The 72,089-nt window shown below is 38.1% G+C and overlaps 1 protein-coding gene and 1 non-coding gene across 2 annotated transcripts; one reads left to right on the top strand and one right to left on the bottom strand.

Annotated features, from left to right (window-relative positions):
• Positions 1 to 21,730: 21,730 nt before the first annotated feature.
• Positions 21,731 to 54,231, bottom strand: LOC121454016 (aldehyde dehydrogenase, cytosolic 1-like). Its single transcript, XM_041661203.1, has 13 exons — positions 54,091 to 54,231; positions 50,258 to 50,362; positions 43,917 to 44,057; positions 41,920 to 42,049; positions 39,970 to 40,031; positions 38,234 to 38,362; positions 36,977 to 37,090; positions 33,890 to 33,992; positions 32,192 to 32,376; positions 29,862 to 30,026; positions 27,563 to 27,720; positions 24,640 to 24,714; positions 21,731 to 22,329 (listed from the first exon to the last, which is right to left on the bottom strand). Exons 1-13 carry the CDS (start codon positions 54,154 to 54,156, stop codon positions 22,257 to 22,259), a joined length of 1,506 nt encoding a protein of 501 aa, XP_041517137.1. The 5' UTR covers positions 54,157 to 54,231; the 3' UTR covers positions 21,731 to 22,256.
• Positions 45,621 to 45,727, top strand: LOC121454817. Its single transcript, XR_005975338.1, has one exon. It is a non-coding gene; the product is annotated as a U6 spliceosomal RNA (small nuclear RNA).
• Positions 54,232 to 72,089: the final 17,858 nt, after the last annotated feature.

Below are 72,089 nucleotides of genomic sequence, written 5' to 3'. Positions count from 1 at the left end.
GACAGACACTTAAATTCGAAGCCTCATCCTCAAACACACTTGGGCTGCCTTGAACAAAATCTTTATGAATTGAGACTATCTGACACCATATGTCCCTTAATGCCTAAAAAAAAAATTGCCAGCATAAAACAAACCCCCCATTTGCCCAGGAATTCTGTATGCTATGCTCCCGCTCCTCCTCCCTACCTCCTCCCCACTTCTCTTTGTTGTTTGTCTGCATTCCTGGCATGTGATCTGGTCATGCTGGGATTCTCCCTACAATGGAACCCCCCCCTTCCACTCTAAGCAACATAAGTGTTCTATCCTTATGTTTCTGTTCTTCCTTCCAGCATTTGCTAATAAGGCCCTCAGCAGGACCACCTGTGTGCTCGCCTGGCTCCTGCAACCTACTCCAGGATTTTAAGTCACTCAACTGACAGTTTCCTAAAAAGTTTTGTTTGTCTGACTGTTAATATATATGTGTAAATAATGTGGCCATAGTATACTTGCTTTCTGTCTATGTGCGTATGAATGCTTGTTTTAACACCAGTAAAACTTGTAAGTCCAGATTATAACAGCTCTGGAAAAATACAAACATGTGAATAGCTACCATTTTTGGTTGAGGTCAAACTGAAAACTTTAGTGCCATCTTTGGTAAGAGTACCTGTGTGTGCTGGCCCTACCAAGGAGACATTCTGCCTCCAATATACTTTGGTTTATTAAAATAGTCCTTCTAATCTTCTTGTCTTTACTGACATTGGTAAGCTGTAACTGATTGAGTAAACTATATGTCCAAATTTAACTTATGTCTAATTTGGTTATCCCTGACAGGTAATGGTTCCCTGATTCTCAAGTGCCTTTATAGATCTGAGAATATGGCATTTAAGAAAAGAGCTTTTTATAACAGAGAAACATGCCAGCTCCTGCAGCATCCTATAGCTCCTGCAAGAAGATGCATGGTTACAGAAGACCTTCTGCCTGGAGGATTGTCTTTGGCTATGGCAAAGCCACCCACATAGCAAAAAGCTGCTTTCTACTCCATCAGCTTCCTCGACACTACACTGGGGAATCGATTGTCTCATTCTGCCAAGACAGGTAGACCAAACATGAAAAACTTCAGGCCTCCTGGCCTCGTCAACTAAAGGCAAGTACTGCTTCTAAGAGTGGTGTTCGCCAAAGACTATGGAGAGACTTGGGACTGCCTGCATAGATAAAAAAATCTGTCGCACTTCTGCTCTTTTATGTATCCCTCTCAGACCTGTCTGATGGCATTGATTGTTGTTCCTTTGCGGAACTACAGCTCCCAGCATTCCCCTGGACCACGGACACATTTCCCAGAAGCCTTTGCATTCCTCCTTAAAAGGCGAGGGCTGCTAAGACTCCATCCCTTTTTTTCTCTTTTTCCCCCCTGCCTCTCCTGTTGTGTCCGCACACCTTTACCTGCCCGCTGTTACCCCTCCCCCATTAAAAGTGCACCCACGTGGGACCTCCGCATGTCTGTGTTTTCATCCCCATGTAACGTCTTTACCCTCTAACCCGCAGACAAGAAAGCCAGTCAGAAATTAGGAACAACATTGATGACTTAGGTACTGGTAGTTCATTACTCCATTTGTTAAGCTTCCTGCTAAAAATACAGCAGGTGTGCCTCTTTCACTGGCTTCATAGTCCAGGATTAACTGGTTTCAGGTGTATCTTCAGAGGTTCAGAGGTTCCAATTTCCTTTAATTGTCTTCCAAAATGTTCGTGCTTTTAAACCTAAAGCCATAGTCTTTTGTTATGACACCAAGATGTAAATCTATTCCATCTGTCTTACAGATACCTGCAGGTTCCTGGGAAAAAGATTTGCTGCTATATCAAGAAATCTGGTCTGCTAAAAATTAAAAGTCTCCAGAGCCTGTTATAACCCCAACCATTTTTGAGCATATTTAACAGGTCACTCCTCCTGCCTGGTGTAAATTCCGGTCTTTGGCCTCCTCTCAAGGTAGCCCACCAAAACCTTGACTCCTCCTCCACAGGAGGGTCAAGGCAACCTGCCAAATCTTTTCGACTCCCCCATATTTACTCCTAAAATATTCAAGTCTAAGAAAAGCATATGTTTATTAAGATTTTTATTCAGATTATAGAGTATTACTTAATAACCTAATATGACATTCTGATGACCATCTTAAAGCCCACTAAAGACCTCACCACTGGAAACACAGCAACGTATTTTACAGTTAATATGCATGTTGAATAATTCAAGGAATTATTAAGAAACAGATGCTAAATAACAATCTGTTCCTCTATCAAATGAATATTCTAGACAAGTGGCCTCATAGGAAATCACCTGACATTCAAATCTGTTCCTTTAATTGGGCATAGGACTGTGGCCACATATGGTTTTCAAGAATAAGGTAAGTGTTGTCTATATGTATTATTATTGATAATGGTTCATTTAAGTTTTAGAAGCCAAGAAACAAAAATCTATGCTTTATGTCTACTATATTAAACATCTCATAGGATTCTAAGCCATTGAGGAAGAGTCACTCTCTACTCTTTTGAATGGGTTCTGTAATATCTGCATTGTCATCTACGTGAGCTTTGTAAATAAACAAAGAAAATATTATCCTCTAGAGATGAGAAAACAACACATCTGTACTACCACTACATGCACCTGTGCAAATGAATGACTGGTTCTGACTTTATATCTTGCATATTTGACCAGGGATAATAGAAAGTATTTGCCTAAACAGTCTCTCATGCAATACTTACATGACTATAAGTCACTTAGTCACACACAAATGCCCAGGTAGAGATCTAGTTCTTCATCAAGGCTTTTATTGTATTGTCTGTTAAGGTCCATAGAAATGGTCTGTTCTTGTCATTATTCTGATTGATCAAAAAAATTTCCCAAAAGACAATATAATTCTACCTGAAATTTATCAATCTGTCATTACTGTTTTGTGTCAACTTGATACCAATCTAGGCATACCTGTCCAAAGGGAATCTCAGTTGAGTAACTGCCACTACCGGGTTTGCCCAAAGGCACTTCTGTGGGGTAATTTTTGTCAACTGATAAAATGGGACCAGTCCAATCTGGGCTGTGAAACCCCTGGATGTATGAGGCTAATACATAAGAATACTTGACCAAGGGAAGCAAACCATGGGGCAGTTTTGCCCCATGGTCCTTGTTTTAATTACTGCTTCTAGCTTCTCTTCTTACTTCCCTCACTGTTGTGCTGTAATCTGTAAGACAATAAACTCTCTCCTCTCCAAGTTAGTTCTGATCATCGCATTTATTACAGTAATAGAAACCAAGTGAAGACGCAATCCTAGAGATGATTTAAATGCATTGTTTTGATAAATAACATAGACATAGTGGAAATAGCCCTGTGAGATCCAACCAGAGTGATGAATTTTCAGCTGAAGTAGAGAGCTATTTATCGTATCCCAGGAATAGAGTAGTGAGGTAGAAAAAGATAGTCAGGCATTGGCTGTCATTGTAAGATATCATCAGTGCTCATGTCAAGCCCAAATAACCAGCATATGACACAGGTATTTGTTCCCTAGCATTTCCTATTAGCACACCCTGTTTTTTGTGGGTTTTCATAGTATAATTATCTTCTGGACTATTTGAAGTCAGAAAATTGGCAATAAATACATTTAGATTTGTCTTAGTCACTGTTCTATTGGTACAAAGAGACACTGTGACCAAGGCAATTTATAAAAGAAAATATTTTATTAAGAGCTTGCTTGCAGTTTCAGAGGTTCAGTCCATTATCATCATAGCGGGAAGCTACATCCTGATCTGTAAGCAGAGAAAAAGAAAGAAATGAGAATGAACAAGCTGCCATGGGCTTTTGAAACGTCAAAGCCCAGCCCCAGTGACGCATTTTCTCCAACAAGGCCACACCTCCTAATCCTTATAATCCTTTCAAACAGTTCCATTCTCTGGTGATTAAGAATTTAAATATATAATCCTATGCATGCCATTCTCATTCAAATCACTACAAGACCGTAAAGAAATTAAAGATGGTTGGTCCTGATTTCAGTCTTTCTGTATCATTCCCTTATGTTTCAATAGTAATGGTCAACAAAACTGTAGTCATCAAAATCATCATATATTTTCAATTTCTGTTATCTCAAGGAAAACATTCCATCAGGGTCCACTGAACGAACAGCACTTCAACATATTCTAAGCTTTGTAAAAACTTTTTATAGAGTAAAAAGTCCCAGATCGGTCTAGGACTTCTCTAATACTGAATATAGCAAAGAGAAGAAAATTATTTTTTTTTGGAGTCCCCACTTGGTGATGACTATTAGGCCAAAGGTTAAACATTCTATATGCCACTTTACTCCCATAATCATTCTAAGGGGAATACTGACATTTCTGTTATAAATTAAAAAAAAAATTTCCAACTCAAGCCAGACAACTGGAACCACACCCTATGGCTGACCATTGTGTGGATCAGGAATCAAGCACAGATCTATTAGACTTATTGTGTCCTTGGTATCTGTGCATATTTTGTCAGTTAATGATCAGTCACCATCTGTGCCCTTAAAACATGTTAAAACACTCATCCTATCTCTAGTGCACTGACAGAGTCCGAGCCAATTATCATGTTCAGAACTTTATATTCTAAATCCTAATCATTCCAAATATCTAGCTTTAAAATCATCCTCCTCTCCATTACATCCACACTAATCTACCTAATTTGCAAGTCCTATGAAAGGGAAATACCTTTAGGCACATATCATTCCAATATCTTTTGTAAGTAACTGACTGCCACATAAAGCTCAAAGAATCTTAACTAGCATATAGGCTAACAGGTTGCAGATCTTTGCAGGAGATGCATTTTTCTGGGGAATTAGAACATGAGGGAAAGAAACTGCAATAATTTTGCTAAAGCCCATACCCTCGTAGAGAGTCATGGGTTTCAAATAAATTAGTAATTCTTTTCTTCCTTAAATTATATTCAGATACGATGTCCTGGCCAGCTATATGGTTCAGCAGTAGAAGAACTGACACACAGACCTAAGAACTGGAGTTGGACCTTAGGATCCTGTAAGATGGCAAAAGAAAAATACTCCCTGTCTTATTTAGAGTTTCTATTGCTGTGATAAGACACCATGACCAAAATCAGCTTGAGGGAGAAAAAAAGGATATTCCATTATATAGCTGGTAGTTCATTGTCCAGGGAAACAAGACAAGAACTGATGCAGAAGCCATGGAAACATGCTACTTACTGGGTTCTTCCCTTATACTTGTTCGACTGATTTCTCAAATACTCCTTAACTACCTGGCTGAGTCCAAATGATGTCATTTACAATGGGTTGGGTCCTTTCACAGCCATCACTAATTAAGAAAATTCTCCATAAACCAAAATAGGGAGGACATTTTCTCATTTGGTGTTTCCTCTTCACAAATGACTCTAGCTTGTGTCATAGTGACATAAAACTAACCAGCATACTCTCCAAGAGTTGACCCTTGACTTTCATATGCACACCTGAACTCACAAGCAATCTTTCTCTCCCCCTCCTAATCTTCTCTCTCTTTCTCTCTCTTTCTCTCTCTCTCCCTCTCTCTCTCTCTCTCTCTCTCTCTCTCTCTCTCTCTCTCACACACACACACACACACACACACACACATACACACACATGAGCATGCATACACACATATACTCATACATGCATGCAGGTATACATTCATGAATGTACATATATACACAATAAAATAAATGAATTTTAAAAATAAACCCTAAATGTATAAGTCTAATAATTAAAGAGCAAGTAACTGTTTATAGTATAGATGTCCCTGGCTTTTGGAAAACTTAAACATGATAATTTCATAAGGTAAAAATATATTTAGGATATCTGATACAGCCAACATCATGTATTAGCCTACTCTACCTCATAAGAAAGCCTATTTTGTAACTGTAGAATATCTCATTTAGTTTATTAAATACTATATACTGGGTCTTTCAGTCCTAATAGTTGACCTGAATGATCTTATGACTGGATAGGAACCCTACCAGCACCCTGGGAAGACACTGTGTTGCATATTGTTGACTCATGAATAGGTCAAACTTCAAATGACATTATAGTTTCTGTTAAACACCTATTAGTGTTTATTTTTAATTAGGAAAAGTGAAAGTTCAACCACCAAAAGTCTAGTATCTTCTGCCTTTTTTAACAGAACAGGAAAGATTTTTTTCAGAAGTACAGTCTGGTCTGAGTAAGAGGTAGTATTACCAACTACAAATAAGTATCATCTTATGTCCATGTTATCACTTCCTACTGAGTGATGGGCATTGACAAGAAGAACAAGTATATTAAACAAAATGCATATTTTAATATAACTTTTCAAAAAATACATGAACTATACATTTTGAGGGCTTGATTGTTCATATTAAAATGTATATTTTGACATTGTCTTGTGTTAGAAAATATTTACTGATTTTTTTCAAATTATATGCAGAGGTCACTGCGGGGGGGGGGGTGGTAAGAACAAGCCACAAACATTAGAGTTAGCCAGTATAATCTATGGACACCACAGATTTATACACACATAGCTGTGTGTTAAACACACCTGTGCAACATGCCTTTCATATGACTCTGCTCAATGTTTTCTTTGTGGGTTTTGGCAAATATAGGCTACCTTCAGCCTTCTGCATTCCCAAAGGGGTGGGGAGGATCTTGTTCTCAGACGAATACCTCAGCCATGGGAAAAACATCCCTACACAATACTGCCGCAAATGAAAACCTTCTCATTGTGTCTCATGGATTGTGGTTCTTCTTTTCTTACTATTTACATTTAATGTTGCAAGAACAGACATGGAGCAGTAATGCTTAACCAAACAAGTAGAAGACCTGTATGACAAGAACTTTATATCTTTGAAGAAAGAAATTGAAGAAGACATGAGAAAATGGAAATATCTTCCATGCTCCTGGGTAGATAGAATTAATATAGTAAAAATGGCAATATAGCCAAAAGCAAGCTACAAATTCAATGCAATGCCTATCAAAATCCCAGCAAAATTCTTCACAGAACTTGAAAGAATTGTACTCAATAAGAAAGAGAAAGAAAAATAAGGATAGCCAAAACAATCCTGTACAATAAAGGAACTTCTGGAGGTATCACAATCCCTGACTTCAAACTCTACTACAGAGCTACAGTACTGAAAACAGCCTGGTAATGGCCTAAGAACAGACAGAAGGACCAATGGAAACAAAGTACATTAAAAATGAATCTAACATGGCTGAAAGTCACTTAAGGAAATGCTCAACACCCTTAGCCTTCAGAGAAATGCAAATCAAAACAACTCTGAGATACCATCCACCTACAAGAATTGCCAAGATCAACAACAAGCTTATGCTGCAGAGGATATGGTATAATAAGAACACTCCTACATTACTGGTGGGATTGTAAACTTGTACAGCTGCTTTGGAAACCAGTATGGCTATTTCTCAGAAAAATAAGAAATAACCTTCCTCAAGATCCAGCAATACCACTTCTGGGTATATACCCAAAGGATACTCAGTCATACCACAAGGACATGTGCTCAGCTATGTTCATAACAACATTATTTGTCATAGCCAAAACCTGGAAACAACCTAAATGCTCTTTGACTAAGAATGGATAAAGAAGATGTGGTACATTTATACAGTGGAATTTTATACAGCAGAAAAAGATGACATCTTGAAATTTGTACGCAAATAGATGGATCTAGAAAACATCATATTGAGTTAACCCAGACCCAGAAAGACAAATATCATATGTATTCACTCTTAAGTGGCTTTCACACCTAAAGCATAGAAAAAGTAGCCTACAATTAACAATCCCAGAGAACCTAGAAAACAAAGAGGACCCTAAAAGATACATGCATGGATCTAATCTATATGGGAAGTAGAGAAAGACAAGATCTCTTAAGTAAATTGGTAGCATGAGGATCATGGGAGAGGGCAGAAGGGGGGAGGGAGGAAAGGAGAGGAGCAGAGAAAAATATATAACTCAATAAAAACAATTAAAAAAAAGAAATACTGGACTAAAGAAAGATCAGAAGCCAGCTGGGCAAACTACAAACTGCCTCTCCATGTCTGCTGTAAAAACACTCTTCAGATCTCCAACTCTGTTCAACTTTTTTGAATTCAATACACTTCTTACTTTTGGACTGTTTCCACTTTCTGTTAGTAACTTTCTTTGCTAGATATCCCATGACTCTGTCATCTCTAACATTTGGGGTTTTCCAAAATAATCCAGGCTTTAACTTCACAATTTCACACAATAGCCTTTCTGCATTTAGAGACATGCCTAACACATGCCTGGCTTAAGATGGTTTCCTTAGACATGGAGGCCAGTTTCATAACCTGTTTGTTTCTTTTATCCTTAACTTTCAAGCCAGAACCACATTGCTGAAGCTGCCAAGTTCTGCTGTTTGCTGGTGCTGGAACATGCCCTTCTTGTTCAATTACATCTTTACAAACTTTCTGTTTGATTGTTATCTTACTGCCTAAGTTTGGCTGTTCTAGAACTTGGTTTGTAGATCAGGCTGGTCTCAAATTCAGGGATCTTTCAATTGCATCTTCTTCAGATTTCTGTTTTCCATAGATTTCTTCACTGCTTAATCCTGGCTGTTCTTGAACTTTCTCTGTAGACCACGCTGGCCTCAAAAATCAGAGATCCACAAGTCTCTGTTTTTGGAACAAACAAAATCTCAAAGTCCATTCCCACAGTGACTTACTTTTTCTACCAAGGCCAGTCCATTCCAAAAAAAAAAAAAAAAAAAAGAAAAAAAAAGCCACATCTCCTGATAGTGCCATTCCTTATGGACTTCTGGGGACCAATTATGTTCAAATTACCATATTCAGCTTCCATTCAGTTCTATTCCATGAAAGCCTAGCATGCACAGAGACTGCTGAACTCCTCAGAATATTATTGCCTGGTCGTCTAACTAATGTAACCACTAGGCTAACACCCTTGCTACAAGCTTCTTAGATAGTGTGACTAGTGTGTCAAGTATCAGAAAAGACCACAAAACCTTACTATCAATAATAGCACTGGACAAGAAGTTATTTCAAGAAACTCATTGTATTTTGCTGGAAACATTAGCAATGAGAAAACAATTGATGAAAACACTGTCTCTGAAGTTAGTTACATTCTGGACATTTGTAAAGGAAAAGTCTACTCAGGCATGACTAGTGAAGACTTTCAATTGAGCATCTGAAGTTCAATAGCCACTGAAATACAAAAGATATGTCAAACCATATATAGTATTTGCAAAAAATTATCAGAAGCAACAATGGAGTTCTTTAAATCACACCCAAGAAGTTTGGTTTGGGTGGTAGGGAGTTGGAATAATGAGAAGGAATTTTTTTGAGAAACATATTTATTGAGAGAGTTTGAAGGGAATCCTGGAAAAAAAAATCAATAATAAAACTTGACAAGTGTTTCCTGCAATACGTTTCCTTTGTAGTTGTCTAGCATCTGTCTCTGCCCTGACATAAGGTTAGGGTTAAGGTTAAGGTTAAGGTTAAGGTTAGGGTTAGAATAGGGAAAATGCTGGGCAGAGTCCCTAAAAGTAAAAACACAGAGTCCTGATGCTATGTGAAGGTCACACTGTAAAGGCTACGAGTAAGAAAGGGCACCCTGACATGGCATGCTATTGTCTTTGCTGTCCTAGGAAAATCTTTCACACTGCTATATCCCCAAAATAAATATTTATTTTCTCTACATTCAAGAGGTTAGAGGTAAACAGACAATTAATTTTTGTCATGTTTATAGAACTCCCTTATCAAGTTGTAGATCAAGAATATTAATTTTTAGAGCTTGTCTTATCCCTGTTGGTTTTTTTTCCATGTGTATGAATTTTCCTATTGTTTAATATATTCTCTGAAAGGTAGTTGTTGTACTATATTAAAATCTACTCGTGACTTTGTTTCAAATTTTAATTTGTTTGTTTCATTTTAAATGGGAATTGAACACTTGGTCTAACACATATTAAGCAAGTCATTTATCTTTAATCCCTATTTGTTGTTTCCTTCCCTCTTTATATTTGAGTATTTGGGAAAACAGGTTTGTTTATTTATCATGCTGGATGTGTAAAATGCATGTAACAGTGCTAATTAGCATAGTTATACTAGATACATCCAATCAAAGAAGAGTGACGTATATTATAGCTGTAATAGGACAAAAGTTCTGGTATAAAAAAATTGTTCATGTTACAGAGTGTATTATTGATGGTATAAAAACCTCAGTACTAGAAGTATCTGAAGACCAAAAAATAAGTATCATCAAGAGAACTGAAAGTACTCAAGGCAAGACCACAATAATACCAACCCTCTGAGAACTTTCACAACCACAAACTACTTCTTGCCCTTCCACCCCAGACTAAAGAATGAAAAATATGGTCAGCCAACTGGTAGATGATAAAGACGGGGGTTAGCCAAGAAAGGCAAAAGAAGAAAACATCATTCTTGATTGTACCAGTTAATCATTATTTGTATCACAGAAGCTCCCATCTGATCATGACATAGTGGCCTTGAAGAAAGTTTACCCCTATGCAGTAAATGTTCCTTGACATTTTAATATTACATGAAACATTACCTGCATAAAGAACCACTAGTCTCTGGGGAATAAAATTAGTGGATAGTAACTATCATGGGCAGTTAGAACAGAACTTGTTTCCTTTAATATAGTTGTATCCTGTGCATAATATAGGAGGACTTACCAAGTCAGAGTGGAGAAAAGCTGGCTCTTCAAACAAACTCAAAGTTGACAGAGCAAGGCAACTAACAACCACATGTGCATCAGAATTCAGCTCACTTCCAGTCAGTAGCTCATATATTTACATGTAGAAAAGGGACAGGGGTGTTATAGCATGAAATGACTTAGTGTAGAATTTTTACAGCATGTAATCATGCATGCTAGTCATCCACTTCTTCTTGAACTCACTAAATAACCACACCCATCAATCACACTTAACTTCTAATTGCCATAGACTAATAGTTTTATCTTGAAGGTCCTTGTAATGTCTTTCCGTTCATAAACTTAAGCCTATAGGAAAGGCTTTGTGAATTTGTAATGGGAGGAACTTGATTTTGTGGTCAATTTATTCTAACTTCCCAACTAATTCTATGACAAATGATGTGCTACAATCAAATTGTCCTGGCAATTCAATTGAAATGAATGACTGGCGGATGTGATTCAGTGCTTACCTGGCAGTTGTGCACCAACATGTCAGGACTGATTATTTTATGCTGTTTCTGAAAGACTTTATAGATCAGAAAAGATTCCAGGGGAGTTTCAAAGTCCCATCAAAAGCACTCATTTAAATTTCATCATTGACCTATAAGGATCAAAATGAGAAGAAAAAAAAAGGAAAGAAAATGTGATAATGCCTCATTGCAGAGAATGACCTGTTTTCCATGATCAAATTCCACTATCATTGTCTATCCATTGTGGCACTCTGAGGTCTGAGAATCTTACCATCCTGATTGCTCACCATAGAGATAAAGCAAGGCTTCTTTTATTTATTGTTTTTTAGAGTGTGTCTCATCAGTCACTCCTCAGGCAGGTTATAACTAAACATTTTCAGCTACCCAGCCCTTTCAGCTAAGAGCAGGATATGACACGCCTCTCAAGTAAAGATTCACTGATCATCTGAGATGTAGCTCTTTCCTCCAGGGTGTCCAGAATTGTATGTCAGGGAGACTTGGTACCTCTCTAATAATTATTCTTTTACTTCCAATATTTGTCTAACGATTCAGAATTCCTTGTGGCATTCTGCATCTTCACCATGCAGGTGTGCTTTGATGTCTTTGTCCATCAGTCAGATGCAGAGGTACCTGGGATTAGATTGACAAGTCCAGGCACAAAGAGGAAACACAGAGTGATACAGGCTGTTCTTTTCAACACATACCTTTGAATTTTACACTGTCGGTCCTCACCCTGATTTATAAAGTGTTTGGTATTAAAAGGGAAAGAGAACTGAGCACTAGGATGTCAAAATAGATGTTACAAGGTCAAAACATGAATGTAACTAGAATATGTGAAAACAGATGATCCTTTGGAAAAGACCCTAAGCTTTCATTCAGAGTTGAGTGTAGCATTAGCTAAATTGCTTTCTCATAAAACTCTCTTTGGAATGTCACATTCCAACTGTCTCCTAGTCTTTCTACCCATTTTCTTTCCTGTAGTCTACTTTCTTCCTGTCACTTGACATTTGTTTACTTGCTGACGTGACAGTGTGAGACAATACAATTGGACTTCAGCATAACCTTTGACTATTATTCCATTCTGTTGTGAACTTGAACAAATGCTTACATCTCTAAGAACTCTTTTTTATTCTTTTCTAAATATATATGCATATATATTACATATTACATTCTCTCCTATATTACATTAGTTTCCTCTCTCTTCCCTCCTCCCAGTGTCTTTCCCCCACCCTACCTCTATCATGGACTCATCCCTCTCTGTCACCCCTCAGAAAAGGAGTAGACTTCCCAGAGACATCAATCAAACATGACATAACAAGCTACAAGAAGGCCAGACACATGCCATCACATCAAGATGGGAGAAGCCATCCCACTATAAGGAAAAGAGTCCAACAAGTAGACAAAAGAATCAGATACAAGGCCCATTCCCACTGTTAGGAATCTTGCAAAACAACAAGCTACTCGGCAATAACATAGACACAGAGGACCTAGGTCAGACCTCTACAAACTCCCTGATCTCTGCAAGTCCCCATGAGTTCTGGTAGGTTGATTCTGTGGGCCATGTCCTTGTAATGTCTCTGATCCCTCTGGTTCCTATATTTTCTCTCTGTCCACCACAGTACCTTCAAAGCTCTGTCTAATATTTGTAGTGAGACAGTGAATTCCTGAATAAAGTCTCTCAGGTCTTTTTGAAGACAAATCTGCAAGGCTCTCGTCCCAGAACACTCTGCAGGCAGGATAAACTGTAGGATGAAGGTTTTGTGACTGGTTTGGTGTTCAGTCCATATACTTGAGGCCTCACTAAGTAACAGAAAATGGCTGATTCAGGCTACATGTCCACTATTACTAGCAGTATATCTTTGGGTTACTCTCTAGGTTTCCACCTCACCCCCCATTTTCTCCCCAGTTCTAGTCATTTCTTCTAGTTTTTCTCATTCCCACCCACCCACAAGCCACCTGTGAAATCTATCCTATATGGCCTTCACAGGGAGATTCTTGGGTCCTCCCTTAAGTTCTCCTTTCTACTTAGCTTCTCTAGGTCTGTGGGTTGTAGCATTTTTTATCTTTTACTTTACAGCTAATGTCTCCTTATAAGTGAGTACATGCCATGTTTGTCTTTCTGGGTCTGGGTTGTCTCACTCAGGATGATTTTTTTCTAGTTGCATGCATTTGTCTTCAAATTTCATGGTGCCATTGTTTTTAACAATGGAGTAATACTCCATTGGGTAAATGAACGACATTTTGTTTATCCATTCTTCTGTTGAGGAACATCTAGGTTGTTTTCTATTTATTCACAATAGGAGAATAAAGATGCTATGACACTTTCAGGAAGTGTCCTTATGAAAGAATGGAGTATATTTTGGGTATATGTCTAGGAGTGTTATAGCTGGTTCTTGAAGTTTATTGATTCTCAATTTTCTGAGAAACTGTCATATTGATTTCCAAGGAGGAAGAACTCTCATCTAGACTTCAATATAAAGGAAAAAGATGAGAAAAATAATCTTTCTGCCATATGAATCGTTTAACAGCATGTTATAAAACTGAAATATATTCTGAGCCTATTTCAGCCCTGGGTGAGAGCTGTCATTCTAGGCAAGTGGGAGAATGAGGCAAGAGAATTGCAAACTCAAAGGCTTTCTGGGTTACAGAGTGACCTCTTAAAAAGTATGGACAAAATTTTGAACAAAGTTCTAATGGTTTGTCATGGAACATGAATTCATAAGAACAAACTTATCTTTCCTAAGGAACACTCTAGAGGAAAGGGTGAATGATATGGATATCACCCTGAAAGCCAACACCCGAGACCCATGTGGTACTGGGGCCATTCTGCTTCTGGGCTGTAAGAACTTCAGTGTTTCACTTGAGAAATTTTGCCAGAGTTTTGTAAGTTGTTACAAGGAGAAACTGGGCAAAAGTTACATGGTTTCTACTGTGTTATTTAAGAGAATACATGTAAAATTCAATGTCAACACATTACCAAACCATTTTAGACCTTTTTATTTAATTATATAAGTTACCAAAAGTTGGCTTTGAATACAGATATTATAATTTCTTAAAGTTTCCACTTAGCATTAAATGCTAATCTGTAGGACATTTACCATAGAAAATGTACCTTCCCAATTTCGTTACTCATTTCCAAGCTAGAGTCTGCTTCCTTCACATGCTTAGGATTTACCCTCTGAACCAGGGAGCTATGGAAGTTCTTGCATGAAATCAAGATGAAGCTATTTTTCCAGTGAAAAAACTTGCAGAATTTCTATCAGTCATAGACACTGTGTATTCTGCTTTATGATTATACAATTTTGCCCATACTTTTCCTCTTTTCTAATAGATTGAAGCACTGCACAAACAGGATATTTTATTTTTATATAAAACAAATAATGTCTGAATGGCACCTACAACGAAGCTGACATAGGACAAGGAATTCACTCGTATGGTGTCCTCTACATGTCTCAGTATCCCCTCCACAATATTTTGACACTTCATTGACCATTCAGGAAATTTAGTGAAATTTTATTATTTTAACTAAATTATCAAGGCTTCAAAAGGTAACAGGGAAAAAAAAGACCAAGAAAAAAAAATCTCTGTACGATAGATATCTGATTGCTGTATCTGAGGTCTGAAACTGTCCTTGCTTGAAAAGAAAATTCCAATTTCTATCACTTAGCTTACCATTTGTGAAAATGAAAATTCTTCTGTCCCATAGACTTTGTGGACAATGAAATTGTACTTTTAATTGCAAAACTAAATCCCTCGTAAATTTCCTCACACATAGGCTACAATAAATTCTGAAACATTCCAAAGTTTTAATCATTATTCTTGGTGTGTCCTTGATATGATTAATGAAATATAAAATCCTGTCCAGTGACTCGGGACCAGACAATGTAAAGCAGAAAGTTCTTGTTTAATCCTGTAATGACTTATTTATACAAGGAAGATTTAATTTTCAAATATTCAAACTGCTTCTGGATTTTGTCTTATTCTGTGCTCAACCTTCTCTATTGAGAAATGATCTTATGGGGTGCATTGCCACAATACTCATGTGTCTGTTGGCTGACATATTTATACATGGTTCAAACACATCTTGTAAAAATATAGGCACTCTTTGGGTTTAACAAAATGCAATCCACCTCTATATATGAATATTTTTTTTATTCTCAGTTACAATACACCTTTCAGGTTTGTGAAAGACTTCCTTTTCTCCAGCTTTCAAAATAGCAGTAATTTTGTTCTAAGTCTTAAAAGGCAGTCAAATTGCAAATCTTCTAAGTTTATGCAAGCTTAATGAAACTTGAAGTTGGAGTTGTAATGATTTCAGGAGCTGGTGACTTCATTCAGTCTCACGTTGCTCTTTGTGATGATAGCATCTGTTAGAATGCTGCAATATCACTGTCACACAGTGTCTATCATTTAGAAATGATAAGCTCTTTTATTACAAAATCTGAGTTTGTAAACTGTTTTTCTAAAGATTCCAAACCATAAATTTTAAGTCATCAAGTAAGAATATTTGAGAATAAATACACCAATGTACAAATCTTTTCCTGTTTTTACTTGAAGCCAAGTTGTTTTCCAATGTGGGAACTCAGGCCAGAGTGAGAAGGTCCTCTTTGCAAGGCTAATGGGAGCATAGGCTGTGAGTGTTATGCAGTGGACATAACTTTGGAAGCTCCTTTGCTCTTCAGAGCATGCCCTCCAGCATCATAGCACCTTCCAGCATAACTCCCTAAATGTGCACTGCTTTTAAATGAGGCAAGAAGACAGGCAAGCTCATTGTTAAACCAAATTTAGGAAAATGTCATCAGAAACCAAATGAAACAAGTTATGGGACTTTCCAAACCCTAGAAGGTTTTCACTATGTAACATCAAACTGTGAGAGAACACAGTGTATAGAATACCTCTAGGTATATTTCTATGAACTATCCTAAGAAAAATTCTGTTTCTCTTTATGTTCTGAAAATTAACTCACTGTTATGGTTCATATCCAGTCTCAGTTCCTTGGGTAATTCATTCTCATTTCCCAGAAATATATAACTCTTTCCACATTACTATACCAAGGCTGTAGATATCTAGTTCCTATTACATAATTACTCCCTTTACTTATTTTTTTGTACAAGCATAATGGAAGCATGGGCTGTGAGTGTTACATAGAGTTCTCCAGCAAATTAAACCATCTTAAAAGTGCTATAATGACATAACACTTATGACCAGCACTTCATAGTAATTCAATAAGTGCTTTTTAAGTAAATGGAGTGCTATCATTGGTCAACTTCGTCCACATAAAACCTGAAAGATCTTGGGAAAAAAAATTCCAAAAGAACAGAGTTAAACAAGAATTCTTGGTAGTAGCACCTTCTCACGTGGGCTCTGTTTGCTATAGGCAAGCAAAGGCTTGATCCCTTAAGAGAAGGCTTCCCAACTCAGCCTTAGCGGCAAAAAATTGTGTGGCTTCTTTAAGAGCCGTCTTTTTGGTTCATGCTACTGCGGTTATGAAGCACTTAAATGGGCCCTATGAGCATCATGTTGCAAATTGCTTAATGGGTGCATAGAGTTGCTGCATCCCTGCAATTGGGGTGGTAAGCATGGCTCACAGAGGCGACAAACATGCCTCCGCCATGTTGAACTGGGAAGAGCAAACAGGCAGGGCCATGGAGTTGGTCCTATCTGGACCTGTTTAGCATTAAGAAAAACAAAACACTGTTGGGCAGAAAATGATTACAGATACCCAATAAAGACAGACTCAGATAAAAAAGCAAAAGACCTCTGAATGGGTCACAGAGTTGGATAAATGTATATAGGCTTGGGAGAGAAAAGACAAAGAGTACAGACACTTGTAAGAAGAAATAGCTTAAAAAATGAAACAAAGTCTTTAAAGAGACAGTAAAAGTGATATAAAAGAGTACAGACAGTCATAGACTAAAGGAGTAAAGAAAAGCCACATAAAGATGGAATATACACTGGAAATTTGGGTTTTGCATATTGTTCTGTTTTCTTTAATTATTTTGAGTCTAGAGAGATACTTGATTCTGGGGAATGTTAAACTGAAATAGCATTAAGAAATCTTGACTTCAAAATTTGGGTCTAAGAATATGTTGCTTTGGAAAAGAAGTTCTGAATTTGTTTGCACAAAGGATGGGAACCTGTGGATTCTTTCCAGGCTAATGTGGTTTGATGGAACAAGATCCTATGAAAGGTCTCCGGGAACCCTAAAAATATTTCACGCAAGAAACAGCAGAAAGTATTTTTGAGAAAATTATGCCCAAATTTCCAAAACGATTGTTTATAAATGTTTGTTTTTATTTAAAAGGAGATATGATATAGAGATGAATACTTGGCATTGGTATGAACTTTGAACCATTGATACAAATTTAAGGTTGATTTACTACACTATGTATATGTATTTCTACTCATGTTTAAGGTATTATGTTTATTCAGCTCATTTAAAAATGTAATAGATAATTAAAAATTACAGATTAATAGTCATTTATAATAGTCAAACTAGTAATCATGTAGTTAGGTTTTCAGGATATTCAGAGATATCTTTCAGTTAGCTAGATAATTTTCAACACTTCAAGGAATATGGCATTTAAAATGTTTTAAGAACTTAGACTTTTCATGACAATGAGACACATCTCCTGGCAACACCAATCTACTACAAGAGGAAGATGGGCATCAACGAGGCTCCTTATGGAATTTGTTAGTCATCTGGGCAAGAAACTGCTCTCGCCTGAACCGCTTGCTGCTGTATGAACCGGACATGTAGGACCCACGGAAAAATACTGCTGAACTTGCCTAAACTGAAGGTGAGACAATTCTTTAGCATTCCTGTTTCACAGAAAAAAAAAATGCCAGACATTCTTCAGGACGCAAAAGAAAGCAATTAATAAACTTTGCCATTATAAGGCAGAACATATCTTCAAATTTCCTGCTTAATGGAAATTTCTGCTGTATACTATGGCCCTGCATCCTGAAGATGGATACCCAATATTACAGAGGAGCTTTGGGTCACTGTCCAGGCAGTAAGAAGAGTCTGTCAATTCTAGAGCTTTGGAAGTAGCTTAAATGCCCTTCCCGTTTGCCAACTAAAATTATATCCTTTTGGGGTCTTTGAAGAGTTAAAGACTACATAGTTATAGTCATAGTATTCTTTAGTTATGATAAAAGATAAGTTAGTTATAAATATTGTAACTGTAATTCTTGCTTGATACCTGTTTTGTTATATGCAATATTACTATATTAAAGTTAAACTTTCCTTTTATTTAGACAGAAAAGGGGAGGTGATGTGATATTCCCCTCTGTATGCTGTGAATATGTCTTATTACAATTAGTTAGTAAAGAAGTTGCTTCAGCCTATGGCAGGGCAAAATAAAAATAGGCAGGAAATCTGAACAGAGACATATAGAGAGAGTAGGCAGAGTCAAAGAGATGCCATGTAGCTGCTGAAAGAGAGAGGCACCTGAACCCTTCTCAGTAGGCTACAGCCTCGTGGTGAAACACAGATTAATAAAAATGGGTTAATTTAAGAGGTAAGAGGTAGCTAGGAATATGCCTAATCTATAAAGCAAGCAGTTTTGTAATTAATGTATTTTCTGTGTCATTATTCAGGTCTGGGCAGTGGGGAACACAAGAGCAGTATCTGCCTACAACTGCTGACCTTCTGTCTCAAATATGTGCTACTCAAATATGTGCTACTTACTTCAAATATTATTCAGAAAAATAGAGTGTTTCTTTGCTGCTCAATGATGAATAAGTAATACTTTTATTTATGCAATTTATCTGTTTTTTAGGGATTGGACATTTTATTACTATAATGCACCCTTTTAAAATTCACAGTGTGGCCCTCTAGATGGCTCAAGAGGTAGAGGTGCTAGCCTCTGAACCTGAAGACCTGAGTTAGATTTCTTGGTTGGTTCCACATGGTAGGAAGAGAGAACCAATATATTTCCAAGGTAATCTCTGAACTTCATGCGTGTTCTGTAGCACCAGTATTAACACACACACACACACACACACACACACACACACACACACACACACAGTAAATAAAATCACACACTAAATAAACAAAAATAAAAATTTCAAGTTGACATTCTTGGATTAGTTGGGCCTAGAAGCCACATAGGAAGAAGAAGCTGATTACAGTTCCAGAAATTAAGAGAATAGGTGTGTGCTATCACTCTATCAGCTGCTTCTCCAGTCCTCAGAATCCATCTCAGCAAGTCCCAGGAAGCCCCATTTTACTGAGTTTATTTCTCTGACTTCAATTAATATACGGGCCAATCTGGCAAACTGATTGGAAAAAACTTACACCATGAAATGTGCAAGGCCGAGCCTGCTGGGATTTCACAGGAGTCTGCAGTGACTGCGGTACCATCATTCTAACAATGGATTGTGAAACTGAAAACTAAGCATGAGCTTTAACTCTTGCTTTAGATGCCACACAGCCAATCCCTGCTGCTGGCTGAATAGGCTCACGTCAACTGTGACTCCACAAGCTTTGCCTCAATTGCCCTGACTCACAGACAGCAAGTGGCTCTGCCTGAAATCTCACGCAGAAAAGGATCCTGAGTGTCTGACAAGAAAAGAACATCACTTGGAGAAACCAGCACACAGTCTATCCTGCACTGGGCCTGGGAGACACTGTAGCAGATCTGCCATGGACAAAGAAACAACATCCAAGTCCGTTGTTTCAATTTCTAACATTTTCACTCAACTCTCTGTCCCCCCTGCAACATCAGTTGTAGCAAGATAACACTGTTCCCTCTAGTTCACACCTTTCTCTGATTTGTGCTGTCTCTCTATATCTGCCTTCTTTCAATTCTCTTAGTATTCTTTCCTCTTAGTATTACATCTTCTAAAACCCAGAAATGAACCTTGTTTATAATACCTAGATAGAGATCTTACCCTTCCTTTTAGTCTAGGCTTACCTAACATGCCAATATATTAACTCTATCTTTTCCTTGGCCTCTCTTATTTCAACTCCTACATGTCTCTGTCTCCTACCCTTTCCATCAAACAAACTAATACTACTCACAATTCTTACCTTGATTGCTTACCTCTTTTCTTTTCCTTTCCACTCATTCCCACAATATCTAACATTGTCAAGATGGTCATCTATTCACAATGCTATCAAAATCCCTTTACTCACTTATAAACTCAGTGCTTCACAGGAAGTTGGGTTTTGTCACAACCTGACTCTATGTTAATCCCAGTGGGTTAACAGCTGGTTAGTGACTTTTACTGAAGACAATACTAAGATCACAGTAGTTAGCTATAGACTAACTATATGTTCTGGAGCAACATGGTGACAGAAGACATCATAAATACAGCTCTCTCTCAGCCTAGTCTCTCCTGAATACTGCAAACACCTCCACTGAAATAAGAAACACAATCCAAATTAAAATAACAATAACCAAAAAATATGAAACGAAGATATAACTTTAGATGGGCAAATCCCAATGCAAAATACAGGTAACAAGAAATACTAAGATAGTTTTTTCCTCAGAAAATTATCAATCATGCAGTAATCCCCCTAATAACTTAGATGAAATACTAAATAATAAATTCAAAATAATGACTATAAATATGGTCAAAAAATCCTGCTGTACTCATAGGTTAACACCTTGCTCAGCCATCACCACAGAAGCTTCTTCATGTAATAGATGGGATCAAATACAGAGACCCACAGCCAGAAGTAGGCAAAGAGAAATAGACCTTGGAGCACTCAGCCCTAAATTGGATGTCTACATCAAATCTTCCCCTAAATCGTCTTCTTCATCACTGGTTAAGGAATCAAGCTGGTACTGCCTTACAAAGCTTCTTCCTATTCTCATGCTTTCAAAGTAGCAGAAGGTGCTATGTGCATGGAGTAAATCATGTAACCCACAACAACAAACTAAAAGGATAGATTAGCAAACTTCCCCCAAAGACTTCTATCCTTGCACATATATTACTGCGTGTCTTTCTAGACAAGTGGCTTTTTCAGGGAAGGGTGAATAATACAGAGATTCACACCAGACTAAAATGCAGAGAAGAAATATCCGTGGGAAGCTCAGCAACCAATACGACTTAAATATTACCATCCTTCTCTCTAAGGCCTAGGGAACATCATGAAAGATGGGTAAAAAGGTTATAAGGTCCAGAGATGAGGAAAGACTGCTCTAAAACAAAGTATTAGCTCCAGGCATGACTGCTCATTATACTCTTGAACACATGGTGGCTGTGGTTAACACATAAGACCTGCACAAGAAAAAGCCAGTCAACATTACAGCATGAATGCAGGGGTACAAAAGTCACCTTTGTAAGAGGAGCTATTATCAGACGATGCCTGCTGGTGGAAGGGAAGTCAGTTTTCTCCAGAGGTAGATTAGCTCCTGATAGACTATGGTCCCAGTGAATGGCTCCACACTCGTGTGCATATGAGCAGCATTAACTGGATTCAGTGAGGGACAATAAATTTAAAAGTACATGGAATTGGGAGGAGGATGTACATGGATGCAGATCTGGGGAGCCATAGGGGAGAGTAGGCTTGAATATTACCATAACATAAAGTACAAATATATGAAATTTTCAAACAATAAAATTTATTTTAAAAACTCAAGTTGAACAGAAATCATGTGAGATTGCCTTTATTAAACTTCACATTTTAATTCCAGCTAGGCATTCCAGAAAACATTTCACAACACTCAAAGGGGATAGCCATAGGAAACAGAACATCTTACTCAGTAGTCATTAGGCATACAAAGGGTCACTGAGGGACAGAACTTAAATCATTACTGGTCCCCCTTACCAAGTAAATATTCTAGACAAGTATCAGCAGTAGAAAGTACCTGATCGGACAGAGTCACAAGGAACAGGTACCTAAATCAATCCTTTTCATATGAAGTAGGAATTGGGGTCACTTATTAGAAGGATCGTGATTCTTTCAGATCAAGCTACATGTTTTCTATGTGTGACATTAATACTGATGAATCACTTATGTTTAAAAAGTCAATAGAAGAAAGAGTTAAAGGAGAACATCACTCTACTGGTGACTATAGGAGATGTGTCCAATGGCAGAATGGTTTCTCCTCATTCTGCTGGCTTCTCTATGAGTTCTTCTGAGATATTTTCATTGCGACAGTCTTGAGCTCAGTGTATTCATAAATTCCATGCTCACCCCTAGAGAGGAAAGAAAATTGCATATAAAGATGATTTTACACTGAAAATAGTTTGGTACAAGTTTTTTTTTGCTTATCTGAGTAAGAACAATGTAAAATATTTACTGAATACAGAGTAGTTCATATAGTTGCTAGCTGATCATTAGCTTTATGGCCAAAAATAAATTCTCCAATGGAGAAAAATATTCTTAACCATGTCTTTTTATTTCAAATAATTATGTGCTTGGAATATTTTCAAATAAGATATCTGCTGTTTACATTACTTTATTTGACTTTATATGACTAACTAGTACACAATTTAATCTGATTATATTTTATTGGACCAATAAATAAGGAGGAGTTCACATTGCATTGTACGGTGACTGAAGAGAAACAGAATAAACCACAAGCTTCACTTGAGCCTGCATTCACAATCTGCATTGTCACAAAAGAGGTGAGCAGGTAGAAGATGACCCAGATCCTCCTCCATTCAGGGTCCTGTTCTGAAGCTGTAGTTTTAACAGGAACTTTGTAATCTGGGCCAAACAACTCCTAATCATCATGGGTCAAATTTTTGTTTCTTTGGTTATTTTGTTTTGTTTTGTTTTATTTTGTTTTAGGAATGCTTGTATTTCCTTTTAAGGAGGAACAAAACCAAAGATTGGCTTGATTCAGGCTATTCAGATTTTTAGATTATGAATGTTAACAATACACTTAAAAAATTTCAAGTCAATCTCAAGTGATAAGAAGCTGAATTGAGTCATGTGTAGATGCAACAGTAATTATTTGAGTTCTACCTGAGGCCAATTTTGAAAGTCGTGATTTCTTTCCTTCTGATGGAGGGTTTAATTTATAAGGACTACACTCAGTTGTGATCTCCATCGTTTGAATAAGATCACACTGCATATATAATATAGGCCTATAATAATATAGGACTATTCCCAGGATCATGAAACCTATACAAACACAGGTTTGCTGGTTTCTGATACTTCTTCTCTACCTACTCTGCCCCAGATTCAGTTTTGTATATAGACAATGTCTTATTCTCCTAAGCAATCAATAATGTCGTATATTGGTTGTGTCTGTAAATAATTTAAACTTTTGGAACTAGCTCTTAAAAATCTCAAAAGCATGCTATTAAATGGCTTGACCCAGCTGTCTAAAGTCCATTAAAATATATTGTTTTAATAAGTAGTTCATATCAAAGAGGCAGACAACTTAGTCCATAATTTTGACCAAGTTGCTTTACATTGTATTTAGGGTTACTGGGACACTGGACACTCACAGAATTCTATGTGTATTGTCACACTGAGGCTGATCTGAGTACCTTCCTCAGATATATATATATATATATATATATATATATATATATATATATATAATTTTAATGCAGACCTCAAGAACATCGACCTCCTTAAATTTCTTCTTAGTTAAGAAAAGTCTTTACATTATTGTCTCTGACTTTTAAGTCTTCTGCATTCAAATCATCCTGTTGACTCATCATCAACTGTTGATTCTGGTTGAGCAGATCTGAGTGATCTCTCAGGTAAGCCTGCACATAGCATCCTTGCTTCTCATGACAGACCACCCAATGCATAAACAGTATGAGACTAAGCTATATCTGCTTCACCCCTGGTGTCAAGAGATGAGCCTTAATGAAGGTTCAGGGAAACACTTGCTAAGCTGATTTCATAAATACAATCAAGAAAATAAAAATTCATCTGAGTTCACTATTTGGGATTCTTTAGAAACCCTGTTTTCAAATTCATTAATTTGGCTTTTCTGCCTTTGAAAATAACTCATAAGTCTTGAAAAGAGTCATTCTAGTTAATTGTCTCAGTAATTCTCTGTGGACATTTTGCAGCAAATGCGTTATTTAACAGATGCATTATAGTTCTTAGGTAGACTTCACCAGAAGCAAATCAGCTTGAGATAAGTCAGCTTTAAGTTATTCAAGAGGTATATTCAAATATCTTGAGTGTTTCAATATTTATTTTCTTTCATCTCAATGTTACCAGTTTACCATTTTTCCTGCTTTCTGAAAATAGCTTCTATTTCCATATAACATAGGAAATCCTAAAAACAGGCAACAATTTATTTACCAAAGTACTGTACTTACCATGGCCCTGAATGGGTAGTAGGAGCTTAATTAAGTATAATCAATCTGCTGTTGCTTTTCTGTACTTAGGAAGTACTTCCAACATGTAAAAAACTATTTGATGCTAAATATAGGTGTAGTTTACCCCCAGAGCAGTGAAAACAGAACAGTTTCCTGGGAGCGGCAATTCTTATCACAAAATATGTATGCATTGTAATGTAAAGATTAGCTTACAGTTCTCTCCCATTTCCAGACATCTTGAATCCACCAAAAGGACACTGGACAGCCATAGCCAAATAGCAGTTCACCCTAAAACAGAGAAGAGGTGCCTACTGTAGGTAATCCTTAACACATCCCATAATTTCTAATCAGGAAATTTAAAAGTTCAGAAATTTCCTTAAGAACTCCATTCCTTTGATCAAGTATGATCACTTAGATTAAAAGCGACACTATAATCTAGAATAAGAAAGCATCCATATATATTACCTAGAAATAAATGATACAACAATGAGTGTGAATTTGCGTGCATGCAAGTGTGTCCATGTGGCGCACATGCACATCCTGTTAGTTTGAATCATAACAGAGGGAAGAACGAATATGCCACAAAAGGAAGTGTCTGAGGATAGGATTGAATTATGTTTTTTTAATGGCATATTTGCATGAAGCTTTGGGGTAATCTTGAAGTTTATACATTTAGTAACGTAAAAATCAGCTGTCTTCAGCAATTATTGTATGTGTCAATCCTTATTTCATTTATTTTATTCATTGATAAATAGACAGTCTAGACAGAAGTGGTGGCAGCAATTGGGCCCATTTATCAGTCTGGTAACCAGTTTTTAGAAATATTTTGAAAATGTTTCTAACAAACACACAGTAAAAGGTATGAATATAACTAGAGAGGTCATAGTAGATCAAGGCGATGGGAGAGGGGGACTGGAGCGCAGTTCTGCAGGCTGTGAACAATTATTTTAAGACGAGTGTAGAAAGAATAATGTTCTATATTTGATAGAGCTGCTATTAACCTTTGAAAGATGATTGATAAAAATACACGAAACACAGTCTTTAGCAAATGTAGAATATGAACATATATGAGTAAGTAGTGCTGAATTTATTAGGACTTTTATCATAGAAAAATCTCTGTTGATCATCAGTTATACTAACTAGATGGGACTTTGATTAATTTCCTTTAAGAGACTTTGGTGGAAATGCCATGATAAGAAAAAAACCAGGCTTTTAATGATGATTATATATTAAGATTTTACAGCATTTTTATCATGTTTCATTAAGGAAAAAAACCTACATTCAGAGTAAACCCCAGAGACAGGGTGATTAATATGTCTGAATCTCAACCGCTTCCCTTATTTGGTTGTTCACATAAATTTTTCATTCATCTAATTTATGTGCATGAGTGTGTATATATGAATGTGTGTATATATGAATGTGTGTGTGTTTAAGCGTTCATTAGGAAGATACATGGAGGCCAGAGAAGAGATAAAGGTAAAGTGTTCTTTTTTTTTTCCTTTTTATCAATTCCTCTACTATCTTTCAGGCTCACCAATTTTGCTAAATTGCCTAGCCATTGAAATCCAGATATTCTTCTCTCTCAGAGCACAGTGATAAACTTCCAAGCACAGGCCACCATATCTTGCTTTTACTTGGAAGCTAAAATGAAACTCAGTTTCTTACTCTTCAACACCATGTACATTCCTTGCTAAGCCACCTCTCTAGTGCCATGTTGCATGTACTTACGTTCTCAATGATACAAGCTTCATGCTTCTCTGAAATTCAGTGGATCAGAAGTGTTTCCATTTAAGGTTTTTTTCAGTCTATGGATTATTCACATTGACTGTACTGGTTGAAAATCCGTATTTGAAAATACAAAACTTTAAATCCCCCAGAATACAAACAGTCTTAACATTATATTGGCATATTTCACAGCATTTGGATTTGTCATTTTAGTGTGAAGCTGGCTAAACTCACACTAAATAGACACAAGTGGAGAAGGATGATTTAGAGTTTATAGCTCTCACTCTGTTAGTCATTGTATGCTATTGACAAGTTTCCAAATCTCAGCAAGCTTTTATCACAGACAAGATTTTGGATGACAAAGAGTAGTTGTTGAGTAAGATAAAATGATGAGTGTAAGAAATACATTATGATTTTGAGTCAATAATTGGATGATGACTCTCACTTTGATAGGAGGAACAGGTATTTCAAGTGAACAAGAGGGTCAAGAACTGCCTCGTTGTGTCCCTTAGGATGTTTTTCAGTTCTTAGTTTTCTTTAACTGGACTAGAGGAGAGAATGAACATAGCTTGTGCTGTTTCCAGGACTGAGGGAAGGGAGGCTTGAAGAGGAAAAAGTTGCTGAAGAAACAGTCCATAGAAAGGAGATGATGGACAAAGACTCAGTTTGAGAGGCACAGCCTAAGAATTTGTGTTAAAGTTAAACTACAAAAATCAAAGAACAGGATAAGTCAAAAGCTATAGAAAGGGCTGGAGAAATGGTTCAGTGTTAACTGTCTTTGCTGTTCTTACAAGAACTTGAGCTGGGTCCCAGCACCCATATCCTATGGATTACAACAGTCTACAACTCCAGTTCCAAAAGGTCGTATACCCTCTTCTGGCTTCTGCATGCACCAGGCAATTCACATGGTGCACAGTTATACATGCAAGCAGAATACACATGCACATACATTAATTTAAAAATAATTAAAGAGCACCAAGTCTATGGATGTAGACCTGTGATCCCAGCCTCTCAGAAGCATTTTGCAGGAGGATGAGAAGTGGGCCACAGAGTGAGTTCAAGGCCAGACTGAGAAACTAAACTCTTATCTTGTATTAAACAGTATAAAACAGACTAGGATGGAGCTCACAAGTAGAGCATATGCGCAGCTAATGTAACACCTTCAGTTCAATTTCAAATATGGTAAGCGATAGTAATAGCAATAATGTCTAGTGCATATATGGTACTAATATATATTACCTAATATATAGTTGGTTATAATAGAATTTTACTTTCATCTTCCTGTTCATATAGCAGAGTACCAAGTGCCCTAGCATTATCTAATAATACATATATTATATAAATCAAACAGCCATAAAATGATCAATATTCTACGTAAGTAACTCGCAAAGCTTACTTCAGATGCACTTACCACACTACACCAGCCTGCAGAGCAGAAGACACAGTGATGGCCTTATCCAGGTCTTTTGTGAAGACTCCAGCTGCCAGGCCATAGGGAGTATTGTTCGCTCTCTTGATCACATCATCTATAGATTTAAACTTCATGATTTGTTGCACTGGTCCAAATATCTACACAAGAGTGGCACAAACACAGGTTAACGCTATACACACTGCATATGCTTTAAATACACTTCCTATGCTTTCCTAGAAGCCATTCTCCATGGACTAAGGTGTTGTCTCTCTCTTCAGACTTATGTGTAAGGATAAAACAGCCATTCCAGTGAACTTGGAAAGATGCTCTGATTTTGTGTTTCTTTCTTTTCTATGGAGCAGACAGGAGTCATCATGGCAGTGTTTATTCTTACATGATGTGACTGAGCTTCCCAAAATGTAAGGGCCGAACAACAAATCAGGAAATGCATGATTTCCTTGGAAGCCTAAGCCTAGTTTTCTTCAAGATACTGCACAAGACAAGAAGACAAACAAATCAATGCTTTGCTCTGAGTGTAACAAACAGACAATGATTGAGATCACTGTTTATGGCTTGAACACTGGTGTATCATCCATTTTATTATATTTGGATACTTTTGTAATTATAAAAAATAGTTAAAATAACACAAAATTTTTACCGAGATTCTACTAGTCACCCAACTGTATATATAATAAACAGAATTACCAAAAAGTATAAAAGAATTTATTGCTGGAAACTTAACTCCAGAACCTATACTAACCAAACCCTCTGGCAGTGGCTCGAGTTACAGGACAGGGAACGGAGGTCACAATTTGTCTAATCCAGGATAAACCAGTATTTCATTTCTACTGGAATCTAGTTAGAAAAACCCACACACAAATCAGTCTGTATCTCATCCCCACTCCGAGGTAACAGGAAACACCTGGATTTTCACATGGATACAAAACTACTATATTTTGGTAAGGTATTTATCAAAATTAAATAAAAGGCTTTTCTTAATGCTAGTCCAAATTCCTGGGAAATGTTGACATGGATTGTCAAAAACCCTCAAGCCTCAAATGGTTTTCTGGTTCCAAGTCAATTTGAGTGCAATGGGGCAGTTAGAAGCAACTCCCTGAAGAGTATGGGCCGACCCTGGGACTCTAAGTTCTCCCATGACCCTATAACTGGGAAGCTTAGCAATGCGAACACTGTCAATGGGAAGCAGGTGGAGCAGGAAGACAGGGGTTTGCTCAGAGTTGCAGTAACTCAGCTGACTCAGTAAGGGCTCCAGGCTCCTATTCTGAAGCAGTAAATGAGATATTCCAGTGAGCATATTATAACAGCACAACAAATGTTTCCTTGAAGGAAGATTATTTTCTGCTTTATTGTCCTTTGTAGAAATGTTAACCAAAATCTATAAAAGCAATAGGTCTGATCAAAGAAGAATTGACCGATAAGTGCAGAAATGCAAATGCAGTTGAGTATTAAATTGATGCAGGTGTCATAAATGTTTTGGATGATCCACATACATTTGATTTTTATTTCTTTTCTTTATTTCATCTCCCAGCAAAGCTGGATAGTCCCCCTTTCTCTTTATCTGTTTACATTATGGAGGTAAAGAAAATAACCTCTCAGATCCTCTGACATATCAGGGACATGTGTATAGATACATTGAATGTTGAAATTTTGAATGAGTGTTTTTGAGTCACTGTATCTTCCTATTTATTGTAGCACATGACACTTTCATTGTTCAAGGCAAGTGCTCATATCTTTGCATGTATTTAAAAGACCTCATACTTGTGAAAAATATTAGCTACCATTTTAATCACAAACTAGTTCCACTTAATTATATGTTGAATATCTTAGCACCATCTTTATTGATGCTATCTAGACTGTGCTCTCCAGGACTCATCCTCATCTTCCCTTACATAGCCAGTTCACTCTGTTTCTCTTGGTTGACTTCTTTATGTGGACAATATAGATAATTCAGTAGATGCTGTTCTGTGCCTGGCATATGTAGAGCAATATGTCCACATTTATTCCTATTTTTACAATGGACAGGGTCATTTTCCATTGCTTTAAGGCTGTAAATTAAGCACCTACAAAAGCTGCTGTGGACTTTATTCTGGGTTTGATATTAACTATGTGTAGCCCATTGCACTCCTCACTAATTAGTCTTCATCACAAATACCTTTAGACTTTATCATCAAGCATTTCAGGGTAAAGCTACTCAAGGAGCTGAGGGCTTTAAGGTAACATACAGGTTATGCACAGAAGAACATGGCAAGCCCAGAAATTGAAACAGTAGGACCATTACCTCCTCTTTGGCAATGCGCATCTCATCGGTAACATTGGAGAACACTGTGGGCTGAACAAAGAAGCCTTTGTTCCCCCAGCGTCCACCACCACACTCCAGTTTGGCTCCTTCTTTCTTGCCACTCTCAATGAGATCAAGTATTTTATTATGTTGTTCCTTGTCAATCTAGTTGAAAGAAATCACAAGAAAAAGAGTGACAATAACAATAACATATTGCAAAGGAAGACTTCAAAGTGCCAGGATATTCATAAGAAATACAGTGTTTCAGAATTGGTGACAGATACTCATCTAATTCTTAAGTATGTTTTTTTCCATGAATTAGGAGGGAAACCTTAAAAATGTTTACGTTTAGTGTAGTTAGGTAAGCATAAAAATTCGGTGACATGAGAATATAAGAAGTTTTCATACAACTGCTGTTTATTCACTTTGGAAGAAAAACATGTCAATGATTGAACACATTTGTCCAGAATCTTAATCCTGAGTGAAAGAGAAGAGTGAAGTGAGAAAGAGGACTTTGACCCAGTTTCTGTGGGTATACACCTTGAGAAGCAGATGCTCTTGACTGGAGAACACCACGAATCTTCAGAGATAGAATCTGTGTATTCCTAAAACATGCATCTCTTTTCACATCCTGATGGTACTATACCAGACTTATTAGTTCACCTCAATGATTGTATCCCAGTTTCCAACAAGTCCTGCTTATCACCTTCATGTTTCAAAAGATGAATTATGTCTAAGCATGTGGTCAATTACCATAGACATGAAATGTTTTAACTACTAATTTGTAGGAAGATTTTTCTCTGGGCAACCAGTTCACAAATAATGATGTGCAGACTTATTTGGGCCCCAAATGCTACCAGAGTTAGGCTCTCCCTACTGGCCAGCTCAGGCTTCAGATAGCTCCCACCACGTGTCCTCCTTATGCATTATCCCCTGTGTGCATTTTTCAGACAACCAGCTTCCTCCCCCCCATGTGTTGTGGGCTTCCTCTGGACGCCCTCCTTGGGGTGCTGCCACACTAGGTAGCTGCCTTGACACTCACTCTGGCTTCTACTGTTGTTCAACTGCCACACACTCCCAGATCACAGCTACATGCTGGCAGTTACAGCTGTCCTTGACTTGTCTCTGAACTGTCTGTTCTCCTCTCGGATGTGCTGGGCTACACAGCTACACAGAGGCATCCAGCCCCACACTCCACTGTCTTCACTATCACATTTGGAGAGACAATTGGAAGCTGTTATAGGTGGTAACTAGTTTACGAGAGAGAGAGAGAGATTTCCCACATTAAAAAACGGGAAACTATGTTATGCTGTAGAGAGTTGGGTCTATGTATGATTCCACAATGGATGGTTTAAAATGGAACAATTAATTAACTTAGCTGGGATTTATGCAATGTCAATTCTAAACATTATCCATTTGGTAATTCTTGCTTTAGGCCTAAAAAGTTGGTTGATGTGATTGCCAAGACACAGGCCTTAGAAAGATTTGCTAGAGAAAACTGCCATTGTGACTGTTAACTTACACATCTTTAAAAAGATTAAGACAAAGATAGAGATATTTAAAGGAGAATCAACCTCAGCATTATATTATAAAATTAGAGAGGAACAACAGCCTAAGATTATCAACCCACCTTAATTTATCCAGTCACCTTATAAGAATAGCTGCCAAATGTCAGGTATTTCCATGTCTATGTAAGAGCTAACCAGATTCCTATGGCAATGTTAGAATTGGGTAGATTTAAGGAAGCTATGGTCTCATATTGTATACAGTGCAAAGCTGATGTTAAATTCATGGTCAAGTAGTAAGATAATTGTCCCACAAGACAGGAAAACTTGATTACCACAGTATTGGAACCTGGAACTCAATTGCAGTGAAGGTCCTGATGGAAAGATGAGGCTTGGATCATTGAACAATGAAGTAGGGCTAAAGGTATTGAAATTTCCCAAGACCAACTTCTTGGAGAGAGTGGTTATGCTATGTACAAGACAGTCTCTAAGATAACCATACCCTTGCCCTATACTGTGCAGCAAGAAGTTTTGAATGCTTGGGATAAAATTAAAGAAGTCAGAAAGCAAACTGAGTAATTTACTAAAGTTATACAAGGCCTTTCTTTCTATGTTTAATTCCAGCCATGGCTCCTAGAATGTTTCTAGATAGAAAGAAAAAAAGATGGCCAAGACAAAACAGATTGATCTTTGCTGTTAGATTCTTTAAACCACCAGATCAAGATAACACTAGCATGACCAAGAAGTTAATCTTACTTAACCATAATGAGATCAAAAATGATTAGTTTTGAATCCAAAACACTTGTCTTTGTAATGTTTACTCACCTGAGGACCTTGATTTATTCCTGCATTCAGAGGATTTCCAAGAACGTATTTCTTAGCCCTCTCAACACTCCTTTTCACAAACTCATCGTAAATTGACTCCTCAACAAAAAGCCTGGATGCTGCTATACAAATCTGTCCCTGGTGGAAGAACACTCCTTGGTGTGCAAACTCAACAGCATTGTCCACTGCAAAGGAAACATTCATGGGAGAGAAAGAACTATTTCTAAAGGATACACACACACACACACACACACACACACACACACAAACTCATGCCGTATTTTCCAGATGCAATATGGTGATAGGAAAAATGATGAATAATCTGATGAGACATAGAGTCAACACATTATACTGCACGGAAGCCACGAAACAATAGACTTCTTGATCCTTTATTTACCATGGAAATAACAACAACAAGGGAACTCTGACAAGATGGTGCCTGTTATGACTTCTGAAGAACGTACATTTGATTAGACAATAAAATATCATTGTAAATAATTTTACAACTACTTCCATTTTGTAATTCTTTAGTCAATTATGTTTCTTTTAGGTGTCAGCTTTTAACTAATAGGAGAAAACTGAATTATCTATTGCCTTTAGTAATTTCAAATATTACTGAACACTTTTCTCAATAAAAAAAGTTGTCTTTCTAAAAGTGATGTTCAAACAACTAAATCTCAGTACATAAGAACAATTCACCCTTCCACACTTACTCTAGAGAAAATACTTCTAAAACTTAACTGAAGCCTTAATCACACAAGCAAAGTAAACTCATAGTTTAGACGGTTCAAGGTGCCTAGAGTTTTATATTAGACTATCTTTAATTTTATACAAAAAGATGTGGATTTTTTGAGGTGTGTGTGTATATGCTCTAATTTTATAAATGAGAACTACTCAGATCATGATTGGAGAATCCGGGTGTGAAACGTTGAGCTAACAGTAGTTGTTGATAGCGCAGTGAGGAGAGGTGGCAGAGTGACAAACTAGGCATGTCGCTAACCAAGTAGTAAGTCCTAATATTTCCAGTACAGATCGCAATAGTGACAACAGTGAATTCCACGGAACCTTTGTTTATAGCCTCATTTTAAGTATGATCTGAGCAACGATGGGTTAAAGGAATTCTTGACCACAAATCTCAACTAAGTCGCTATGGTATTTAGGAAATACAATAAGGAATTAATTTGGTTATAAAATCATCGTGATCTAGATCATTATTAATAGGGTCACATCAAAATGACAAACTTAGCTACCCTTAAAATGAAAAGAGAGAAATGATTTCACAGGTTCAATTTTCTTCTGGCTCTCTTGAGATGATGGTCCAGAGTGAAAACAGAGGAAAAACTGGAACTTGCTGGCTACCATGATAAGATAATTTTGGTTCCAAATGTCTCAAGTATCTTGTGTCCTCGATACAATTAAAGGTATGGAATTATCCAAACCGCATCATATATTCTAGATGAAGCACCATTTATACTACCTCAGATTGACACTGGGAAGTAGCAATCCATGCCAACCCAGGACAAAATCTTCTTTGTGTTTATCAGCTGTATGCTATAAGAACAGTTTGAATGCTTTCAGAATCACCACAGACTCTTGTCAATTCCTTTTTACTTTGAATTTACTCTATTCCAGGTGACTATGATATCATCAGACATCAGGAGGAAGAAGGTAATATACTAGCAAGGGACTTGTACTCACAGTCAGCATCTGCAAACACAATGCAAGGACTCTTTCCTCCCAGCTCCAGGGTGACCCTCTTCAGATTGCTTTTCCCTGCAGCTTCTTTGACTAATTTGCCAACCTGAAATCAAACATCGCAGAGGAGGAGGGTTAGTTTGTTTTTGTGTGGATATGTTGTTTTAATACTTTCCATGTATAGGACATTTGCACAACCATTTAATTTTATTTGAAGACAGAAGAATTTTTTTATGGGCAGATATGAAAGCAGACTTTATGTGTGGACAGGTAAAAGATTATTTTCATTTTTGTCAGAACATCCTCTCTGGATTTGATCATAAATACCCCCCCCCAAGCACCTCATGTACTGACTTCTCATCATTTTAGTGACATTCAGAGAATTCTGTCAAGTCAAAATAGTAGTCTGTTCATAATCTAAATGTCAACCCTCTTCCTCTTTTTTTATATGCTCCCAGCCTTGACTGCCTCCAGGTTGGTCCTTTACTTGGGATGAGCTCTTGGCACAGATTCTCTCTTTGAACCTTGTTCTAATGAGAAGAAAAAAATGATTCTGTTCTCCTGGTCTCATAATGCTCCTAAAGATGTTTCTGAGTCAGCCTCAAATGATTTCATGTCTATCTGTGTAAATCTCATAAATACCCAGTCACTACCTAATTCCACAATTATTCATCACAGCATCCTCACTCATTATTGCCCTCTCCCCCCTCCCTTTGTACCTCCCCATCCCTCTATCTCACCTACTACTCTTCCCCTTCTCAAACACATGTTGCCTTTCACAAAAAAAGAAACTGCTCACAGCTCTTTGCTTTTACTATGCTTAGCTGGAATCCCACCATTCTCATTTCTTCTTTAATTCTAGTTGCTTCTTCAAAAAAAAATACCTTGCTTTTGCTTTGTTTTATTTTTATGTGGATTCTGTCCTGTCTAGTGCATTATCTATGATTATTTTTGGTTTTGACTTTTGTATCCTGTTTTGATTACTATTGATTCTTCATTATCTATATTGAGAGCACAATAAGCTAAGATGGTCTACTTTCTTTTTTTGAGATAACCATTGTATTTTGTTTCTCTTATTGACTAGCTTTCGATTTCACCAGAACAATAAGGTAATTGTTTGAGTCTAGATGTGAACATCCAAATGGCTAACAAGAAGTGGCCTTGAATTTTCACAGAAAACAGAAAATTATTTTTAGCCTACAATTTCATTTCTTTGCACCTTCAAGAAAGACAAAATAGAACTCTTAAGGCTAAGGTGTGATAATGCGTTTATCGTATTGTTTCCTTGCCATGTAGGGCAAATGTAGCCAGTGCCCGCCACCACTACAAAATGACTGTGTCTTACTTTGTGGCTGTAGGTCTATTTTAAAAGAATATAATAAAAGTTTCACTAGAATGGGTCTCGTTGTTATCACCATGAAAGACACTGTCTCTGCCTCTTACAGAATTGCCAGTATCTTTAAAGCAACAAGTACAATGGGTTTGAGTAGGACTAATACTATTTTTGTTTATTCTGGTATCCTAAAGTATGTTGCTAACATGTCATTATTCAGTATTAATTCATAAGCAGTTCTTATTGTTGTTCTTAAAGCATTGTACCCATGTTAATACTTTTTAACTTTGTAACCTCAGTTAGCTACCAGCAGGCATAAGCTCTGCTAGAGCGGGATATATCTGACTTGATATTTAGCTAAGCATGCAAAAATGCTGAACTTTATGTCTAGAAGGTTTTGTAGGGAGTAGGAATGTTTATTTGAAGAAGCATAAAGGGGAACATTTAGGACTTCCATAATAATCACAATGTATTCCTTAAATTGTGATGTATTTCCTAAAGTCAAAAATAGAAGCCAATAATAAAGCTATTCATGTAATCCTGGTAAGAAAAACTCTGTTTATACATAAATAAAGATGGCCTGAGCTATTTGGGGCCACTTGAGTACAATCCATTTAGTGGTCTGAAGTTTCCTTTGCACCAACACCCCTTCCCTGTCAGGACCTGAACTCATGACTGAGGACCTGGCGAGGTCTATTCAAGTTCACCTTTCCCGACCATGCCAATGAGGCATGCAGTATCTTTTTAATCAATAGTTAATAACATTCTAATCTGGCAGAGTGACTCCAGCATGGCTTTGCTAAAAATAGCTCAATATCTATATCTTCTTTTTGTTTGTAATAGAAACTTCTTTCACCACCAAAATTCTATTTCACAACTCTTCCTCCAGTGCCCCCTCTCCCATCACTGAATCTTGTTATGGTTATGTGTAGTAAAAGGAACAGCAGGCCCCTTCCCACCGCCTGGCTCCCAGCTAGCTTTACACCCGAAATAATTACACAGAAACTGTATTCACTTAAACACTGCCTGGACCATTAGTTCTAACCTCTTATTGGCTAACTTCACATCTTGATTAACCCATTTTTAATAATCTGTGTATTACCACAGGACTGTTGGTTACAAGCAAGATTCTAACCTACATCCCTCTCAGGCCAGAGAATCATGGTGTCTGACTCTGCTTTCTTTCTTCCAGCATTCTGTTCAGTCTACTCCATCTATCTAAGCTGCTGTCCTATCAAAAGGCCAAGGCAATCTCTTTATTTGACCACTGAAAGCAACAGATAGAAAGAAGATCCTCCTACATCAGTTATGGCTGGTTCCCATTATTCAACTTTTATCTACTCAGGTGTAGCAAGGAACACAGAAATCCAAGGCTCTCCATATAGGAACATAGAAGAAATTGCAATGTGTCACCCTCTCAGGGTGTACTGTATAGACAGCATTCCACACAGGGGCTAGAGGTGAGACTCTACAATTTATTTTTCTTAATCTAGAAGCAGTAGCTACATTAACTCATACAAATCACTGTGGCCTAACTTGTATTTCCTACCATACACTTAACTAATCATCTGACTGCCTCAAAGGCTATATTTCTCCTAAGAGACACTAGTGATTACACTACAAATCATTTACTGTAATCTTTCAGACACATAACAGCATTTTCTTACTATTCAAAATTTCTAAAAAAAATACTGACTGCAAGACAGCTTCAGAGAGCATATCTCTGCTTGTTAAAGAGGAGATATTCTGGAAATTACCTCTGTTGATCCCGTGAAGGCCACTTTGTCGATGCCCATGTGTGAGGAGATGGCTGCCCCTGCAGTTGGTCCATAACCAGGGACAACATTCACCACACCAGGAGGAAATCCTGCCTGCAAGTTAAGAAGCAAGCAGTTAATAAATCAAGAACTTAATTCACAAAATAACTGAGGGGGAAACTGGAGCTGATTATGCTCACTGTGGGGGTTCTTCTCTCAAGAAAATGTACCAAAGTGTATCTGTCCTTTATTCATTATTGTCTTTAATTTCTTATCCATATGAAAATATCTCTAAATGTGGTAATCCCTTAGGACACTATGTTCTATGGGCAAATTTATCACCATTGGTGTATTAATTGCTACTCATTTGCTAAGATAAAACATTAACCAAAACAATATTGGGAATGAAGAAATCTATCTCGTTCATAGGTTATGTCTATTGTTGAGGGAAACCAAGGTAGGAACCTGGAACCAGGAACTAAAGCACAGACCATGGAGAAATTATATGCACTGCCTTATTTTCTCTGGCTGGCTCAGCTACCTCTCTTATGCAGTTAGGCCAACCTGCCTACGGATAGCAGTGTCCACAGTGGGCTGGGCCTTACTACATCAATATGTCATCAAGGAAAAATCCCACAGTCCAATCTGAGGAAGACAGTTTCTCGATGATGTACCTTCTTCCTAGGTTTGTCAAGTTGACAACAAACTTGCCACAACTGATCACTCCAATGATTAACTGCATCAAATTTATAAAAGGACTCAAATAGATAGAATATTGGAGTATATGTTAAATTACCTACACAGAAAGACAGAATTTATAGTCACCACCATCAAAACTAGAAACATATTGAAACAGCAGGTATATTGGCAGAGAAGCCTCCAACCTTTAAAGATATTAAAACTAAAATAACATCAGAGAAGTTTACAGAAGCAACCAGGCAAGTTATAAGCTAGATACTAAAGATAAAGCTCAGTATTTCACCATTTAAAAAAATGCTACATTTCCTGATTAACTTACATTCATGAGATTTGAACAATGTAAATAACCTTAGGGTGACTGGCTATGAACCTTTGTCATTATTTAGAAAGACACACATTTTCACTGACAAAAGTTGCAGCCTGTAGTTCTGCTGCTTTCATCTGCACAACTGAACAGGATCAGCATGTATGATTAGCGAAGCTATAGTGATGAGAATGAGGCTGTAGATTAATGAGGAACCCTGAATTCGCCTGCACATTTAGACTCTGGAGACTTACCTCTTTTACTAAAGATGCCATATGAAGAGCAGTGAGAGGGGTTTGCTCTGCTGGTTTGACAATCACTGTGTTCCCACAGGCAAGAGCAGGGCCTATCTTCCAAGTTAACATGATCAACGGGCCATTCCACTAGTAAGAAAAATTGAACAATGGACTCTTTGTATCGTTCAAAGCTACATTTGTTACTGAAGCTTGCTACCCTGATAAGAGTTGACTAATATTTTAAAAGTTGTGTATAATTATATAGTTTATTTTACTTAAGTTTACAAAAGAAACTACAAAATGAATAAAAGCTTAAAACAAAGTATATAGGAGAAGGGACGAGAAAAGAGCTACCAAATGCAATCAAGTCATGATATTCTGAACTCTTATTTTACAAGAAAAATGCTACTTCATAGATTTACATATAGTTAAGCATATTGTAATTTACTTGTGTTTTAAAACTATGAAATCCCCTTCCTCTTTCTTCCTGGAAGGCACTTATGATATTTTATCCAATATAATAATTCAAAAAAATCCACATCCAGGAGATTTTGTGTGTATGTGTGCTAGGGAGTGAACCTAAGGATGTATGCATATTGAATGTGTTCTCCACACCACTGAGCTAGGTTCAGTCCAGAAAAACAAAATTGTTAAAGTTTACACAAAGAGGTGTCAAATCCTCATTCTGAGGGTGAGTGTTTGAGTTCAGATCATCCCAGCAAACCCACTGGTCAGCAGTAAGAAATAAGATATGTGACATCTTGTTCTCTGTTTAAGGCATTCGCCACCCAGGAGTCCTGAAAACAGTCCACTCTACTTTAGATGGGTGTCTTAAGGATTAATCAAGAAATTCAGGGTTATGGCATAGCATACATCTGTGTATCATGTGTGAAGTCCAGTGTTTGATCCCCAGAAAAAAACAGGACAAAGGGGAAAAGTTAAAATTTATCCTTTTCTAATAGTTTTAGCTGGTAGTGTAATGTGGATGTGTTTGAGTGTTTTTTAAGCCTTTGAAATACTAAACAGTTCCATGAATACACTGGTATGTTCATTCTTATTAAAAGAGAATGACTATCATTTCAAAATCTTTGGGATACTTCATTGTGATTTAATTTAGCCTTTTAAACTATGTCAGCTGTATGTGGCCAGTGTCCTGTGTTAACTTTCAAGAAAATCTGGTTTCATCCAGAACATGATTTTTTTGAAGAAGAATATTGAGTACCCAAACCTGCGACCTAAAGTTAAATATAGGCCACATACTTTCCCAATTGTTATGGAGATTATTCCTTTCATTGAAATAAAAAAAAAATTCCAGGATTTGAACAATCTTGCTTCAGTTACTGTCCACAGTGGGAAGTCTCAAGGAGACAGCAGTGCTGGGAGCTGTGTCTCAAAGAAATGTTCAAACACAAATGAGCAGTGATAAACCTTTGTCATATAGTTACAAAGCACAGCTCATGGAACCAGAACAAAGCACAATTTCCAGAAAAAAAATACATGCAATAAACTCTTAGGGCTTATTTTTCAATATTAAGACATCCTCAAATTGTAAAGCATTATATTGAGGGGTTTCTGGACAAGACAACTCATATACAAGAAGCAAAGTTATAGGAATGGGTGATTCAGGTAGTCATGTTTATTGAATTTACTTCACACATAACCATCACATAAACTCCACTTGTGTGGGAATGGGCTTCAGATGAAATGGAATTACAGCTTACTTCCCCCCATCAGAGTCGTGAAGTGAGACTTACGGGGATGATTTGGCCACACACCCCAATAGGCTCACGTCTTGTATAAGTGAAAATATCTCCATCTAAAAAACAGAGCAAACACACCATCCAATAAAGGCAAATGGAGGATCCACTCAGGGCAGGGTGATGTGCAGTTGGTGGGAGAGGAAGTCCACATCGACTAGCAAAAGGGAAACAAAACATCCTGTCTCCAAGGTTAATCACATAAGGAACAGAGTTCTCAAATACCAATTTCAATCTAAAGACTGAGGTACAGGGAAATAATTGACAGGATCTGGGAAGAACCCATAGAATGTTAACTCCTTTCTCTGTATTCCAAGATGGTTGCCTTCTTCTTCACGCTCATACACAGAGTGGTACAGAAAGGAACTGGGAGATGAGGTCCCCTCTGGATAAAGGCAGAACCATGTGCAAAAGTTCCCAGTACTCAAATGTCCCAGGAGCTCCAACTTTTAAACAGGTAAAATATTTAAAATAGTAAAATTTCTCCAAGAAGTAAGAAGTCTTTCTCTTAGAATTATTATAGTTTTGGAGTTTCCTTTTTTTCTACCAAACATAAATACAATCTCTTATTTGATGAATGAAATATTTGAAATGAAATGTGGTTCTTATCTGTTTTGATTTGAATGACTCTTGTGCCTCACTATCAACACAAGCCTAAATATATCTTGGAAGAGGAAACCTTAATTGAGAAAATACTCTGATGAGATTGCTCTATAGGCAAGTGATTGCAACATTTTCTCAATTATTTTTGGATTTGGGATGGACCAGCCCACTGTGACAATACCAAACCTTGGTAGATGATCCTAGATTGTATAAGAAATCAGGCTGAGCAATCATAAAAAGTAACCCTATAGTATATTGTTTTTGTCCATGGCCTCTGCTTCAGTTACTGCCTCTAGGTTTCTGCCTTGATTTTTTGCCCTTATTTCCCTCAGAACTAATATAGTATAGAAATACAAGTGAAAGAGACCATTTTGTTCATAAGTTCTTTAGTTCATAGTGTTTTACCACAGCAAATACTCACCTTAATGTGGTACCATTTGGAGTTTTGCTGTTGTATGTTTTGTTTTGGCTTTGACAGGAACCACTGCTAGCACACAACCTCTTTACATGTCCAGATCTACAGGTACTTTGAACAGCTTCCTCTATGTTTCCGAAGAGTAGAGTAAGAGCTACAAAATAGCCTGGTTCATAGTACCGCTGTTGTCTCGTTCTTTTCTTATATCTTATAAGAGGTATAAGAAGCTAAAATATCTTATACTGTATCCAGGTTGAGTGGAAGTGCACATCAGAGGAAAAACTTGAAGTGGATTATTTGGGTTCCTGAAGTCATTATAGATAGAGATGTGAAACTGCCTCTACCCCTTCCCAAACTGATTCTTTTCTCACATGAAATATTTGTCGTGTGTCTTATCTGCTGATTGCATACCCCACTAAGCAATATACCACACTTCCATGCAAATATTCTTAATCCTGCTGAATCTGAGTCTCATCTTGCTTGATGCTGTTGGAACACATTGGTATATATTGGGTTGTTGAAGTATATTGGACTAAGTATACTGGGCACAAATCAGCACAGCTAACATTCGAGACATGCAAAGACTTAGGTAATAATATTACAGAAGTACAATTGTTATTAAATTGGGAAAGGCACTCAATAAATAATTTCTGTGGCCAGTTTTGAAAACTTGGGACCCTAAGGCATCTCACTCAAATTAGTAGGTGAGTCTATGACAACATTCTTTCCTGATTTCTGTCTATACTATATACAATGTTTACTCTTAATAAAACTTCTAGCACCAGAACTCAGTTGAGTCAATGTGAAAAGTAAAGTAATTATTTACCTAGTTGATGACACATTTGTCAGGAAGAATTTGAAGGTATTCAGTTCTGCATGAATGGCCTCCACTTCCGCCATTATGCAGGTAGTTTCCCAAATGTACTTACCACTTGGTATTGTTTGGCCATGGATCTTGTCAGCCCAGCCTGCACAGTACTTTAATGTTTTTATGCTGATATCTAAATCCATCATGTATGCCTGGGGGAATACTTTCCCAGCATTCATTGATTCCATTGTCTGAAAAATAGGTAGTAGTATCAAAGTCTAAACATTCAATAATAAAAATTACATCAAGAATATACAGTCAATAATTTTAGTAATTACATACTAGGGTTCTAGAAATATAAAGATTCTTAAATCGTATGTTCATTTGAAAGCAACTTAAGAAAGAATTAAATGACTTGTTTGTGGTCACATAACAAGATCCTGATGAGAGAGGTAGTGACATTCTGATTGCCTGATCCCACTAATCTTTCTGTCCGATTCTAAGTACCTCTGGCTAAGCGTGTCTAAGATTCGGTTATATAAGTACTCAGCTGCGAAAATGATTTTTAGTCTCCACATCCTACCAGAGTTTGAACAAGCTTGCACTTGTCATCTGACTGTAGCAACAATTCAGGCTCTGCAACTATACACAATGTCACTATTGCCTTGCTATTCCTCTCATGTCTGCTCGTATAATTGTTGTATCCATACCTGTGTGGTCACACAATTGCAATACTTCCATAGCAGAGAATTTAACTATTAAGCCCTTGTTTGGGAAATATTGTCATAAATATTTCATTAATTCCTCCTCTCAGAGCTCAGTGACCACCATGGAAGGGAAGGCAGAAAAAGTATAAGAGCCAGAGTAGATGGAGCATACCAGGAGGACAAGGTCCTCTAAAACAGCTAAAACCTCTAAACGAGATACACATGATCTCAAAGATTGAAGCAGCAAGCATGGGACCTGCATGGATCCGCACCAAGTCCTCTGAAGATATAGTAAAGCTTTTAGCTTCTCATTGTATGGGATCCCCTGACTGTAAGAACAAGTGAGTCTCTCCTTCTTTATGCCTGCTCTTGCTCCTTTCCTTCTGTTTGTCTGCTGTGTTCAACTTCAATATAATGGGTTTTTTTTTTTTACTTTACCTGATTATATTTTATTTTGTCATGTTTGGTTGTTATCGCTTAGAAACCTGTTCTTTTCTAATGAGAGACCACAAGAGATGGATCCACATGGTGGGAGGGGGCAAGGAACTGGCAGCAACAGAGGGAGGGGAAATAAAAACAGGATATATTGTATGAGAGAAGAATCTATTTTAATGAAAGGAAAAATAAAAGATGATGAAGTTCCACATTTTCTTATCTTAGTAGTATCTTCCCCTCACCCTTTTATGCAGATTTAAAGGATGCTTTGGAACCATACTATCCACTGGGTGTCACCTGGCAAGATGCACAGCTTTGATATTGTCCACTATTTTAAATTAACTCAAATGTCACTTTATGTCTCTTCTTCTATCCCTATGGCTCTCAAGCTGACAGAGGAAGTTAAGACATGTCACTCTGTAATTAAGACAAATGAAAAGAACTAAGCTTTGGGCAATACCAATTCCTTTCAGTAGAATATCTCAGTTAGTATACATTTACTACAGAGCTATGAAATCTATTTTGGCATGTTTTGAACAATGAAAACATTCTAAAGGAATATGTGATTTTTAATAATTGCAGAATTGTTGATATTTTTGATAAAATTATGGCTTGAATCTTGTTGTTACTTAAGATTCCGAAGCTAATAATATTTACTCTGAATCGTAACCTGTGTAACACTTTGTTTTCAGTTGGCTTTACTAAAATTCAAAGCAGAAAAGTAAAGGAAATATACCCTCCATCCATAATCTACACTGACTTATCTAACTATTGAAATTTAAAAATATAGGCCATGAGAGCATAAAGAGATTTAATGAGTATAGCAATGTTGGGCTCTGGACTCTGAGAAGTTCTAGAGAAAAGGCAGGAGCAAGTTAGTCAGTCTGGCTCTAAACCAAACTGATCATCCAGTTGGAACGGTGAATGCTCCCAGGAGCTTCCCCACTGTCTCCCTTTGGTGTAAGTTAATACTCACAGCCAGCAGTAGACGGTCTCTTTCCATTAAGTCAGCCAGCTTGTTCAGCAGCCGCCCCCTCTCTGAAGCATCCATGGTGCGCCATGTGGAGCCAATCTGAAAAGCCTGTCGTGCAGCCTTCACTGCTTTGTCCACATCTGCCTGGAAGTCACAGAACATTCATTTGAGGATGTTCAAAACTCTAGACTGGCAAGCAAAACATCACAACTTAATAAACCATAACACAGTCCTTAGAGACTAACACTAGTCTACATTAGCCCAGGGTCCAGAACATTCCACACACACTGCATCATAATATGATACAATGACTTCTCTTGAGTAATATTTCAAGTAAGCTCCATATCCTTATCAAATAGTTAAACTCTAGAAGAGAAGTACTGCTTAAAAGATTTTACTTCATCCCATGTAAATAGGACAAAGAGTTTATTTTATTTGAAATAATGTTCTGGTTAATTTAAGCACTTTATCTCATTTGATTCAGAAAATGCTGTGAAAATTCATTTTACAGATGAAGAAATTAAAGCAAAAAACAAAAGGCTATCTCAAGACAAACAGAGTGGCTATGAACCGTGTAACCTGATCACGACTCTGCATCAGGCACTAATCTTTGATAGCCACTCAGAACAGCGCTACCACCTGGTAACAGTTGTGTTAATTTATGAGCTGTGCTCATCATTTCACATTCAAACCAAAGCACTGTGTGTATGGTAAGTTTTTTTTTTTTTCCCATTTCCCAACTGCATGCAAAGTGATCCACTCTAGCCCCTAAATAAGTGGAGGACATTCTTTTATTAATAAGATACTGCTTATAGCCTCATTAACTGAAGGCAGATGGAGTAATAGAATAAAGTCACACTTGCACTATTTGGCTTGCTTTAATCACTGCTGCATTTTTCCTTTAGCTTACTCCTTTAAGTCTCCTGAGCCATGTCCCTTCCACATTGCCATGGTCACTCCTGTCCTCTATAGACCCCTCTTCACGCTTCTCGTCTCTTCCAGTCCACCCTGAAAGTGTCATTGCTTCTTCCACTCCTACTTCATGTGCTTTTTTAACTTCCTCAGATCAACTGCAAATAGCATGCATGTAAGGACTATTGCCCAGCTTTTTGTCTACAGGACTCACCAGTATAAGGGTATACTATAAATCAAGATGATCAAAAGGACAGTGGGCTTCACTTGTTGTAATGCACCTTGCAAAGGAGAATAAAGTGGGTTTTAAACCACACATCTTAAACTAGTGTGACCACAGTGCTGTGTGGATCCCTTTGCTCGGTGTTCCGTCATTCGCCTGTTTAATAAGAACTTTCTAGAGCTTCCTGGCCTCTCTGAGCAATGGAGTGAAACGACTTTGAGACACCACATTACCATGCATGAAAAATAAAATCTGCCTCCTGAAAACTGTTGCAAGTAAATTTATTCTTCTGGTTTTATCATTTGGGTCATGGCTCTCCTTTTCTCAAACCTGATATTTAATCTTGCAGGACCAGAAATAGACTAAAGACACTGAGTTTTTATTTTAAAAAATGGATTCTGAGTTCTCCCTTTTAATTTTGAGGCATTCACATATCCATCCACCATATAGCTTTCTATCGGTTGGCCAACAATAGGACAGTGAGGTACAGAGTTTGTTCTGAAACATTCATTAGATGGGAGGAACCTAGACCTGAACACCATCATCATGCTATTATATTAAACACAGGCCTCATGCTAGCTTCAGCAGCACATATACTAAAATTAGCATGATACAGAGAAGATTTGCATGACCCCTGCACAAGGATGACAGGTAAATTTGTGAAGTATTCCATATTTTTAGAAAGCCAAGAGAAAGCAAACCACCATCAGGTGAAGAAAACTGTTTGAGACCAGATAATGGAAATAGAAGCAGTAAAGAAAACACAAATTGGGGGAATTCTGGGAATGGAAAATCTAGGTAAACACAGGCCTTTTTTAGTATGCTAAAGAAATTGTTCCCCGAGTCACGGAAAGATAATCTAAATTCATGAGTGATAAACTTAGTATTTTCAGATTACCCCTCAGACCCCCTTTTAATAACCATACGTCTGATACTGAATACAAATGCTTAGTGAGGTAATAGACAAACTGTACTGTTTCGAGAATAGTGGCCACATTTTTCTGCGCACTCAGTGTGCACACAGCTGTGACATCTATGTCAGCAACTACACATTTCAGGTCCCAGGGTTGAATGAACCAAATAGAATCTGAGGGTGCAGATGGTCCACTCTGTTCTAAACTGGACTTGTTTGAAGTTCACTTATTTTATCTTTAAACTCACAAGTGTCTCACATTTTCTATGTGGCACACATCTCAAATGTGCACAAGATGGGGTTAATTGTGGTCCTAGAAGACAAGCCAACATGAAAATGATTACAGCATCCTAGTCCATTCCAGTACAGCCTTTCAGCTTCTCTACCTTCTATCACAAAGACCTTTTTTTCTGTTCTAACCTGTGAACAGCCTCCCATTCACTCTCTCCACTTCCCACTTTCTCTTTAATGCTACTAGATTAATTGCCACTTCCCACTTTCTCTTTAATGCTACTAGGTTAATTGCCATGTAATTTATCTTATCATAATCTTGTGCATGTTTGCAACTGCTGGCTTCACCCATAATCCCAAGAGCAAAGAGCAAAGCTCTCTCGTTTTCAAGGTCCAATATTTTCTGGAAAGATTTCCTGTTCACATGTATCCTACTCTAGCTGAGACAGTTTGTCCCACCTTTGCTCCTAAAATTCTTTTTGCATAGAGAAGGTCCTATGAGCAAGCCCACTTACTACCAAAGTCTTACACGTTCTTCAAGGCCTGTTTTAATATAACAACTTACCTCAATAGTCAGCAGACACCCAGCTCAATGGCAGATCACAATAAAGACCGACTAAGCTACAAGAAGGAAGGCAAGTTCTTTATCACCCCAGTTACTATTATACTTAAATATCGTGGACCCTGCTTTAGTGATAAGGAAGGAAATGTTGCCTTATTCTAGTGACCTTTCTTTATGCTACTGAAACACAACAGACTAGAACCAATATTTTATTCTACATCTGACCCCCACATTCAATTTTCTCAACAAGGATGTTCAACAGCATTGCTTTGTGAAATAGTCACTGCTGTTAAGTCACTCCACATTGTAGACAACAGTGGTTTTTCAGAGCCTGTGGGTTACCCCGTGAGAGTGCATTTTATGAGAAGCTTTTGTTTCCATTTTGAGGGAGAAAGATGACTACAGCCTCTAGGTGGACCAAGGAACTCCAACATATACCACCGGCCTAGCACAGTCTGAGGAGTAACATAATCCTAAGGATAGAAAGCAAGCCATCTTGTACATATACTAGGGAGAATTGAAAGTGTGTAGCCAAGTAGGCATATTATAATCAAATCAAGGTAATCACAGAAAGAACTTAACAGGCACCCAGAAAAGGGGGGAACTCCCTTGCCTGGATCACAAAAATTGATGGACGGCTAAGGCTGCAAAGCATGGCCTCTGAACAACTATGGTCTGATACCCAGTGTGGGTGTGTCAGGTACGAAGTTCACAGTGACTCAGCTGGGCCCCTGCTATTGTCCAGCCTACTGGGCAGCCAGCCCATATAAATGCTCACCTGTATGAACAGCTCTTTTCTGTTCTAGACCCAGTCTGACCTTTGATCTTACAGTTGAGCTTTGCAGCTTCTCTATTCCCCCTGACTCCAGCCACTTCCCAGCAGCTCTGCCCAGGCACGATTCCTCATGGTTACAGGTTCTTTCAAAACCACTTCTGAAGCCTCTGAACTCTGCTGCAGACTCTTTAACTTATATTCACTTAGTAATCCATATATGCATATATAGTGGTCCAAATACGTTTACTATGTGATGTGTGGTATGAGAATTAATGTTAGTAATTAATTCTGGAATAAAGAATTCACATTCTCATCAACAGACTACTAAGGTGGGTGACTTTTATACCAAATTGCTCTCATTTGAATGGCTAAATCTTGTGAATTTATTGCTATTCAATCCACATAGACATTATGGAAAGACACAAACATATTCATCTGTGCTTGGATATGACACATAAGCCTTGTATGGTTTATTCTTGTTGATCTTTATACAAAAAAAATACTGTAAATAATTCTTTTCCATTATGTGATGAACATTTTTCATAAGCCAAAATTATAGGTCCCATAAATGTTTTTGATAGGTTCTTTTATTGTAGATTTTTATTCAGGGGCTGGCATTTCCAAGATACTTTTGAATTAAACAGAAAACAGTGACCAGGTTAACTGTGATTTACTATCATCAAGCATTGTGACCTGGGGAAATAAAATACTACAGTTTGAAGTCAGAGCCAATGAAGAGAAAAAAAAAATGTATTTGCTCTGGCTCCTGCCCCACCCTCGTGATACCATGAAAGGCTTGATTTGGCCTGTTGGTAACCCCATTCTGCTTGTGGATAAAATCTCCAAAACCTTTAGCCTGTGACCTAATGAGTAAGCCTAACATATCAGACTTGACTGTGAACTTGACCAGGTTAGAACCGTCCTCTAAGCAATGCTAGTCACTCTTCATTAGAGCTCTCACAAATTGTTTGAGCATCAACGATTCTCAAAGGACAATTTGGTTATTGATTCCAAAATAGAAAAGAGATATAGGAAGTTGGCTGTGAAGCCAGCTCTTGCTCACTAACAATTTCCTTATAGCAGTGGTTCTCGACCTTCCCAGTGCTGTGACCTTGTAATACAGTTCCCCTTTTGTGCTGACTCCCACCATAAATGTTTTTTCGTTGCTACTTTACAACCGCCACTTTACCACTGTTATGAATTGTAACTTAATATCTATGTTTTCTGATAGTCTTGGGTGAGCTCTATGACAGGGTTGTTCGACTCCCCCCCCCCCACTCCACAGGTGGAGAACGACTGTCCTAGGGGATTCATTTGTTCAGCCAACCAGATTGGCACAGTGACTTGGCCTGTAGTTTTCCTGGGGATAAATTAGTCTCCTTGCTCTTTCTATGAGACAGGAAGTTGTCACTAAGCACAGAACAGATCAGTGCTCACTGGCAAGGCTGCTGGGATGGTCACCAGTTTTCCCATCTGTGCCTTCAGAAGAAGGTAAACCTCACTCATTCCCCTACCAAAGTTCTCAGCCTGCCTGACAAAGATTCTAGTGAACCCAGGTAGAGAGTTGTTTTCCTGATGGAACTAACACCAGTATCAGAGCAAAATGTCCCATAGAAGCTAAATGTTCAAGGCCTCAATGTTAACTCATCAATAATATGACTTTTTGTTACCTTATATCTACAGACTCATAGTCTTCTTTTTTAATGTCATTTTACTGTCAAGGAGAAGGCATACTTAGCTGAACGATGTTGTATAATATTAGTTAAAGATGTGTTACAATTGTTTGCGCCGTGTAATATTTGCTTAATTACACAAAGATGTGCTGCATTCTTCTATGTTGCATTTGATTAACTCTGTGAAGCTGTTTCTTTGCCTGTCTAAAACACCTGATTGGTCTAATAAAGAGCTGAATGGTCCATATAGCAGAGCAGGAGAAAGGATAGGCAGGACTTGCAGACAGAGACAATAAATACGAGGAGAAATCTCAGGGGAAAGATCAAGGAATGAGAAAAAGAAGAGAGGAGGATGCAAGGGGCCAGGACCCAGGTACACAGAAATCCAAGGAGTAAGAAGTTAAGATAGGCCTATAGGACAAAGATAAAAGCTCAGAGGCAAAACAGAGCTGGGATAATTTAAGCTAAGGAATGCTGGCTAGAAACAAGCCAAGTTAAGATCAGAAAGAATAAGTCTCTGTATATTTATTTGGGAACTGGGCAAAGAACTAAAGAGCCAAGAGCCAAAGAGATATCAAAAAATTATTTAAAAAACTACATAACCTTAAATATGTTATTATATTAAAACTTCATGCCCCATACTAAATGCTAATGCTAACCCTTAAGAAAAGAGACACATTATTTAAAAATTAATACTTCATTATGCTACAGTAGCCTCAGAACGTCAACATTTTGAACCCCACCTCTCTATTCTAGATTTCCAGGTAACATTAGAAATGCTAACATCAGATCTATAGCCTGTGGTTTTTTTTTTTAATTTATTGTTTCTTGGTCTCTTGATATTTTATTAAGTTCTTGTGTTATTATGGGTATTTATTCTCTACCAGATGTGTACAAGGCAATTTCTTATGCCAAGGACAACAGAACATTTACCCGACTGCCTGAGCAGCCATGTTTTCATGTCTTTCACTGAATTTGCAGTGGGCTAGAGCTCAGAACGGTGAGAAACCAAGACTTTTTGTGTGAATTGGCCCTGTGGATGTTGGAAAACTCACCTTATCCCCTTCTTCCACCTGGCAGATGACCTCCTCAGTTGCAGGGTTAATAACAGGAAATTTCTTGCCACTCACTGAGTCATGCCATTCATTGTTGATGAAGATCTGTGGGGATGCAGCAAAGGAAGACAAAAAGCATTTAAATATTCACTACGGTGAAGGGTTTCATAAATTAGCATTGAGGTATTAAGTGTTGCCCAAATATTATGGGGCTTTCCCTGTCTAAAATATGCTCACATGTGTATCATTTAACACCTAAATAACATAGAGGTAGACAACTGGGAATTTGGTTGTGTTACCTGGACATAGTAACTGGGAGAGGCACCCTTAGATCCTGGAAAAGGGTGGGAATTTCAGTGTTTGTGCCCTTAACTCAGGTTTTATGAAGAAATTGTTTTTCTGTGCATTTGAATCCATTCCTTCCTCTGTATAAAAGAAATCTTAGACTTGTAATAGGGCCATTGTGAGAAATCTAACAAGCCTTTGTGGCTTATTCCATGTGCACAAAAATACTATTAACTAACGCCATGTTTTTGAGCATGGGAAGTATTGTTCCTTGATAAGTTAAATTCTTTAAAGACATGAGTATTTTTATTTCCACATATGTGTTTGCCTGTGAGAGTGTCATTGGAGCACATGCATGCAGGGGCAGGAGGACAGAGGGCCTTGGCTGCCTTGGAACTGGAAAGTGGTTAAGGTGTGTGAAACGAGAAAGGAGAAATAAGACCTCAAATCCCAGGAAACAAAATCCTTCACCCCTGAAATCCTTTGAGAACCCTCTGAACTTCTCTCTGATCAGGTCTCTGTCAGAAAGGACAGACTGTGTAAGATAGACTGACAGAAAATTAGGAGAAAATGAGAGGAGAATGATACGGTGGGAAACAGATTTGGGAAAAGTCAGGTAAAATATTCTAGAAGTTAAAAATTATTCAGAAAGCGTACACCAGGGCTAAGATATCTAATGTAGACCATTCCCCATGAGCCAGCCCTGGCCTCAAGTGCGTCTTTACCAATCAAATGCTCTGGCTGTTATACCCCCTCAGTAAATGAGGCTCCTCCTCATCCTTTATCATGGTAAGAAGGCAGAGGCAGGTGGAGGTGACTGAGTTTGACCAGTGGCCCTGTACCTTTCAAATGAGCTCTTCATGCTAAAGCTCTGTAGCAGGAATGGAGGCACATGTAGCATCTCCTCGCCATTCCTAAGGTGTTATGGACGGAAAGCTGATGGGTGCACTTGGATTTATAGAGTTATAAAGTCTTCCAATACAAAAGGGTCTGTATTTTTTTTTTCAAGAAGAAAAGGAAATATAGTTCTCAAACACTGAACTCCATTTTACCTACTCCAGTCAAAGAGGAACTGAATTAGGGAATGAGACCCGGATAGGTGAGACGATGATACAACGATGGCTTGTTTTGTGTGCAGAAAACAAAAACAAAAAAAAACCCTGAAAGTTAAGATTATGCAACTCTGACTATACCTGCATTTCTTTTTCTTATTAATCTGCTTGTTTGCTCTTTTTCTTGTGCACTAAACACTGTTCGAGTAGGAAAAAATCTCCTGGTCAAGAGAATAGAATCTCAGACTTAGGTGGAGACTTAACATTAGAGTTGGACTAGTTCAATCACTTTGAACCGGGGACAGTTCCTAGGAAGCTGGGATCCCCGTAATCCAGACTCAAAGGATAAGGAGAATAGTTAGTTCTTTAATGAAATACTGTACTTCTTCTTCCCAGAAAACCCACTCCTCGTGCATACGTTCTAGTAAAGGAACACACAGAGGTATAGAGAAAACTCCCCCACTGAAATTTAATTGCATACATAGCTGGTGTCTTCCCAAGTGTGACAATGCATATCAAATAATATAGTGCTTAGTAAGTAGACCAGACTTACATAGAAAATCAAATTCACTGAATGGTGTTGTTTATGATAAAGTAGAGAAGTATCTGAACATCAAATAAACGTGTTCTGGACTCTAAATACTTAGTCTCTCCATTCTCCCTAGGATGTCTTTATGTAATGTTTCCAGCAAAGAAGAAGTTTCAGTCTGGAAATGTCTATCTGTGTTAAGGGATTACTTGTCCTGCCTGCATTTGTACAAGATACTTTAAGGAACAGTTTATTTTTCTAGTACTTTCACTTCATTTTTAATTAGTAAGTGCTAAATAAAACAACCCAGAGAAAAGACAGCCCACTTTAAAACTTCCTTGAGATGCACACACACACACACACACACACACACACACACACACACACAAATACAGTCTTAAAAAAATTCATAAATGACAAATGAAGAAAAGGGGGAGGGGCTTGCTGATGACATAAATACATTTTCGTTTGAAATCATGAAAACCAAACTCTTTTTAGTGATTAAACCGTAACTATATAAACAGTGTGGACAGTCCCCATATTCTTGGAATACCTGATTTACAGCTTGTGACAGATATTTCTTCCAAGTGAGAGGAGGGTCAGATTCTACAGAGTGCACACACTTTGACACCTGTGAGCTGTTGGAGAGTGTGCATACATCCTAGTTCGTATATTCTCCTTTGTAAAAACCTAAATTGAAAGTATTTTCTGTCCAAAAAAGCCTGATGAAATCATGCCCCAGACATGTCTAGCTGCTCATGGACCATGGCCTAGGTCCACTCCTCTCTAAGGACCTTAGCCTAAGCAAAGAGCCCTTAAACCAGGCAGCTCCCTCACTTCAGGTGCTTAGAAAAATGCTTCAGGGATTCAAAACCAACTACATTTGCTCACAAGGAAAATGAAATAGATGAGAAAACACATCAGGTCTCTTCACTTACTTTAACACTCTCTGATGTCCTTGTTTGGGTCAGAACCCAGGAAGGTTCTCACAGGAGTTGAACAGTTCGTCTCTCACTTTGTTTTCTGCATCAGGCCATAACACGGCTAATTTTAAGTCACTTTCCCATGACTTGATTGGGTGTGTGTGTGTGTGTGTGTGTGTGTGTGTGTGACAGAAGGGGGGGGTAGAGGGGGAGAGAGGGGGGGAGAGGGGGAGAGAGGGAGAGAGAGAGACAGAGAGAGAGAAAAAGAGAGAAGAGAGAGGGGGAGGGAGGGAGGGAGGGAGGGAGGGAGAGAGAGAGAGAGAGAGATTTTTCTTAAGTTTGGAATCCTAAGACATGTAACAGAAGTAGGCATGAAACTGCTCAGGAGGCAAAATGACAAGAGTCCCTCAGGACAAGCACAGCCTAATCATCTGCCCTCCCTGGCTGCAGATTTCCAAGCCTGGGTCAGATTCCTGCTCTTGTGTCTCTAAATATTTAGCAGTTAACAATGGAATGTTTTTTCTAACAACAGCAAGACTGCCTGGAGAAATAAACAACTACTTTTTCTATCTCAAAATAAGAGAAATATTTCAGTTCCATTCAGGGGATTTGGCAGTAGCCAAATTCAAGGTCCAGGGTTAAGTCCTCCAACCTTAACACTGTCAACAAACATAAAGCCATATTTTCCTGTTCCACTGTGCTATTTTAAGAGAGAGAGCCAGAGAGAGAACTTCCCATGTGCCTGGCTCCTCCCAGTAAGTTCCTCTGTTTTCTTACCATAAGTGCTCACTGCACAGAGTTAATAGACCTGAGCAGCTCAGTCTGCTTCACTGCACTCTGGCACAAGAACCATCCACATAGAGTGAAAGCCTTTTCCTTGGATGTATGTCTTATATGAAGATGCCTGATATGGCTTAGAATTCACCACTAAATCAGGCCACTCTTTTTGCAAGCATTTTGTCTTTGTGTCTGCAAAGAAGCCCCAATCAACCATGCTTTAACCAGGACCCCAGGGAAAGCCCCACCTGCAAGTGTCTTTCTTACCTTGGTATACTGAATCTTCAAGTTGCTCAGCGGGGCAGGGATTTCAGGTTGTGCAGGAGAAGACATTGCTGGTTTGGCTCCTGGAACACTGGTGACAGGCTCAGCAGTCTGGTTCTGTTAGGGCACTTGCTCCTTTTTAGACTCTGCATGCACTAAGGGTCATTTGCATATTCGGATATGATTGGATGGGCAGACTCAGAGCAGGGCAGAAAGAACACTACTCTCTTGTAACAACTAAGGCTGGCAGGGAGACTTTGCCTTTAAATGTGAATCCTTAAGGAACCTGCACCTCAGCCCTGAAGTTCCATCTGGAGACTGCTCACTATTTACAGAATAATTAATTCACCAGGCCAAACCTGTGCTAAGAGAATACTTGACCAGGAGCTCTGGACACTCAAAACCAGTTATCATTTTCGAAGTTTTTCGTGACTTTTTAGGTTATCATGTAACTTTCCCTTCTCGGATAGACTGGGAAATAGGGAATTTGTGAAGTAAAGAAGAAAAGATTCTGTTGTCAATAGCAGCTGGGGGAGAAGACAGTTGTAGAATATTATTTTAAGATGTATTACATTTGTTTATGCCGTGAAACATTTGGTTTTTTTTCTTAATTTATTAGATTTTTTTTAAAAGTCCCAATCCAAGTTCCCACTCCTGCCCCTCCTCCCATTTCCTCCACACTTCCTTCCACTCCACCCCCCATCTAATGCTCAGAGAGGGTTGGGCACTTTGTGGAAGGTTCAAGGCCCTCCCTGCTATGTGTTGGCTGAGCTAGGTGTACATCCAAAGAGATTAGGATCTCAAAAAGTCACTACATGCAGTAGGGATAAATCCTGGTGCCACTGCCAGTGACATTTGTGTATAGGAGGTCTACTGATTTTTTTGAGTTGATCTTGTATCCTGCCACATCAGTGATGGTATTTATCAGCTGTAGGAGTTCTCTGATAGAGTTTTGGAGTCACTTATATGCACTATCATATCATGTGCAAATAACAAAAGTTTGACTTCTTTTTTTCCAACTTGTATCCCCTTGATCTCCTTTTGTTGTCCTATTGCTATTGCTAAAACTTCAAGAACCATATTGAAGAGATATGGAGAGAGTGGACAGCCTTGCTTTGTTCCTGATTTTAGTGGAATCGCATGAGTTTCTCCCCATTTAATTTGATGTTGGCTGTCGATTTGCTGTAAGGTCAGGTTGCCTCCGCATGGTGAAAGGGATCCTAGGACGGCTCTAATCTGAGGGTAAAGATTCACATGCTTGCAGTTCCAGTCATGTCTCTTCATTGTTCTGCATTAATTCTACTTTTCTTGCCCTAATTGCCTATAATTTCTTAGCTCTAACTCTCCATCTCAATTCTCTGTTACAAACTCTGCTTCAATTCATTCCTGTTCTAATTACTCTGCACTCTTTTTTCTTCTTCATTTTCCTACATTTTTATCCTTCTACATTCTTTCTCTTCCAATCTTATTTCTTCTACTTTACAAACTCCCAGGCAGATATACATACATACATATATACGTACATACATACATACATGTATATACACACACACACACACACATATCCCTCCATTCATTAACAACCTGTTAGTAATAAAAAAGCTACAGGGAAAATTCTCAGGGACATCGGCATTTTATGAAGATATGTAGTAAACTTATCAATTAGTTGTAGCTTACCACCCCTACAGCATCCTGCCATCACTTAAAGGAGCCTCTACAAAAGATACGAAGGGAGAACACTAAACCATTGAAAGAACTAAGGAAGATGAAAAGAATATGTGCATTATTTAACATTTCTTAAGTGTGATTAATCATAAATATCTGGACATGGTTAGTCAATTAATAGCACTATTTATCACCTGAATCCCAGGACTTAAACAAAAACAATTATTCTATTGCATCAAAAGCTGGAATAGATTGTTTATTGCTATTCTGAATCAGAGCAGTAAGGTGTCAGTGAAGGAAGCTTAGGTCAACACAGGTGCTGTTGATGTCTTGAAGGACTATGATATAACAAGGACAGACACCTACAGTATCAATCTAATTTGTTATAAATCTATGAAGAACTTAAATCTAGCAAGGCTAGATACCTGCAATTCTGCTATGTGATCACCCCACAAGGATTTCTAATTGACCAAATAATACTATCATTGGGTTAAATATAGAGAAAAGACTCCCAAGAGTTTTTGTTTTCTGTTTTTTTTGTTTTTTGTCTGTTTGTTTTTTATTGTAGTGTGCAACAAAGGTCTGTCTTATTTTTTGCCAGAATTACACACTTTGGGGAAAACGTTATCCTACTAACAAAACGCAAAAGATTGTGCCCAACATATGAGGCATACATTGCTTTAGAGTCCCAAAGCTGGGTTAGAGGAGTAGTATCTTATCACACAAGAGAATTTACATTTAGAGACAGCGAGCCACTCAAAAGGCAGCATTTTTCACAGGCCATGCCTGTGTGAATTTATCATCCATCAGATGTGTAAACCTTTGGTGGGTTGGCCTTCAAAATGTCAGCTGATCTACTGTGTAACCTTGTGGATCTCATGATTTTATGTTGTGTTTGTTTAACTTGGTGAAGCTATGTTACTTTGCCTGTCTAAAATACCTGATTGGTCTAATAAAGAGCTGAACAGTCAATTGCAAGGTAAAAGAAAGGATAGGTGGGGCTGACAGTCAAAGAGAGTAAATAGGAGAAATCTGGGAGATTGAGAAGCAAGAGAGGGAGGAGGAGGGCATCAGGGTCCAGCCATTCAGCTACACAGCAAGCCACAGAATAAGAAGTAAAGGTGTATAAAACAGGAAGATAAAAGCCCAGAAGCCAAAGGTAGATGAAATCATTTTAGAAATAAATCAAGCTAAGGTTGTGCATTCATAAAAAAGAATAAATTTCCATGTGATTTATTTGGGAGCTGGGTAGCAGCGCCCCAAAAGACAAAAGAGTAAAAAACAACCAACTACAGAAGACCATGAATCTTCAGGTCAAAGCTGGCAGAATATACTATGTCCCAGACTAGAATGCTGCTGGGGAGAAAGGTCCTCTCTCTAGACTGTCTTTGGCCACCTTTAAAAATTCAGACAATCAGGTCTATTTTCAGTCTGGGTAAAATCAGATCCTTAGAATATCTTTGCCTTTTCAGTGGGAAGAGAAAATTGTGCAGGCCTTTTCAGTCAGAGGTCACAGTCATTCACTGACCCTCAAAGAACATTACACTATTTGAAAATGAAAAAAAATCTTTGAAAGTGAAAGGAATGTCAGATTTTGGAAGGATTTGCACTTATGAATAATTACTCTAGGACAGCAGTTCTCAACCTGTGGGTAACCACCCTCTGGGAGTTGAGGGGTCATGTATCAGATATCATGCATATCAGATATTTATATTACAGTTTATAAAAGTAGCAAAATTACAGTAATGAAGTACCAATGAAATAATTTTATGACTGGGGGGGTCTCCACAACATGAGGAACTGTATTAAAGGTTGAGAACCACTGTGTTCCACTACAGTCTAGGTGGTGTACAAAGAAAGACTGTAATTTTCATTCCCTAAGAGTTTGAATTCAGAATGTTTTGAGCCTGGAACTCCGTAAAAGATCGTTTTGACCTCCAATGTTTTCATTTTGAACACAATGTTACTCTGTATAGACGCTCCAGCACAAGATATGGAAGGAACTTGACAGCATTCTTTGGATGCTATGGTTATTAAGAATAAACAATGACAAGCTCTTTACAAAGTAAAGTTGCCCTCTACTCTGCATGGAGACTTAGCTAGGGGCAGGAACAGGAGCTTGAGAACCTCTTTCTTTCCACCCTGACTCGAGCTCCTCATTTGGTAAACACAGAAAGGAATGCAGCTTATGATCATAGATCTCACAAGATAAGGCTGAAATCTCATTCTAGGTAAAGCATCCTGGTCTGTTATTTCTCCTTTCCATTTCTACCTTGATAATCATAAGATGATCCCCATATAAGCTTGCAGTAGGAAGTTTGTTTGTTTGTTCCTGGCTGCCCCAAAATAACCACACCAAAATGTATTAATTAAATCACTGCTTAGTCTATTAGCTTTTGTACATTTTTAGATCACTCTTATATCTTAAATTAAATTGTTTTTAATATTTTATATTTTACCATGAGGCTCCAGGCCTATTGGCAAGGTTCTGACTTGGGGCTCCTGGAGGCTCCATGGAGTCTCTCTGACTCCGACTTCTTTCTCCAAGCATTCAGTTTCGTTTTTCCCACCTATATCAATTCTGCCTTGCCAGGCCCAAGACAGATTCTTTGTTCATTAACCAATAAAAGCAATACATGTACAGAACGACTTCCCACATCATAGGAAAGATCAGCTTGGTGTCTCCAAATGAGTAGGTACACACATGGAAATTACGTTGAACCTTTTATTCATGGCAAGCCTTTCTTATGGAACAAGTAGAAAATATTTTCATCTTTCTGGGACATGTCGATTCTGTTGTAACTTAGTCTATGCTCATAAAAAGGAACAATAGACAACACAAATAAATGTATGATTATGTTTTTATATAGAATTTAATTTATTTATTTTTTAAAAGAAAACAAACTATCCTTTTTTCATTGTACATATCAATTCAAGTTACCACTCCCTTCCTGCCTCCTATTCCTTCCACATACCCTCCCATCCCACCCCCATCCAATCCTCTGAGAAGATAAGGCACATTGCTTTGGAGAAGGACCAAGGCCCGCCATACTATATCTAGGCTGAGCAAGGTATACATCCAAAGAAAACAGGTTCTCAAAAAGGCTAGTACATACAGTAGGGATAAATCCTCGTGCCATTGCCAGTGTCCCCTCAGTCTGCCCCAGCCATACAACTGTCAACCACATTCAGAGGGACTAGTTTGGTCCTATGCTTATTCCTTCCCAGCCTGGCTGGAGTTAGTGATCTCTCATTAGCTCAGGTAGACTGTTTCAGTGGGTGTACCCATCATAGTCTTGACCTCTTTGTTCATATTCTCATTCTTCCCACCCTCCAACTAGACTTTGGAGCTCAGTCCAGTGCTCCAAAGCGGGTTTCTTCCTCTGTTTTCACCAGTTGCTGGATGAAGGTTACTATGATGATATTGAAGATATTTATCAGCTTATGCTGGAAAGGATGGGAAATAAAAGGAACACTCATCAATTGCTGGTGGAAATGCAAACTTGAACAACCACTTTGGAAATCGATATGGGGGTTACTCAGAAAATTGGGAATCAACCTACCTCAGGATCCAGCAATATAATTATTGGGCATATACCCAAAAGATGCTCGATCATACTACAAAGACATTTGTTCAACCATGCTCATAGCAGCATTATTTGTAATAGACAAAACCTAGAAACAACCTAGATGCGCTTCAACCGAAGAATGGATAAAGAAAATGTGGCACATTTACATGTTAGAAATAAAAAAAAAATTGTAAGAAAACAATGGCATCTTGAATTTTTGCATGCAAATGGATGGAATTAGAAAACACTATCGTGATTGAGGTAACCCAGACGCCAAAATATGAATATGGTATGTACTTACTCATAAGTGGATACTAGTTATAAACAAAGAATATTGAGCCTATAGTTCATGATCCTAGAGAAGCTAAGCAATAAGGTGAGCCCCCCCCCCCAAAAAACATATATAGATCCACCTGGAAAGTCAAAGTAGACAAAATTGCATGACAAAATGGGAGCATGGGGTTGGGGGGAGAAGGGAGGATCGAAAGGGAAAGGGGGAAGAAGGGGAGGTGTGAGGAGAACTTGAGGGAATGGGATAGTAGAAATGGACAAAAGACAGAGATGAGAGCTAGGAAAGAGATATATTGATTGAGGGAGCCATTATAGAGTTAGCATAAACCAGGCTCTAGAGAAATTCCCAGGAATACATAAGGATGATCCCCCTAAGCAAAAGATAAGCGGGGAATCTAACTTGATTTGCTGAGTAGTCAGAGTGATTATGTTTTTAAATTGGTTGTATTTGGGAAAAATAGGTGACAAGTCAGGTCTGGGGAACAGAACAATCTTCTAGATTCTCAGACAGTACTTTTTGGATGTCCGTGAATACCCTGCACCTCTCATTTGAATTAAGATAGAAACTTCTGCTACTCTAATCTCTTGCTCCCTTTTCATTTTGGAAATGTGTTTTTTGACTTTGAGTTAAATGCACAATTGCACAACAGCTATTACATAACATGCAGACTAGGGCTCTGGACAATGCCCAAACAGCTGCATTTTGCGAGGGTCACAGTTGGTTGTGGATCCAAAACTTGTTTGTTTGGTATCGAGGAGGTAAAACCACAGGTTGTAAAACATTCTTGGAATTCCCACTTACTTTCTGAGTAGGTACATCATTCACTGTCTTTCACTAGATATCTATGTAGTAATGTACTCCTTAAACTGAGAATCACAGCATGTAATTAAAAAACTTTGGAGGCAGCTACCAAGAAAGCTCATTAATTTTCAACAAGTACTTACTAACCAGTAAGCGTGCTTTCCAAAACTTTGGCTTCCTTTGCCAGGATTTTTTTTTTTTTCTGTTCAGTACTGTGCTATGGCAGGAATTTCCAAGTTAACTGTTCCCAAGCCCAGAATTTACTTTATACAAAAGTTTATTTCTAGGGATGATTACAAAATTCAAAGACTTTTTCATTCATTTTTCCTCTTAAAGAGGGAAAATAAGGTTTTAGTAAAATGATGGGAACTGGATAGGCCCTCCTCATGACTAGACCCAAACCTTTTGTTTGATGACAGAACTGGTACCTTTTATATTTTTTTATTTATGTAATTTTTTGGCATTTGAAGACGGGGTTTCTCTGTACTTTCAGAGCCTGTTCTGGAACTAGCTCTTGTAGATCAGGCTGGCCACAAACTCAGAGATCCACCTGCCTCTGTCTCCCAAGTGCTACAATTAGAGGTGTGTGTCACCACCACCCAGTACAAGCTGGTACTTTTTTAACATCGGGTCCTTGCAAACAATATTTAATCACTTCCTTCTCAGTGATAAGCTAAATTTCATGTTTATATACACACACATACAAAGAAATATAGGGTTATATATAAGCAATTACTTCCAACTCTTGTTAAACATGTACCTACACCAAGACCATGACTTCTTCCATCACTGAAACCAGCTCAACACACAACACATCAGTACACAGCTCCATTGAACAAGCAGTTTTTTACAAGAGCAAAGCTCTTCCTTTCATAGGTAGTTGAAGTTTCTATTAATAAGAATAATAGAAATTAAAATAAGATTAGGTACAAAACATAACTGAATAGTGGAATGCACTCTTCTGCAGTGGGCCAAATGTTTGCTTCCTCTCAAAGTGCATGTGCTGAAGTCATAACCTTCAGTGTGCTGCTGTGAGAATTGGGATCTATAGGATAAAAATGGATCATGAAGGGGAAGGCATTATCAGCGAGATTAATGACATCATAAGAAAGAACCCAGAAAAAAAGTGATTTTACAAGAAAGAACCCAGAAAAGCCCCTTGGTGATTTCCTTTTTTCTAGTCCTGGCCTCATTGCTTTGACTTTTTCCATTTCTCTTTTTTTCTGGTACTATGGATTGGACCCAGAGCCTCAGACATGATGGGCAACACTCTAACACCTAACTATGTCATCAGCTTTTCTGGCAAATGCCTTCAATGTGAAGATGCAAAAGAAGTCACGAGCCTGCTACCACATAGTCTGATCATGCTAGACTTTTGATGTTTGCCTTTTAACCTCCAGGACACTTCTCTAAAAGACATCCAGTCTCTGGTTTGTGTCATAAATGGACTATACCTTCTTTTTACATTGTCTAACTTCAGGATCCTGGGTGGTTCATGGAGCTCAGAATCTTGTTCTGATTCAAGTTACAGCCCTCAAACTGCTTCCTTCATCTTTGAGATATACCCATGACAAATATTTCTTTACATTTTTAATAGCTATGGTTTATCTGATATCACAACATTTTTATATCTGTTCAGAGATTTAACCCTTCTGTAGTTTGTTATACACTGGATGCTAAAAAGCACTCATGAAATGAAACATGTGCATATATGGATTAATTTCTATTTATCTACTAGTCTTCCTTATTTAGCTAATATTTTTATCTTTTATTTTTGTGTCCTCACATTTTTATCATTGTCCTACTGTTTGATACCAACATACCATGTATCTCAGGCTTCTAATGCAGTTGAACCACTCAATGTATAGTAAGGTCTCTACAATAAACTGTGGATTGGGCGATGGTGGCACACGCCTTTAATCCCAGCACTCGGGAGTCAGAGGCATGCGGATCTCTGTGAGTTCGAGACCAGCCTGGTCTACAGAGCTAGTCCCAGGACAGGCTCCAAAGCCACAGAGAAACCCTGTCTCGAAAAACCAAGAAAAAAAAAAAGAAGGAAAAAAAAACTTTTATAAGAAAATTATTTGAGCTTAAATATTTTTGCTAAACCTTTGAGCCAAGGTTGTCTCCCAGAACTTGGCAGGTATAGGCTTTAAAATTACCTTGCCAATACAATATTCAGTATTTTTCGATACTTTCCACTTGGTTTCCTAATAGTAAAGACAGAAAGCAAAAGGATTAGACTCCCTATGTATCTGAGATTTATGTTATGCATAGATTACCCTACGACATGCTCATCATTGTGCTAGAAGTAATTCTCTTCACTTTTATGCTCATATCTTAAATCACATTAGTTCTGTCATTTGAGTGAATAGGACAGTGAATGGGGACTCAGCCTTGGCGCAGATCCTGTTAAATAGTGTTGAATAAGAACTGATATTTAAAGGTGGGAAGGTAGTCTTTCTCCTCCTTTATGATTTGTTAAATTTTTAATAGTAAAAGTTATAGAATTTAACTATTTATAGCTATGTACCATTTACAGAATGTTTAAAAACAATCATTTACTACAACTATTTACTGTCAGCTCTGTGAACCATGTTCAAAGCCTCTGGACCAGGGACACAGTAGTTTTGTGTCACCATGAAGTAACTAGTAGCACACCAACCTCAAATTCCATTTAAGGGCAGGACCTCACAAAAGAGCCAGAGTTAGTGCTGCCAGCATGATCCAGAAAGCTGTCTCTCAAAGAAATTGCACAGTTTTTGCTGCTAATGCTGAGTCAGAAAGACTTACCTTAATGGAGTCATGTGTCTGCCTACCACTAGCAAACAGAGCCTACCTGAAAAAATGTGATTACCTAGAAGCTGACGTGGCTCCTGTTTATATGGTTCTAGAAGCCCCCACTTTTTTTTCTTAAGCTTTTCTAGGTCTTACATGGATCCATTCTCTATGTTGGGTGTCATTTTATAAATGAAGATTACTCTTTTGTTCCCAGCTATCCAGATGCAACTAACCACACAAAAACTATATTAATTACAACATTGTTTGGCCTATTAGCTTAGAATTCTTATTAACTAACTCTTACATCTTAAATTAACCCTTTTCTAGTAATCTGTGTATCACCACAAGGCTATGGCTTACCGGAAAGTTTCTAGAGCCACCGTCTTTCTCCTTCTGCAACTATATGATGTCCTCTTGCCTCAGCCTACTCGCTGTCTGTATCCCCGTTTGGATTTCCCATCTGGTTTTACTCTGCTTAACCATTGGCCCAAGCAGCTTTATTCATCTGCCATTAAAAGAAACACATACAAAAGGACATCACACATAAATTTACCTATGAGATGGTGTGTTTGACATGGCCTAAGTCTGAATCTCTAGATCTTCTAAAGCAAAGAAAACAATAGCACAATAATCAGGAATATACAAACATCAGTGTGCTTAAACATAGTTATTAAAGAGAATAAACTGTGATTTAAAGTCTCAACAGTCTTATGTGGCATTGCTATCTATTGAACAACTCTTTCTGGCCTCTGGAGTCAGGCATCCTACTGTACAGCAGTGAGTGTTTTCCAAGATAGTGCCAGCACCTGGAGCATTAGAGCCTTTTCTGTGCAGGAGCATTTAGGAAGATGAAAGGAGGAAAGAAATTGGGAGAAGATTGGGAATTGGGATTAAATACCAATGACATAGGAATTCCCAGGGATGCAAAGAGGTGCTTTGAGGGCTTGAGGGCTCGGTGTTTTAGGAATCTTAGGCAATAATGTGGGTGCTGAAATTTTGTGATCAACTCCATCTTGGCACCATGTGGTTGCTGCAAACCTACCCGGTGATGTCAATAACTAGAAAGAAAGTTGCAAAGTCACATAGCAATTTTTCAGCCTGTAGTGAGAGCAGCACCAAGGCATAATAAGCCTGCCTACATCAGGTCATGGATCCCTGTAGGATCCCCACACCTTACAGTTTAAATGTATATAGTTAGTAGGTTACTGTCTCAAAATCTTAAGTATCAGTGTACCAACCACTCTCAATGCATACATTTCTTAGAAGGTCTAAGCAGACTTTCAGGCCTAGTCCTAGGATACTGTAAACTGAAGAAAGGTTAAGAAAGAAATTGAGTTTCTTTTCCCCAGGCCTTGACTAATTTACCTAGAGAATCTTTTCTTTGTTTGCAAGTACTCAAGGGAAGAAATAGATCAAAAGGAGGGGGATTTCCATCAGTTAATTCTGTAAGATCTCGGAGGATGCAAATGATCTGTGGATTTAGGGGCTTGGAAATATTTCCTAGAATCAAGACTGAATCCAGAAGTAGTAATTATCACAGTAAGGATTTAGCCAAAAATGCAAAGAAGAAAGAAAAGTAGGAAGAAATGAAGCACTTTGCTGAGCATGATGGATCACTCCTGTAATCCCAGAAAGAAGGGAGGGATTGAGAGAGGGAACAAACAATGGTGGGTGGAATGAGAAGAGTAGTGGAAAGCCTTCGTATAGGAAGGCACCATATTTTAGCTCACACTCAAGACACAGACTTCTGTTGTTGGTAGCGATCTGAAGCTCCGCATTTATGGGGGAAAGGAGTTGATAAAGGAGTCTGAAGTGAGCCAGGCCTACCTTGAAGCAGATTTAACACATGCCAAGAACCTTACATTTTATCTTTAAAAGGGTCATGGAACCATTCGACAGTCTATGGACCTGATCTTCATAGAGTTTATCCTAATTTGTGAAGAAAGGGGGAGTGACGGAAGACTGATAGAGTTCATTCTGACCTTGTACTCAATATTCAATTCTCTTACCCCTGTATTCCATATCAAGTGTTCATGAAGTATCTGGGGGAACTATCTCCTTAAATAATGTTTTTTCTAACAGTTTGGTCTAAAAACGCAAATGCAACACTATCTTTGAAAATATCCATTTCCTTAGTTTTCTCTTAAGTGTAGATTTTTACCTTAGAAAGAAACTTTCTGTCAATAATAGTCCAAGATCAGGTTTTCAGATAAAGAAAGGTATGTTAAAGTAACAAACACATTTATTTTAATTAAGGACTTTAGTAACAAACTAACTTGACCCCAATCATTACAGGTAGACAAAGCAATTTGAGTGTAGCATTGCTCAAGGCTGGGTAAGATTCTCCCACCAAGCAATCATCCCTGCTATCAGACATTGTAAAGGTCAAGCAAACAGGTCCCCACCCTTTCCTTTCACAAAGTGCTGTGTCATTGTGATACCTAATCACAGAATGACTCATCCTCTGCTTCACTGCTCACTATGCCAGCAAGGGAAAATCACCAGCCTAGGGTAAGCTGCAAGTAGCAGGCAAGTTCATTACTTTTATTCTCACTCAGTCCTCGTGTTCCCGTCACCAATTTCAGTTATGGGGATACACAGAACCCGTTCCTCCCCACTTAAAGCTTTGCCATTGCCCTGAATTCTTACAGGACAATTTTTCTCTCATTCTTTCTTAATGATACCTGCTTGCCCACACCTTTACTGGGTCGAGAAACCTTAGCTACTTCGCCAAAGCTTTGTTCCACTGCTTGGAGCCCCTTATGATCCCACCCATTTCTGAGATTCTATCATACAGGTTCACTCCTCCTGCCAGACGTGTGCCCAGGCCAAACCACAAGGAGCTCTCCACATACGACAGTCTCTACATCAGCTTAGCAGACACCAACCAGGATGGATAGAAACATTTCCGGCCTCCAGGGAAATAGCAGACGTTATAGCTCAGGGTCATGAAGTTCATGTCAGAAGCTCTTGATATCCCCTGGAAATTCCACACCCCCTACCATCCACAATCCTCGAGAAAGGTGAAGAGGGCCAATAGACTCATTAAAAAACAAATATCCAAGCTCTCCATTGAACTCAGGTTATCTTGGTCCTCCCTTTCCCCATTGCCCTTACTCACCTCAGGGCCACCGCACATTCCCCTATGGGCCTGAGCCCTTTTGACCTGCTTTATGGTAGGCCCTTTCTCCTTAACCATTACCTCCTAGTCCAAACTCCTCTACTGGCAGGGTACCTACACTATCTCTCCCTTTTAAAGTCCCTTCTCCATTCACACACTGACAGTTGTCTCCCTGCCACCACATCAGTGGACCCTAATGCCCCTAAACCTGTCCTGCTCTCCCCGGGGGACAGAGCACTCCTCAAACAGTTAGCTCCTAGGACTCTCGGACCTCGATGGATAGGACCTCACATCATAGTCCTCACCACCCCCTCAGCTGCCAAGCTCTTAGGACACCCATGCTGTTACCATCTCTCCATGCTCAAATGGGCACCTACTCAGGACATTTGGTCTGTCCAGCAGATAGGACCTTCCACCCTCCAATTTTCCAGGATGTCACAATGAAGGGCCTACCTGCTCCTCATCCTGACACACTCATCTTTGGTAATAACAATATTTTCTTCCTACCTTCTCACCTCCCCCAAAGAACAGATGCCTGACATCTCCAGGATGAAGTACATGAGATGCCTTTCCAGCCACACCTCTCGCTGAGCATGGACCCACCAACACCTAGCTCTCCTCTTCCCCACTTCACCCTATATCTGCAGCAAGTAGCCAGACTTAAGTCAATGCCCCTTTTTCCTAGAGAGGCTATTATTCAATTTCCTGTCATCACTATATCCAAAGAGTCTGGAACATTTAGTTAGGAGCATAGATCCCAGCCCCTCACATCTATCCTAGCCACAGGCCTGAGAGTTGTACTGGTCTGGACTCCAAATTCCAGCATGCCAGGTCTGGACCACTCACTGTGGGGCATCAGGACCACTCCCATAGGAAAAACACATGGTCTCTTTTCCTTTCTCCTGGTGGTCACATTAGCGGCCTCCTGTTTCCCCCTTGGGGCCACCTGAGAGTGGAGAAATTCCATTAAACCTGGATATTTCTTATTTTGGCTTCTGATTTGGCTTGATTAGAATTTTTTGTCAGCAGAGAGCTCATGTTAGGAAAAATTCCTAACATCATATATATTAAATATTACATATTATATAATATATAAGTATATATTATGTTCAAGATGATATGATAATATACACCTTATGTATTATATCTATAAGTATATTTTGGAAATAAATTTGCTGGAAGTCATAATCTCTGGAAACTAATTGTCAGGTTGATTAACATCTCAGAGTAGTATTTAAAAGAAATCATTTGACATATTGAATGATGCAAACTTCTGGAAAGGGATGTCACCTCATGATCAGCATGGTGTTCTGGACTATTACAAGTCTTTCAGTTATGGCAATAGAACCACAAAAATCTGTTAGAGTCTACAAATCTCACAATGAAACATTTGATGGAAAGAGTCAGTATTGTGTTCTTGGAAGATCAGTCCGAGCTTCCTTCAGTTCTTTTCTTCACCCAGATCATAGTGATGTTGCGGCCTTCAACATTCACAGATTTGCTTTTCAGGTTCCTCTGTGATCTCATGTCTGAACCTATTGTAAACTAACCCAGGTTGCTTATTTTCTCAAGGACCTTTGAGAGGAAGGAATAGTTAATCATCTTTGATCAGGTACTACCTCTTGATTAGAAAATCAATGAATGGACAACTTTGGTTAATATTTCCCAGGGATTACAAACTAATAAAACAATAATGCCAGAAAGGTTATATCAAAATAGATTATTACCTTATGGTATAACCTTATGGTAAAGATTGTTTAGTTTATGTACTGACCAGGGAGCAAAATGTGCATCTGATAAAGGTTCACACACTGTTAAACATTACCTAGTCACTGACGCTGCTAAACACAGAGGGATATTAAAGCACAGGACCATTTATAGAGGTCAGTGGCTGAATTAAGTGACTAGTATAATATAAAGTTGCTACGGATGTTTATATTTTTTTTATTCTGTAGTTTGACTGAATTTCTTTTGCATTGGTGCATGTGTGTGTGTGTGTGTGTGTGTGTGTGTGTCAGTGTGACATCTTTATTTTTTAATTTTACAAAATCATGTTACTCAATGTCCTTTATTTATGGCTAGAAACCAAATATGAGTGAGTACATCCCATGTTCCTCTTTTTGGGTCTGGCTTACCTCACTCAGGATAGTGTTTTCTATTTCCATCCATTTGTATGCAAAATTCAATAAGTCCTTGTTTTTTACTGCTGAGTAATACTCTAATATGTATATATTCTATACTTTCCTCATCCATGAAGCTAAATAAGAAGGTGAATCCAAAGACAAACACATAGGCATCCTCATGAATATTAACCTTCATCAGGCGATGAAAGGAGACAGAGACAGAGACCCACATGGGAGCACCGGACAGAAATCTCAAGGTCCAAATCAGGAGCAGAAGGAGACGGAGCACGAGCAAGGAACTCAGGACCACGAGGGGTGCACCCACACACTAAGACAATGGGGATGTTCTATTGGGATCTCACCAAGGCCAGCTGGCCTAGGTCTGAAAAAGCATGGGATAAATCCGGACTAGCTGAACATAGCAGACAATGAGGAATACTGAGAATTCAAGAACAATTGCAGTGGGTTTTTGATCCTACTGCACGTACTGGCTTTGTGGGAGCCTAGGCAGTTTGGATGCTCACCTTATGAGACCTGGATAGAGGTGGGCAGTCCTTGGGCTTCCCACAGGTCAGGGAACCCTGATTGCTCTTTGAGCAGATGAGGGAGGGGGACTTGATCGGGGTAGGGGGAGGGAAATGGGAAGCGGTTGCTGGGACGAGGCAGAAATCCTGAATAAATAAATAAATTTAAATAAAAAAAAACAAAATCATGTTACTCACAAATGAAAATAATTTGACTTCCACTTTTTTTCTTCACAACCAATAATTTATTTCACTTGTCCATTCTCTGGATAAGACTTCCAATACGACACAGACTGAGAGAGGTGGAAGTGAACTTCCTCCCTGTGTCTTCTTCTAAAGGACAGAATCCACATTTCCCCATACAGTATGATGTGTTGGGAAACAATTTTCTACACTTACTTTGTTGAGGTGTTTGATCATTAAAGGATGCCATATTCTATCAAGTACTTTTTCTGAATCTATTGAAAGATGCTTTTTTTGTCCTTTCTGTATAATTAAATTTTATGTTTACTGTTTGCATATGATGATACATTACTGCAAGCAATGTGTTCCCAACCTGTTAGTAGCTCAAAATTCTGACTCAAGTAGGTAGTATCCCATTCAAAATAGCAGCTAGGATTCTGGAATGCACTTTACAAAGGTAAAAAATCCAGGGCTCAATAATAGAAGAGTGAAATTGTTGTTTATTATTGTATCCTTCCCCTTGTAAACAGTTTGAGCTGATGGGCCTGGGATTTAAGATCTCAAATGGATGCGTTCCTGTAGATTTCATATACTCAAAATGTTTTTTTAAGTATGCGTTTGCTATAATCAGAATTTTCATTTACCTCATTAAAAACAATTTAATACTAAGTGACTTTCAGCTTTCCTTAAACAATCTTTGCATCAAGGTCAAGAATTAGGTAGCTGGTGATTTTCACTTGCTGGCATTGTGAGCCATGAAGCTAAGGGTGAGTCTTTCTGTGATCAGGTATCACGATGACACAGCACTTTGTGAAAGGAAGGGGTGGGGACCTGTTTGCATGACCTTTACAATATCTGACAGCAGGGACAATTGCAAAGTGGGAAAACCCTGCTCTAGCCTGGAGCAATGCTATACTCACATTGCTTTGTCAACATGTAATGATTGGGCTCAAGTTAATTTGTTACTAAAGTCCTTAATTAAAATAAATGTGTTTGTTACTTTAACATACCTTTCTCTACTTCATCTTAATACCTGATGATAGATTATTATTGATATGAAGTTTCTTTCCTAAGGTAAATATTTAGCCTTAAGAGAAAACTAAGGAAATGGATATTTTCAAAGATAGTGTTGCCTTTGCTTATTTAGACCAAGCTGTTAGAAAAAAACATTATTTAAGGAGATAGTTCCCCCAGATACTTAATGAACACTTCATATATACATGTAGTATATTTATACATATTTAAAACAATTGATTGTAGTAAGGAGAATGCAGGCCTGCTTTTTGTCCTTTCCACCCTGCTCCTGGCTGCCCGGCTAGCTTAACATCCAAAATAACAACACAGAAATTATATTAATTAAATTACTCTCTGGGCCATTAGCTCTAGCTTCTTATTGGCTAACTCTCACATTTTGATTAACCCATTTTTATTAAATCTGTGTATAACCACGTCTCAGGCTGAAGATTCATGGCATCTGCCACACTTCTCTTCAAGCATTCTGTTTTGTCTACTCCGCCCATTTAGGGGCTGCCCTATCAAAGGGCCAAGACAGTCTCTTTCTTCAGCCAATGAAAGTAACACAGAAACAGAAGAAGCTCCTACACCATTTTCCATTTTCCTGTTTAAACAAAAAAGAGGCTTTTACTTTAACATGTTAAATTACATATAACAAAACAGTTATCAAGCATGAGTTACAGTTGCGATATTTATATCCATTTTATCTTTTATCATAACAAAGGAAAACTATAACTATACATTCTTTAACTCCATCAAAGACTCCAGAAGGATATAAACTTACCTAAGTAAAAAGGAAGTACATTGTAAGCAACTTCCAAAACTCTAGAAATGACAGAGACATCTTGCTGCCTGTACAGTCACCCAAAGTTTTTTTTTTTTTTTTTTTTTTTTTTTTTTTACCATTGGGGCATCCATTTTGGCCTACAGGCCCATAATATCCAGCAGACTTTTTTTACGAAGCAGGAAAATTTAAAGACAGTTCACTTTTTTTTTTTTTTTGTATCCTGTAGAATGTCAAGCAGACTCTTTTGTGAAACAGGAACCCTGAAGGATCATCTCACCTTTAAGCAAGTTCAGCAGTGTTCTCTCTGTGGGTTCTTTTTTTTGTGACCAGTTAAACAGTCCATGCAAGAGCAGTTTCTTGCCCAAATGGCTAAACAACTCCATAAGGAGCCACTTTGATGCCCATCTTCCTCTTGAAAGTAGATTGGTGCTGCCAGGAGCAGACATGTCTCATAGACATGAAAAGCCCTAAGTTATTAAAACATTAAATGCCATATTCTGTAGTCATTGAAAGATATGAAAAATGTCTATCTAATTGAAATATATCTCTATATAACTAGAAAATCTAACTAACTTGACTACAAGCTTGAATATTATCAATGATTCTCCATTAACAACCTATATCTCCTAATTATACATTACATTTTTAAATGAACTACACAATCACGATACCATAATCAAGATCAGAAATACATATACATATAACAAAATTGACCTTAAATTTATATCACTAAAGCAAATCCATACCAATGCAAATTATCCATATCTATATCATTTCTCTCTTTAAATGTAAAAGAACATTTATAAACAGTATTTGGGAATATGGTATCTCAATGGCTATTGGCTGAAGGAGTAGAAGGAGCTCCCACAGCAATAGATAATACAGAAGCATTATAGAAAATTGAATATTGAGTACAGGGTCAGATGGAAACTACCAGTTTTCCCTTACTCCCCCTTTCTTCACAAATTAGGATAAACTCTGTGAAGTCCAGGTCCATCGACTGTTGAATGGCTCCCACTACCCTTCGAGAGTTAAAGAGTAAGCTTCTTGGCATGTATTAAATATGCTTCATGGTAGGCCTGGCTCACCTCAGGCTCCTTTCTTCAGGTCGCTTCCAAGAATAGAAGTCTCTGTCTTGAGTG

The sequence above is a fragment of the Microtus oregoni genome, unplaced genomic scaffold (assembly GCF_018167655.1).
Source record: "Microtus oregoni isolate MIOR12 unplaced genomic scaffold, Mior012 000012F_ref0000307, whole genome shotgun sequence".
NCBI lineage: Eukaryota > Metazoa > Chordata > Mammalia > Rodentia > Cricetidae > Microtus > Microtus oregoni.
The sequence above is the reverse complement of the archived record's forward strand: the minus strand, read 5'-3'. Positions and strand labels throughout refer to the sequence as shown.

Excerpts from the sequence above, each read along its gene's own strand:
- LOC121454016 (XM_041661203.1), bottom strand. The coding sequence starts at position 54,156 with ATGTCTTCTCCTGCACAACCTGAAATCCCTGCCCCGCTGAGCAACTTG. Across the intron at positions 50,363-54,090 it reads TGAAGATTCAGTATACCAAG|ATCTTCATCAACAATGAATG; the intron begins GTAAGAAAGACA and ends GCATCCCCACAG. Across the intron at positions 30,027-32,191 it reads GAATAAATCAAGGTCCTCAG|ATTGACAAGGAACAACATAA; the intron begins GTGAGTAAACAT and ends TCTTTCAACTAG.